Source organism: Photinus pyralis, unplaced genomic scaffold (genome assembly GCF_008802855.1).
Source record: "Photinus pyralis isolate 1611_PpyrPB1 unplaced genomic scaffold, Ppyr1.3 Ppyr1.4_LG1, whole genome shotgun sequence".
Taxonomy (NCBI): Eukaryota; Metazoa; Arthropoda; class Insecta; order Coleoptera; family Lampyridae; genus Photinus; species Photinus pyralis.
In genome coordinates, this window is record NW_022170249.1 from 12,968,117 (window position 1) to 13,040,205 (window position 72,089).

Here is a 72,089-nt window from a genome sequence, read left to right on the forward strand (position 1 = left end):
GAAACCTTATACCTACCCCGAAATTAAGCACTCCATTGATATTTGTGCACAAAGTGCTAATGTATAAAGCGCTCTGATATGTATTTCCACTACTTTACTGCTTGATTGCAGTTAACTGTCCAAAATTGTTCAAGCATCACTCAGAAATAATAAACGGCCTTAAAGAATATCGCTAATAGAAGCACGTGACTCCCTTAAGTACAGCTGCAACTAACTATATTGTCTGTGGATTGGTAATGAAGCTTTATACAGATGTGTGGTAACGGCCTCTATTAAATGATATTAAGAATGGAATAAAATTCAATCGTTTTAGAAGCTCTTCCGCAGAAAAGCGAATGTGTCGACAGCTCAGTATTATAAGATGAATTTCGTTTCACAGCCAGGAAATTGGTGTCTTGTTAAATAAATTGAAATCCGTTTTATTGATGATAGTGCTACTGTGTTATGTAAGTAAAAGCAAGTAAAATATGTCGTTATTTATATACGAATTGACATCTTTCCAATTAGCCGCTGCATTTCAATCGATGTAATCGGATGCCGGCTTTCTCTAATTCTGCTAATAGAATGCTTCAATTCTATGAAATACATCTTTGACATCTACAATACTGCAACTTATTTATGTTTTTGATTCCTTGGTGAGTGAAATTTACTGTTTACCTAGTATCATCTAAAATTACGCAGTGTCCTACGTGAGCGGCAACGCGCGGCAGACGCGGCCGGTGCGGTCGACGCTGCAGTCGCGGTGTAAACGGCAAACGCGACCAGAGCGTCCTACGTGCAAGCACCGAATGTAAAGCGGTGCAAGCGCATGTTGACAAAAATATACTATAATAATATAAATATAGGGGAAGATAGGGGAATGGTGCGCACCTAAGCCAAAATCGATGTAGTTATCAAACCATAAGTAACTTTTTAGCTTGAAACGCAGTTATATATTCGTTCATTATTCAGCTATTGTCAAGCAGACACATTTATAAAAAAAATCAAATTTTTGTAAAAAAAAAATAAGTTTGAACACGACAGTGTATTTGCGCACGGTTCCCCGCACCATGGGGTAATGATGCGCAGTAGGTGGGGAACTGTGCGCAATATTTTGAATTAGAAAATAATGCAAAAAATGTATTGTATAAGGCTAAATAATTCGTCGAAACACAACTTTTATTTATTTAGGTCTTACAGAAGTCGCAAATATAGTTTTCTTCACTGTAATTGTTATTTTCCGTTTTTCTGATATATTTCCGCGGCATATCTGAAGCATAAAATAAAATTTGTGTTTTAACATTTAATTCAATGGTGCGCATTTTTGCGCATCATTACCCCATCGTAAATTGTAAAATAAACTCGCCATTATCACAAGATCTATTCAATCAAATTCAATGATAAGGCACAGATATAACCATTATATCATGCCCTACCAAAATGTTATTATACTAGTATAATCAATTTAAAATTATGGACTTACCAGCTTATTTTCAACACGTGCAAAACAATAAGAAAAGGCGCGAAATCACACACATCGATATAGCACAAACAACTGAACTCGGAATGCAACCACAGTCGGTGAGAATATGAGTTATGCATGCGCCTTGATACTCTCCATCATGGATTCCATTGCATGCCGCGAAATTTAAAGATATGGTAGTGCGCACCGTTACCCGCTGCGCACAGTTACCCTACTTTCCCCTAATATTTTTTTTATTTAGTATGCTGGAATTGTTGTATATAAACGGCTAGGCAACACAGGTATTGAAATCAAAGAGGCAGAGAAGTGGAAAGGAGGCAGAGAAGTAACTTTCTCTACCTGTTTTCCGCTTCTCTGCTCCTTGGAACTAAACAATACTTCGCTGTTTGAATATGATCAGCGAAAAGTCACATTTGCCGTACGTATAAAAAATTAAAATTACTTACAAAATACTTACTTGTTTCCTGAAGATGTCCTGCAATTCGTGTCCATTCTCGATCCACCAGCAGTCTATTGTGATAATGCTTGTGTTTCATGTCCCAAAGAACACGAGTATTTTGACATTACTAATTAAAAGTTCGTAAAATGTGTCAGACATGATGTATAACCCAAGAACTGACGGACGTAGACTGAAGCGGCAGACGCGGAAATATCAAATATTTTGACCTGCTGTGCCGCCTCAAAAACGCTTGAGCAGCGCGTGCCGCGCGGTGGTTGCTAGGTAGGACATACCAATAAACTACCATGGTTTGATATAGCCGCGAGGACCGCGCCGGCCGCGTCGGCCGCGCGTTGCCGCTCACGTAGGACACTGCGTTACCGTTGAATTAAAAAGAAAAGCGTACACGAAACTTATACTTGGAATCAAGCCCTTAGAGAAATTCTGCGAAATATTGCATTTTCCCTTTGTAGTTCCTTCCTCCAACATTTTCGAGATCTTCACAATTAAGTTTTTAGACGATCTTTCCACCCTTTGAGAGTATCCTCCTCCGACACTCCGTTCTTGAGATATAAAGAATTATATTCGGTCACGATCACGGGTCGAGGATGGTTGGTAAACATTAATTCTTTTCGTTCTCTCACTAGTACCATGAAGGATAAAACAGACCCCCCAGCCGCTATTTAAGGGGTAAGAAAGAAGGACGGTAGTTGGTAGAGGACAGTTTTTGCGACCTTTAATTAGAATACCATTTTAGATAAAATCAACGTGTGGTGTCACCCCCCTCCCCCTCTATTTCTCTATTTTCAAAAGTTTTACTTGGCACCACTAAAGGCTATATACAGGGTCATTCTTGACGAGCGTCAGTTAGAAAGATATGGAAAACCTTTGAAAATTAAGCTAAACTGATAAGCCCTTTAAGGGTTTTGGCACATGATGAATTGAACTAAAATATTTTCAAAATGGCGCCACTTCCGGAAATACCGGAAGTAGCCATCAACTTTGTTAGCTCCAAGGGCTTCGCCGATATTCAAGTTTTTGTGTCAAAAATTGAATTTGCAGGGGTAACTTTAAAAATTTATTATTCGAAAACGGTGAGAGATATTGCAAAACAGTTTTCAATGCTTTATTAAGGAAAGATCGAATTTTCTTATGGTATGCGTAACCGTCTAAAAAAGTGAGACTACGTCACTTTTTCAAAGCTCTCAACTTTTAAACTTTTAAATATCCGTAACTCCATTTTTTCAAATGGCACCCCCCATTTTGTTCTTCACCCTTGTTTTCCTTTTTCCCCAGACCTTTAATTTGATGCAAAATGTCAAAAGCTGCTTCAAACGGTTTCCGAGATATTCCATGTTTTAGTTACTTCTTGTGGAAAGTTGATAAAAAAATTAAGTCGCTTGATGTTATTCTTTTGTTTTTATTATGATAATGTTTAAACGGCAAATTTTTGCTGCTTGAACTGCTCGTTTGGGTTACACTAATGAAGATTTTTTGAATTTAATATTACTACACGGTGAATGTAATCGAATAGCTGTCAGGACTTGTCGCCTTTTTTCCGAAAGATACCCTGACAAGGCGCAACCCACAGAGGCTACAATTCGCAAATTACTACAAAAATCGATGTTTATGCATAACTTATTTTCCTTTGTACACCTAAATGTGTAGTTACACCTCCTTTCGGCAAGTGATCAAATCATAGAAAATGCGCTAAAGTTACTTACCTTAAGGCGAAAACCTTTTTTTTCATTTTTGTAAACTAAACCTTTTTGTTATCTCAAAAACCAACTTAACGCATAACATTAAGCAACTAGTTGTGTTGTTTGGTATACTTATCTGCAAGTGATCAACGAGTTGAAACTGTATAAAAGATGCATGTATCTAACCTTAGTTTTAGTTTATATTTATCAAAACCCAATATACCCATATACTTTACTAGTAAGATCTCAACATTATAACATAAACGTTAGAATAGATAGTTTCACTATTCCGCAGCACCGCACATTTAAATAATACTAGGTTCCATTTTCATACATCGCACACATTTATCAGTGGAAACTTATCAAAATCACCATTTTATCGTAACCTCGAGTCCATTTTTGAGCGAATAAAAAAAATACATAAGAATACTTCAAAAACGATAACTTTGTTGCGAATGATATGTAGCAATTATTAAAGTAAACTTCTTGAATGTTTTATTTTATCAATTTATTGATTGACAAAATTATAATAACAAAACGCAACTAACCAGGTAACTAACTTTTTGTATTAATTATTTAGACCATATGCAGTATGCATAACTTGTTTAAGGATGTTTCTGAAATAAAGGCATAGAAACACAGCAATTGTTAACGTACATACAAAACACATCATTTCAAAGGTAAAAGAGCAGAGGGTATCGCTGTAAACAATAAAAGCTAATAAGCTACGACCTGTTCAAGATTTGGTGGATAATGCAATTAAAAGACACGAACAAAGCCCCGTTGGTAACTATATTGGCACGTTTCTTTTCTCAAACGTGAAATGAATTTATGTAAATCGAAATAAGAAATGGGTACCTATGAAAAGAGTTTTTCTAACGAACTGCCAAACATTATATTTAACGACAGAATGAAGGGCATGCCGCCTATAATACAAATTAATTAACCGTTCAAATGAGACTCTAATTAACAATTAAGCCTGCTTTTCAATTTCTTTCAGGAGTCTGTACTTAATACTTTCCCGTGGAAGGCCTGATTTTGTAAAAAAAAAGTATATTCGCATTGGATAATCAATTAGTTACTTAGAATTACGTTCTATTTGTGCTGCTTCCATTCATTCATTCATCGCTTTCTTTATTTCTGTACAGATTAACGTGAGTAAGTTTTATCATTATTCCATACTATATCTATATAAGTAAAATTGAATGTTTGCCGGTCTATGTTTTTTATGCATGCTAAACCGTTCATCCAATTGCGATTAAAGGAAGGAAGCTGGTTTTTGAAATTAATGTTACTGGTTTATCGTTATTAGTACGAAAACCATTTTATAAATCACGATGTGTAACAAAATCGACCCACAAACATGGATTTTTGGAAATAAAATGCCATGTTAAAAAATGTCCATTTTATACACTAATGCTATTAATTAAGCACAACCTCAAAGGACGAAATGTCACCTTAAACTAAAATTAACAACGGACCTGTCAAATTTTCAGTAGCGTTATGGCATATAGGTTTTCTTAATGCAATTGTAATCTACTTACAATTGATTGTTTTCACTAATTTTTGTGGTTTCCTACAGTGCAATCTTAACAAGGCCGCTGTCAAAAAAGGCAATCCCTAGAAGATTGAAAAATTAAAGACAACTTAGATTTAGATCCAAGCATTGAATAAAAACACTATAAGAAGCCTAACGCTTATGGAAGAAAGCGCGACAAATCTCACAAATCCCCTTGCACCCGCATTGGTTGTGACCCCCGAACTCTCTTTGCGGTAAATAGGAGGAAAGCAAATTCTCATTCTTCTCAGTTCAAGAATCGATTCTATTGACAGTGTTCCCATTATATTCTCAGTTCAAACTCTGTCGCGCTTTATTTCCACGGGGTTAGGCTTCTTATAGTGTTTTTGTTCAATGATCCAAGTAAATACGATCTACTTGTGCTTATTATCGTAGCCACAACAGTATATGAAAAGGAGAGAAAAGCGTCGTCTATGATGTCAGTGTCCAAGCATTACTAGATCCAAATTTTACCAAGAAATTCGCGATTGATTAAGCAAAGATCTCTTTTGGGCCAGATTTTATTGGCTTTGTATGCCGTTGTATGTTTCCCGGTAAGTGTGAAGTGGGATGTGATAAGGTATACCCACTTCGTTGACATCATTTTTTAACGATTTAAATAAATGATAATATTCTCCATAATCTCTTCTTTCCCGATTAAGGGGATGTATACCGCCTTTATTCCTTTTAACCTGGCTTAATACAGACTCCAAAATAAGTAGGTCGTCGTCAGAGGATGACATTTTTCTTGGATATTATGTTAAAAATAAAACAAGCATAAATTGTGCACAAGTCTTGTGCAGATAAAGGGCATCTTTTAAACCGAAATAGCTTAGTAAGTGGTATTATATTTCGGCCTCGTCTCAATAAATACTACCTCAAAATTTTGGTAGTTTAGCCCCTCCGAAGTTAAATCTGGAGGTTAAAGAAGCACTTAATGCGCAGGTGTTTCGTAGGGATCAGCGGTTATTGAAGACCCAGGAGCAAATAGGTGTCGGTCTTTCTGCTCTGGCTACAGTAGTGTCAGGTTTTTTAAAAGAACTTGAGGAGAGGAAAGTAGACGAGGTTACTGCTCGTAGGACAAGACATTACGTAGGGCAATTAGTGACGCTAGTCAACTGTTTGCAGATGTGTTCCATAACGAATCGCTGTCTCGAAGACAATTAGTGCTCCTAAACTTGGACGAACAGCACCGGAGTGTCCTTGCAGATAGCCCAATCACAGATCTTCTGTTTGGAGAGAAACTGGATGAGCGGGTCAGTGCAGCGAAGAACTTAAGGCGTTTTAGTCAAACGCTTAAACCCCCACAAAAAACCGTGTTTACCCGAAATGTACAAAAGAAGACACCATAGAAACATTTAAACTTCAGGGGTCCATCCAGCTCCAGACAGGGTCCTCACCAGGATGGACACGCTCCTCAACAGACCCCCCGCTCAACGAACTATCGCCCTCGTTACCCGCAGACAAATCGCTCTTACATCAAACCTCGATATCAGCAATCACAGCCACGGTACCAAACAAAGCACAAGATGCAGTAGAGGTTAGTAAGTCTGCTGGTAGACTTTTATTTTTTTTCTGAAAAGTGGCATACATAGGCTTACTTCAGATAGACAAATTTTGTCTTGGGTATATGGCTTAAGGTTACCTCTTAAGGCAAAACCTAGACAGCTTTGGGTTCCTAAAGAACCGAATTGGACGGCTTCTGAAAAAGTGGACATCCTAAAACTTGTTAATAGTGGTGCTATAAGTAAGGTGCGCCCCTGCAAGGGACAATATATCTCAAACATTCTTCTGGTTCCCAAACCCGATGGATCCAAGAGATTAACTTTAAACTTAAAATCTTTTAATAATTATATTGTAAATAGTCATTTTAAGTTGGAGGATCATAATAAGACTGTGACCAAACGTATTGGAAGGGATTGGTTCATGAGTTCCCTAGATCTCAAGGATGCTTATTTATCGGTACCTATTTATAAACCTCATAGGAAATATTTGAGGTTTACCTTTAACGGCAGGCTTTTTGAATCAATGCCATGCCGTTTGGATTATCATGCGCGCCTTTGATTTTTACAAAATTAATGAAACCAATTCTGTCCCTCTTAACCTCTTTGTGCCCAATTTTCTTTTACAATTAGAAAAAAATATTTAGTTGTGTGTAGCACTAATTTATGCGTAACTGAATAATAATTTTTGGTCAATTTTGAAAAAAAGTTTTTTATTTTGAAAATACAGCTTTGTATCAAATATGATATCTTGGGCACTTACTGCAAAAACCAGCCATAAAAAGATTACACTTTATTTACTTCATATATGTATTTGAACAAAGCAATTCTTATCTTTTCGTAAACATAAATGAACATTACATTTAGAGCACTTTATACTCGAGAGTTTTTTGCAACCAGGATATTTGCAGTGAAGTCGTTTGTCTACTACAATGGGCCAATGGCCTGTCTGATCCCTCCGAACATCAAAGGATGGAAGTGGTGCTGTAGGTCCTCTTCTTTTCTTTTGTTCATATTCCCTTCCAACGCTGTCTCTTTCGTTAGAGGGCCTGCCACGTTTTTTGTCTAAAGTAGACTTCCTGTAAAGGCATAAGCTTTTCGCAACAGATGTTTTGAAAGAGAGTTGGTCCTTTATTTCATTCTTTGGGCACCTTGCGATTTTGCAGTCTTTTTTGTACCAATTCCATGCATTTACCGTCATTAGATCAATGAAGTGATAAAAGAATCTCATGTAATATTTCTTAGATCTAACATGTATTCGATAATAAGCTATTTGGCCATCAAGGAGGTCTACTCCACCCATAAACTTATTATATACATCAACAGCATGGGGCTTTTGAATTATTACCCTCTTCTTCTCTTTTTTGTCCCATCTTTCAACTTCACGGACTGGTTCAGCGCTTGAAAAGGTAGTGGCTAAAACAACGCCCTTACTGTCAAACCATTTTATTGTTCGAATATTCACACTTTCGACTGCCGATTCTTTTTCCTCATATGCTCCTCGGGCCTTCTTTTTTAGATCTGCATCACTAGTGAAGGTGCATTCGGGAAACCTTTGTAGTCTGATGGTTCCCATGGCGCCAATTCCCCTTCTGTACAATTCCACTAATAGAAGTGGCGACGAAAACCAGTTATCAAAGTAGAGAAGATAATTTTGATCATTAGGGATAATGTTGGATAATTGTAGGACGATGTTTCCACTTGCTCCAATATCGCGATGAAAAGGTTTAGGAAGGATTTTTCCAGTATAAATTTCAAAATTATAGACGGTCCCATAAACATCACACAGTGCAAAGAGTTTGTATCCCCATTTATGGGGTTTTTTTGGGTTGTAAGTTTTCAAAAATGATTTTCCCTTGAAAGGGATGATCTGCTCATCAACAGAAAACATTTGACCTTGCAAAGGAATGCTCTGACATTTTGAGACAAGGCTGTCTAAAAGAGGACGGATCTTATAAAGCCTGTCAAAGTTATCGACGTGTCTTTCTGGCATTTCGTCATTATTATTGAAATGGAGGTATCTCCTAATCTCCTCGTAACGATTTCTACTCATCACGTCTGCTACTTGTGGTAATCTGAAATCTTCTTTCCAATAGTTTCGGGTTCGATGAAGATCAAAAATTGACATACACATCGTTACACCAATAAATTGTTCCAGATCAGCAACCGTAAGGTTTAGAGCCTTATTTGGATTTTGTTGCACACAATATAAATTTGACTGTTCCACAATGTGTTGCAGCAAGTTGTCGGTAAAGAAAATTTTGAAATAGTCGACAGGTTCCCAAAGGTCTACATCGTCTTCCTCAATACTTTGCCAGGTTGGTGTGGGTTTTGCAGAATTTGCGGTAACTAGCGTCCAAATTTGAGAGGGGCGAGTGTTTTTCTTCTTTGATCCGCAAAGTTGAGATAAGGGAATGTCGCTTGAGCTATCGCTGTCGCCATCTGACATAGGTTCCAGATCTTCAGGATCAGAATCAGACTCGGGTAAATATTCGTCGTCACTGTCAATTGGCGGCGCCACAAATTTATGAAGAATCTTATCTTTCTGAGTTGTCTTTACCTTACGTTGCATCTGAATAGTAAACAAGAACATACACATAAGGACAATAAAATTGGTCAATCTTCTGTGTCTTGTACAAAAAAAATGCAGTTTTTTTGTTAGTGCCCAGAATATCAAATATGATATATTGCTTCTTAGGGTAAATAACTACCTTTATTTCTATACCCTAGTATAACTACTTATTTATTTTGAAACTATGGTAGTTATTCTTTGTAAAAAAAAATATTTACTTGCCTTGAGAAGGGGATGCCAAGAATAATTGCAGATAAATTATGCAATGCACCAAACACGTCACAAGCAATAAGTAACTGTTAAATCCAGCATGCCTACATACATTTCAGAAACTATTACAGATCAAAACCTTGTGTATTAGTATAAACTAAGCTTAGTGTAAATCACCAACAGGTTGCAGCACCTCCTGGAACCATAATTCAAATATGCCGCTTTATTATCTGGTTGGTATCAAATATGATACATTGGGCACAAAGAGGTTTTAAGAAATAAGGGTTATTTCTCAGTTTTATATTAGGATGATTTTTTGCTACTGGGCAAAACATTTGAGGATTGTTTAGATAACATGCGTATTACCGCCAAGTTATTAAAATCGCTTGGGTTTATCATTAATATTGAAAAGAGTTAATAATAATAATAATAATAATAATAATATGATTTATTGCCCAACAGAATAAAATTCCAATTATAGGACAATTAATAATCTAAGAAAGCACAATAACTAAATATACTAATATCTTAACCGCTAACCTAATAAAAACCAAATTAAATGATATTAAACTTAAACAAGATTAAAAATAAGATTAAAAATATTACATCAATGTTTTAAGATCAGATACTGAGCAAGTGTTAATGTCACACATATTAGCAATTTTGTTAAAGTTGCTTACCATAACAAATATTGGTGATTTACAAAGTAAGTTTGTATTGGCCTTAGCACAATTGAAAGTATATACATTACGAGCCGAAGAACGTGGCACATGGAACCGAATGAGGGAAAGAAGAGATGGACAATCTAGGTTATTGTGTAACAAATTGAAGAGAAAGTTAAGGCTTGACAGAGTTCTGCGAACTTCTAAGGAATGTACCTGAAATCGAGATAACAGTAGTTGATGATCAGTACCAATTGCGGGATAAACTCTGTCCCAAGTAGCAAAAACTTATGTTTTTAGTAGTGTAAACAGTTGTGGAACATTTTCCGAACATATGTAAAATGTTGGTTTTTACATCAAAAGTAATCATTTTTTATTTGTAAACAGCAGTTTTAACAACTGTAAAACAAGTGCAATGTAAGTTTTGCACATGTAAAACATGCTACAAACCCGTGTTGAACATATGAAATTGAGGTGTCTTTTTACAGTGAAACATCAGTTTTACATCTGTGATAAACCTGTAAAACATGTAAAAAACACATGTTAGACATATGAAATATAGATGTTTTTTTATAGTGAAACATTAGATTTGCATCTGTGATATCCTGTAAAACATAAGTAGTAATGATGTACAAACAATTTGATACACATGTAAAACATGTCAAAACACATGTTAGACATATGATATCTTGATGTTTTTTTACAACAAAACATCAGATAAAAAAACATCAAATTTGCATCTGTGATAAACCTGTAAAACAGAAGTTTTAAGGATGTGAAAAATCTATAAGGCATCTTAAATTAAAACCAAATCAATATCTGCTTTTTTAAATATAATTGTTGAATTTAAACAACATTGATATTAAAAGAATACCTAAGTACAGAGTGAGCAACAAAGATTGAAGCGTGCCGCTTCAGCTAAATTGGCAATGTGCCGCTCATAGCATATGCTGATTTGATTTAAAAGCAGCGGCGCAGATTCGAATTTAAATTAAATTAACGGAAAAAACACAAAAACATTTAACAACACAAAAAATTACATACACTGTTCAAAATGATGTCCGTTTGCATGTATACACAAATTCACCCTTCTCTTCATATTGTCAAAAACATTGTTTAACACTACAGGTGTGATTTCATCTGCTGCTTGGCGAATGGCATCTTGAAGTTCTTCGAGATTATGTAAACGTGTCTTGTATACTGAGTTTTTCAAATGACCAAACAGAAAATAATCAAGAGGCGTTAAATCTGGTGACCGTGGAGGCCAAATACCTCTACTAATTATTCGGTCATCAAAAAATTCTTGAAGGTATTGAAGAGTTACTCTTGCGGTATGAGCTGTGGCCCCGTCTTGCTGGAAAAAGCCATGTAGTAGCTCATCGTCATGAAGTTCATTAAGAAACGGTTCCAATATCAGCTGCCGATAGTTTGCTGCATTTATGTTGTTGTTAAAAAAAATTGGACCAATAAGTCGTCGACGAGACATTGCGAACCATACACCTATCTTTAGTGGATGTAACGCAGTTTCAACAAATACGTGAGGATTTTCCGCTGACCAGGTTCGATAATTTTGAGAATTAACATAACCGCTAAGGTGAAACCATGCTTCATCCGTAAAAAATGTAAGGTCGAGCAGATTGTTATCATTTAGATTATTGTTAAACCAGTTGCAATATTCCAAACGACGTTCAAAATCGGCTGGTAAAAGCTGTTGAACAACTGACACTTTGTATGGGTATAAGTGAAGAACCTTTTTGCAGCCCTTCCGACATGAACCATACGAAACACCACTTTGTGCAGACAAACGTCGCATTGATTTATTAGGACTTACATCCATTCTGTGTTGGATGTCGTCCACAACTTCTTCGGTGAGAACTGTTGGTCTACCTGTAGATTTTCCTTTTGAAATGCTTCCTGTTTCACGAAAACGGTGTACGATACGACGAATACGTTGTCGTAGTGTTGCGTCTTCAATGTAAACATCAGGAAACTGTTGTCGAAATTGAACAAAACAATTCTGATAAGAATACGTCCATTCTCCGTTTTCCTGACGTTCTCCAGTACGAAAGTACGCTTCCAATAGAAACTTGTTGTGTATGTCCGTTAAAGCCATCCTTAACGATGACTAAACGACAGCAACTAAAAACCCAAAACAAAACTGCACGACGATTCAGCACAAGATACGAAATACGAATAGACGCACGTCACTGTGACAGCGCATAACGTTATTTCGGAAAGTCATTTTCGTATACAACTCCATACAAAGAAGGTAGTTTTGATATTAATAGGAACAAGCGGTGATGACGCACGCTTCAATCATTGTTGCTCACACTGTATAAAAAATAATACAATATTTAGCCTAATTCTATTGGCTAATACTAAACTAATATAAAATAAACTGTAATTTTAACTGTACACGGTATATTTACACATTCTCCATAGGATCTTCCTTCTCGAAATTTGATCTATTAACAAAAACAAAAAATTAACGTCTATGCTCATTATATCCACGTTGTCTTTGTATTGAAGTGATACTTAATGATGAGTGGAGAAATGTGTGTAGGTACTGTACATGCATTAAAAAAAGTAGGTACTAATATACCTATTAATGTACCTACGTAATAGAAAGAAACTTGTCAATTATTATAGATTTCTATACTTTTTACTATTCTATTTCTTTTTATTTGCACCAGTTAAATCAATTTGCTTGTGACTGTTGCGACTATACCTACTGACAATCAATAAGTTTTTGATAGGATACATACAATAATTATTGACAGGTTTCGTACTGCACTGTACCACTACTGCTAGCAATAGTAAGTTTTCATATTTGAAGAAAAATACTCACTCTTCTGTAGGTGGAATAGGACTTCGAGAGTGTGCAATGTAATTGGACACACTAGCTTCCACTCTCTGCACATTGGAAATTTTCCAAATTTTTTTTAAAACTCCTATAAAAATCAACAAATTACATGACGAAATTTATGAAAGTAATCATTACCCAGCATTAATTGGTAGAGTTTTAACTCCACAAACGCCTTCTTTTCTAGTCTGTCCTTTCGTTTCTGGCTTTTCCATGAAAACTTTTGGAGTAGCGCCGGAGCCATCGTTAAACGAACAAAACTACGAGCCGTCTTGTTTTCTGATGACTTCTCTAACTGCGTCTCCAAAGCAGTAATCTATAAGAAATGTCAAAATTAAATTATATTTTATGAAAATCAAAATACTAACCACTGCATTACAAAACACATGATCGGAAGATAATTTTTCTTCAAAGACATTTAGGTCTGCCATGGTTTGAATTGGAAAGTACTGTAAAGTGTCCTCGTTATTAGTATTATCGTCTAATTCATTGTCTTCCCTGTCCACCGCTTGTGTCTTATTTGCCGATAGCTGGTTTTGAACTTCATATAAACTTGTTATTTCGGACTAGTCTCCGGTTCTGATGTGCTATAATTGTCGTCACGCATTCTTTTTGCCTTCCTTTGCCCTCTACCTCGGGCTTCATTTTCTGTGTAAGTGTGTGTCCATCATTGGACCAACAAACCAGTTTCATTATGACAAAATTCGTATTATTAAGATCCAATGTAGCTTTTCATTATATTCTAAAGTGTGAATGAGATAAAATAAAGAAGCCGTTACAATTCATAATTTGAAAAAATGACTTACCATAATCACTTTTTATTATTTCAATGTTGTCTATTACGTCCCAGTCAGCTTCTGGTTCAGAACTCTGCTTTACTAGCCGATTTATTGTACCCATTGGTTTTGCAGTTGGACAGAAGGCCGATGTTCCATATCGTAACCATTTATTTGGAATTACATCATATTCGTCCATTTTTTAAATTAATGTCCATAATTTTGTATACTTTAAAAAAAACAGAATATACACAGTTGGAAAAATAGCCTACAATGTTTTAATAAGAGGACAAAACAAGGTTCTTCTAAAGATAATAAAGCACAGTGCTTTAAGTAGGTACCAGATACAAACGCTCTTAAAATTTAGAAGTAAAACATTAGTTAGATGATGAGTGTAATAATGGGAAGACCACAAATCCATTTTTATAAGTCAATCGAACATATTTAAACAATATATCTGAACTTGTCCAAGATTTTCCAAGTTTCCTCATTTTTTAACTTTGTGAACACCTATTGAGTTGAGGAGCTTGAAAAATTATTCAGAGAAAAGAAAGGGCCAGTTTCTTCAAATTTTCTACCAATTACAACTTGGGTTTTTGTTTCCGGTAAGTAGGTATGCAAAATTTTCAATTAAAACAATGTCCCCATTTTTCATACCACAACAGTTATCTGCTTGGGAATCAATTGCTAGAGTAAAATTTGGAAAAACTGCTTTTCTGTATTGAGGAGAAAATCATTGTGCAGGGAGTGGTCCATCAGTATGAATCCTGGTATGAATTGATCCAAATTTAACTTCACATGTTGGTTGGACAAAATATTTTTCATTAAATTTGGAAGATGTGAATAATTCAACTATTCTACGACTAATTTGTTCCAGTGGTTTGGATTTTCCCCGTACTAATTTTTTTATTGTGTATAAATAATTTTCGAAGGAATACGCAGATATGTCACAACATGAAAAATTTGGTATCAATTTTATAAAATGGTCACAATCGTCCACAATATGAATTAAATTGTGAAAATTATGGGAAATATAACGTTCATGATATATATTTGCAACCTGATATACAAAGTGTCTCAATAAATGGCGGGAGTAATTACGATTATTAGCTTCTTTGCATAGAAGTGGATTAGATAATATAGTTATGGCAACATGAAACATTAAGAAGCTCTGATAACTACTTTCCTGCAAAAAATCTTTTAAAACAACTGGACCAAAATATAAGAGAAAAGAGAAAAGAAAAGTTCAGTAGCTTTCCAACGCAATAAATCCTTTAGCTCTCTTGGGCGACGAGCGAATTTTAAAGGAATGCATGATCGTAACATTAGTAATTTTTCTGATATTCCCTTACGTTGTGCAATTGACAATTGGTGTGGAATTCCTCCACTATTCCACAGTAATAAAAGTGCTCTCATAATTCCTAAATGTAACAAATGCATAGGGTCTAAAATAAAGTCAGATACAAAGTTTAATTCTGAAATTGAAATCAAAGGAGTATCTCGATTTGGTGGACGATAGTAGGAATCTCTTCTTTCGCGAAAATCTTCACTAGTCCTTAATACACAATCTAAATCCAATAAATTTATAAATAATAAATATATAAAATTATAAATCTAAATAACCAACGAGGCAAAGAAAAATAAAATGTGACATCGAATACCAGCCTACAAATTTTACGTTGCAATTAATGCTCGTAGTAAATAAACAATAAACATAAATATATGGATTCTACTTACATTTGACGATTTCATCTTCTTCAGCGACATATTTACACTAAACTTCCACTACAATTAAATTTGAAAATCACCGACACTGTATCTGTAAAAGCTGCAACAACAATTAAGAAGAGTGAACAAATAACATTTCAACCCAAGAAAGGGATACTAATCCCTTCCCTGTGACTCAACGACCGGTTGGCGGTAAAGATACCAAAACGCATACCTTCTCAAGGCCAAACTGTACCTAGTTGTTTGTTTCAAATTACTGCAGGCTTTGTTTATGAATAAACAATGCTACAGGCTCGACAAACCGCATTTATTTCAATTAGTTTGAAATTATGAATTCTTGTGCAGGAATGTTTTTCTAAAGGTAGATTTCTGGATTTCTCGGTTTATTGAACACGAATTGACTACTAAGAACCCCGCTATTATTATAGTACATAATTTCAATGATAATGTTTACATTAAATTAACCTTAGCTTTCCCAATGTAAGGACCAACAAATGGCATTTTTTCTAAATAACGCGTTTTGAAAATGATGGTAAATAGGTACCTATAACTATAAGAATTGGTCATTGTTAAATAAATGTTTATATTAATATAAACAAATGCAAAATAACTGTTTTGAATGAATAAAGTAAATGTTTTACAAACAGGAATGGTTCCTATAAAACAAATGTTTCGAATAATGAAAACAGATGGAAAAAATATATTTTACACGAATAAAATATTTTTTTTTCAAAAGAAAATTGCCGCGATAAAACAAATGTTTAAAATTAGAAATACCTAGGTTTTACACAACTAAAATACCTGATTTACACAAAAATAAACTAATGTTTAAAATAAGAAAAACACTTGCACGGAATATGTTTTGCAGCTTACATACCTCTGTTTTACAGCTTTACTTTCTCAATATTCTTTTTACACATTTTAACATCTGTTTTATTAATGTGAAACTAATGTAAACCTGAGATTTTTTGTCACTTCGGTAAAACATAATTTTTACATGACTTTGACATAAGGTTGACATCTGTTTTTGCTACTTGGGGTCCAATTTAAACGATAAAAACTTCAGAAACTTACGCTGCACTGCTTCCAGGGTTGTTTTATGGTAGTTATAGTAAGGATACCAAATAAGAGAACCATACTCTAGTTTGGATTCCACATCAGCAGCATATAGAGATTTGATAGCAAAAATATTGGAAAAATCACGACAATTTCTGATAATAAAGCCAATCATTTTTAAAGCAGAAGCAATAGTCACCAATATATGTTCCGAAAAGGAAAGTTTAAGATCAAATATAATACCCAAATCCGTGACCGATGTACACCGTTTAAACTGAATATCATTAAATTGATAAGGATGTAAAAGAAGGTTGAGATTTTCTTGAAAACGAAACTACTTTGCATTTAGACACGTTTAAGTGAAGATTGTTTTTTGAACACCATTCACCAAGAGTTGCCTAATACCAAGCACAAAAATTCAATACTTGGGTTTTTCTTATAATTCTAAACTTTTGACGGTTTCTCTACCTCAACAAAAGGTGGTTCAGTTAGTTGCATTGATTAAACGTTTTCAGAATACCCATACATGTAAAATTCGAGACTTTGCCAGGTTTATTGGAAAATTGATTTCGATTTGCCCAGCAGATAAATAGGGGCTGTTACATACTAGACTCTTTGAAGGAGAAAAATTTCTTGCTCTGAGGCGTTCTAAAGGGAACTTTAATAGTAAAATGGTCCTATCTAGAAGTTTATCCGAGGATTTTCTATAGTGGGAACGAATCGTTCCTTTCGCAAAAAATTCCTTTGGAAGTAACAGTTACAATATAGAGATTTTTTCTGACGCCTCTAGAACCGGTTGGGGTATATTTTGTAACAATGTCAGATCCCACGGACTGTGGTCTCAGACTGAGCATTTCATATAAATTATTTAGAATTACTAGCTGTCTTTTTTGGGTTAAAATGCTTTGCTACAGATCTGTCTAGTTGTAATATCCTTTGCCGTATTGACAACACTACAGCAGTAGCGTACATCAATCGTATGGGTAGTATCCAACACCCCAATCTGAATGCTCTATCTCGGCAAATTTGGCAGTGGTGCGAGAAAAGGGATTTGTTTCTTTTCGCCACTTATATAAAATCCAGTGATAACATAGAAGCAGATCTAGAGTCTCGGTCAATAAAAATTGAGACCGAATGGGAATTGTGTACCTCTGCCTTCCAGAGTATTAAAGCACATTTTGGAGAACCAGAGATTGACCTTTTTGCTAGTAGGAATAATTTTAAATGTGTCAAGTTTGTTGCATGGTTGAGAGATCCGGAGTGTTGGGCAGTTGACGCATTCACCTTGAATTGGAATAAGGAATTTTTCTACGCAAAACATCAAAAGATTTTTTAGGGGCATATATAGCCTGCGTCCTAGCATGCCTAGATATTACAGATACGTGGGACCCAAGTGTTGTTTTAAATTATTTGAAAAACTTTAAGAATAATACAATTTCATTAGAATGTTTAGCCAAAAAAGTTGCCACGATTCTGATCCTTGTAACGGGTCAACGTGCTCAAACTATTGCAAGTATTGAAATAGCGGATATTTGTAAGTTACAGGAGCATGTAGAAATTAGGATAGGCCATCGTCTTAAGACCTCAGGTCAAAACAGAATTCAGCCCACATTAACTTTGCCATTTTATGAGAATGATAACTTGTGTCCCCACAGCCTTATTCGTTTATTTAAACAGAACCAAAGAGCTGAGGGGCACAATTGATAGGTTGTTTATCACTAATACAAGACCGTATAGAGCTGTTTCTACTCAAACCATTAGTAGATGGGTAAAATCTGTCCTTACTCTAAGTGGTATCGACACCAGTAGGTATCCTTCACATAGCACTAGGCACGCGTCCACATCTTCAGCAGCGCGAAAGGGTGTTAACCTGGACACTATTAGAAAAGCTGCAGGGTGCACTTCTAAAACTTTTGCCATTTTTTACAACCGACTGGTCTCTGAATGTAGAAGTTTTGCGGAGGCAGTTCTGTCCGGTTAGTTTAGGACCTGTATTATGTACAGGATATTTTAGTTAGGTTTAGTATGTCTTGTGTAAGGCCGTTTTTTACATTTTTGATGATCGTCTGTCTTTAGAAATTAGATTACACCAAGGCAATATGTATTATTGTAGTGTGTATATAAGAAATGTTTTTTAAATAATTACGATTTGGTATTATTATCGTTTATAAGTTACACTTAATATTTGTACTTTCTAATAACCTTTTTGTTTATTATATATTATAAAAACGAAAACAAATTGGATTATTTTTCTGAGTATCCTGCTTTAAACAGCTGCATTATACAGGGTATTTATTGAGACGAGGCCGAAATATAATCTAAAGATTAAACGAACTTACCTGAATGAAGTTTAATCTTGATTATGTGAGACCTCGTCGAAAATAAATACCTCCCACCCTAAATAAATCTTGACCCAGCCCGGTCAGAAAAATAACTTTAAAGTAGACTGAAGTTGGTAATGATACTCATGGCTTAGTTGAGGTATCCCCTCTTTTCCGCCTGCTTTGAAACGTGTTCGACCTTCTCACGAATATGAGAAGCTGCATTATACAGGGTATTTATTGAGACGAGGCCTCACATAATCAAGATTAAACTTCACTCAGGTAAGTTCGTTTAATCTTTAGATTATAGTCATCGATGTTTACTTTCTTAGCTACTCTACTAGTGACCACCAGTACCGCTGAGCCTTCTTTTGCAAGGCTACGCGAGTCTCAATCAATATCCGTCGTGAGATTCTCGTAAACTTATCGAAATTTTGAGTGTCTTAAAGGAATCTCCATGGAAACTTGACTATGTTGTTTAGTGTAGAAGGCTGTAGAAGTAATATCTAAACAATTTTAACAATCGCCGTTTTTGGTCTGAAAAGTTAACAGTAATTTAAAAATGATATACTCGAATCCTGATGCTTGATATTGGAGAATATAGCATACTTGACAAGAAAGTGATTACGTAATAGACAAAAGCAAACAAGGATATAAATTGGAGTAAATGAAGTTACTAACAAAAGGAACAAAAGCACTGTACAGCTGTAAAGCAAAACAGAACCCATTAATTAAATTTATTGAAACTCTTGAAGGAAAGAGCATTACAACATGCCTATTCGTGTTCAAATTTAGAATACAGTTGTAAACGATATAGCGTAGAGCGCCTTCAATGTAATGAAACGTAATCATCCGATCAGCTAAGCTCACTTGCTTGCAGCGACTAACTTTTTCTAATGCGATTCAATTACATCTCTGTGCTTGTAACTAGATACACAATCATCTACAATACAAAAATTCAGGATATTAGTCTAAATTGCTCTCCCAAATAACCGGTATAGTTGTCTTGACTTATCTTAAACGTTCAAATGAAACGTTTAGTTACATTAGTTGAACCCTAATGGCATGGTTTCGTGTTGTTAGCTGCACATAACATTGTTACGTTTCTAATTAATACATTCAACTCGTAATCAATATTAATGAAATTGAATTAGTGTAATTTAAAAGATTAAACCTACTGGCGCGTAACGGAACACTAATGGGCGTCTCATGTCAACATTAACTCTAATTGTTTGCTGCCAAATGCGTTGTAACCTAAAGATTCCTTTTAGCAATTCTACAAATTTATATAACTATTCTCTTTGCTATCGAAATAAATTCTTGTAACAATGTCAATGTTTAGTCCATCAAGGGGTTCGCTTTGGTCCAGCTCGAAGTGTACTTCTACGTCAAGCCTATTCGATTCTATTACTCAAAGATTTGCTCTTGCTTTGTACTTTGCCAATGCCTTTACGTCCCAAAGGCACGCTTGACATTCCCGAACTAAAGCTATTAATGATGCTCCTACGGGAATTGAATATCTTAATGGAACCAATTTAGACACTTCAGTAAAATTTCAAGAACGATAATTATTTTTAATGGGCGTCAAGCGTTTATAACTTGTAACGTTGAATTTAATTTGAGTAGTAAAGGGCAGGTTTGTTATATTTTAATATTTAATTCGTATAGAAACCAAAGATCTGCCTTCTCGGTAATGTTATTAATTAATAATTTGTATCTAACTAGTAACTATATTAGCGGGAATCGTGATATCCGTATACGTGGTCCGTTACTCAAACTACCTCTTCTTACTCTTGCTATTGATCGCAAATTTGGGTAACATATTCGGCGTTTTAATGCAGTATTTTGATACCACACCAAACAGCGTTTTCTCGGGCGGAATATATATATATATATATATATACTTATATATATATATATATATATATATATATATGGCGTTTCGCAGAGAACATATATAACATATATAAATTCAATTCCTAACGTATGTAACATATTCTCGTTTTGTTTTATTAAATCTTTTCTAAACCAAGTTTGTTTATTTAAACTCCGGCGTTGTTAAGATCAACAGGTTATGGGCCCACCACGCCTGTAATGCACCAGCAGAGGGAGCTACGAAGGCGGTAAAAACGGGGTTTGAAAACACCATCAAAGAATTCTCGACACCAGCATAATAATGCGAACGTTGATCTGAAGGCTACCTGTGAAACGGGAAAGGCGACATGGGATAAATTGTTATCCATATATGAACACAGCTCGGGTCAGCGGGTAGACAGACTGATGGAGTTGTTTTTCAAGGGAGAGGTAAATCCATCAGAGGATATTGCATCTTACGTTTCACGACTACAGAAGAACTTTCAGGTGCTCAACGATGAGCTGAAAAGATTAGTAAGAACTGTTACTGATGAGCCGTGTAATGTCAACGCTGCCATCGGACTATTTCGAATTCAAACGCGTCTGGGAATCAGGGCCTGTGAATGACCGAACTATCAACAAATTGATAGAGCGTTTGCAGTTGATAGAGATGTGCTTACCAACAAAACGATGGCTCGGCAGCATTGGTTCGCTGAAAAGCAATAAAAATCGAACAAATGTGTCTAAGCCTGTTCGGGAGCGTAAGTGTTTCAGGTGTCATTTACCTGGACATATTGCGAAGGATTGTGATAAGAAAGTCCCTGTAAATTCGCAAAAGACAAAGCCTGAAGAGGATGATTTCGTGTGCACAGTAGAAGGTGTTCTTGACGATGTTTGGTTAGCTGACTCCGGTGCGTCGGCGCACATGACAAAGCGCAAAGAATATTTTGTTGAGTAAGTGCAAATAGGCAATAATGAAGTGATTTCAGCATATGGATAAGGAACAGTAAATGTCAAAATGAAAATAGCAGGGTAGTGGCAAAGAAATCACTGAATTGTGGTATATGCCAGAAATCGGGAGAGATTTCAAAGCAGATCGAATCGGTTGTGCGTTTTCAAAAAACGGGTCGGTGCGTTTGACCAGGAAAAAGGCTACAAAAGGACTAGATGCCCTGAAGATGCGGGTGGTAGTGCCGGAAATTTCAGTGGAAGTTTCCGCGGCAACGGAAGCTGAAACACTCCAGTTGTGGCATGAGCGATGAAAACAAACGGCACGTGAAGAAGGTTTTAAAGAAGTAAGGAATTGATATTAAAGTTGAAGAAGAATTCTGTAAGGTTGCGTCCATGGAAAGCACAGTCGCGCCAATTTCAAAACTAGGTCCATTCGTGCAACGAAGCCCGGCGAATTTCAAAGTTTAGAAGAGTGTTCTTTTTATGGCAGCACTTGTAGTGCAATATATTCTGTGGTAGAACCATTCAGTAGCATGCTCTCGGTTGTACACGATGTTAATGCATCTAACGTATTCTCATTTTGATTTATTATTATCATTTCTAAACCAAGTTTGTTTATTTAAGCTCAACAGTTTTAAAAGCGGACGATTATCAATAACGACGAGGCTTTCACAAGGCATTTCCTTGGATTAGTCTAATGTTTAAAAGCGAAATTCACTTGGATATTGTCTCGACGGATGTGGTTGTTATAAATTATTCACTTCACTTCTTTCCCCAATAATAAGTCTCCATGAATGGAGGCGGTCGTAGAGAAACGCTTACTACACATAAGGTACCTTTTATCAACATTTCATTTCATTTTCATTACCGCAAAATGAAATGAAATTTATATGACAAAAATATGTCTATATCTTAAACAATTTTGGACTGGAACGGAACGTGGTAATAGGATTAAATTGTATTTTGAAAATGTGAGCTAAAAGACCTAAGCGCCTTGCTCACCTTCAAATACTACTACAATTCTACAATTGTTTAACTGTTGCAACAGAACGATGTATCGGGAGTATGAAAAGGATAAGTTAATGAATACCTACAAAGATGCCGAGTGATCGTTTTGTCAAGGCGAAGAACATACGTTACAGACACTTTTTCAGTACAGATAGCCTTATTATCTTAACACTCTTGTGTACATTATTCAGAACATGCATAAACCCTCGAGCCTGTTCATTTCGATTAAATTTATAGCAAGGGTGAATATTAAATAGTGGATAAACACTTCAGTCGTTCGTGTGTTGCGAATTTGTTGATTACATTACCTTTGTTTCACGAGCGACACACATATTAGCGTTAAAAATGCTTTCCAAGCCTACAGCTTCGCATAAATCAATCCCGTAACGTGCCGCTTGTTCATATAGACAAGAGTAAAAGTTTTGCACGACTGTAGTAACGGTAACTTTTAATTAGAAGCTTGAATTTAATATTGGCCTCGTTTCGTTTACTCGCAGTAATCGTAAAAACTCATTAGGATACCATTATGTAAAGCATTGAAATCCATTTTGATATATTAGTTCGACCTGGAGCTTTAAAAGCTTAATTTTTTAATAACAAAAATAATGAAACGGAGATCAAATCAAATTTAATCTCCATTATAAACATGCATAATAAATTGTAACTTAATTATTGTAGGAGAGATGGTGGGAAAAAAATTTTTTCTTGCATTAAATTAAAACCGTACATTATTGACATGCTATTTCGCTTACAATGTTGCAAGAAAATTACCATTATTTTCTATTGCAAAATCTGAGTATATAACAAGGAGTTGACCAGCATTATTTAAAACCATAATTGATAAATTGAAACAAATGTAATTGTATGTGTTTTTATGAACTTTTTAATCATATCAAATTACAAAATAGTAAAAAAAAGTTTAAAAATGAACTCGTTGCTATTTTTCCACGTTCATAAGTGATTTCTCTCACTAAACCCCAAATGTAGTTGATAACGTTGTTTAAACTTCATAATATCTTGATGAAAACGTCCTCCTTGTCATTCTGAGTACGTCCTCCATATTGTTTTCAAACTTTTCCAAAGGACCATGAAGCATACGTACTGTTGTGTACGTCCTGTAAACGTTATTTTGGCTTCAGCACCATCAATAATGTGGGTTCACACTTTCTGTGTAATAATTTAAATCTGGTGTGTTCTTTTTACGAATAAATACAAAGTGTAGTTGTTTCCTTCAGTTGCGGTGTTTATTTTTCCTTTTAGAAATTGTGCATATGCGTAATTTTCATTTTTATTTTGTCGCTTTTGTGTGTTGTTCAGTTTAGATAAGGTGGTAGAAGTAAGGCACATCTGGTTGTTGCGATAATAAGTTTTATTAGGCGAAATTTAATTGTATTTCGGTCCCTCTCCCTCAAGCTCCACTTGTAGTAGCTTGACTCTATGCTATATTGTCACACATTTACGGCTGAAGCATGATCTCATATCCTTTCTGCTTGCGCTACTCGTACGATATTTAAAAACAGCAATCAATTTTCTGTATGACAACGTAAAATATGCATATGGTTGATATACAGAAAAATGGAAAAATTCGTGATTCAATATATGAAATCTAGCATGCCGTGTACCATATCATACAAAAAAGCACGATACGATCTCCCTGTGTAATGCAACAGACATCGTGCATCCTGGCAGCACACTAGATTTCATAAATTTTCCAAATATTAAATAACGAATTTGTCTATTTTTAATTTGGGTATGGTTGCGTTAGTGATGGTTTGTATGTTTTCAGTTAAATTTTTGATTTCATTGTCTATGTTTTCGGTGAAAAGTTCTTTATTATTTTTGAGAAATGTATTTTCTTCTGCGAAAGATTCGAATTTTATGCTCTTTTTATTGAATATTTGATGGTGTTTTCCATAATGATGTTTTTGTTATTGGTTGTTGTTGTTTCAAAAAAGATTGCATTATGATCACTACTTGTGCGATTTTTTTTCTTTCCAGTTTTTTACATTATCCGATTTTTGTTTGCACAGGTGACGTCAATGTTTGTGAACCCATTTCCGACGTACGTTTGTTTAGTACATACACGTGGTTTTCTAACAACTTTTTTTCCTTTTTCTCTATTCCAGACAATATTTTTAGGGTGGAAGTCTACAGGACAGTTTTTTTTTTTGTTAATTTTACAGGTACTCATCCTATCCAGAAAATCCCCTATTATCTTAAGTCTTTTCTTATTTATTATATAACTTATTTTTATTTCACAGGAGTTGGCCGTATCTAGGATTTTTATTGCCCTAAAAAGGGTTACCTAGACTTCGTTGCTCGTCCCTAACCACTCGGAGGTCCCTGTACATTTATTTAATTGTTTTATTTAAAATTTTGCGTTTTCTTGTTTGAATTTTGCTGCAAAAATTTCCAAAAATGCTTCTAATATTTTTTTCTTGTAAACATTGATTTTTGTTAACAGGCCAAATAATAATTCCTTTCGGTTCCAATAAGTTTTTACAATCTTCTCTCTCAATTTTGAATTCTTCACATTCGTATAATAAATGTTCAGCACTTTCTATTCCATTTTCGCACGTACACATGTTGGTTTCACTTGTTTTAATTTTGTAAGAATAAGAATTAAATAATCCTCTATTAGTTATAATTTGTATAATACTATATAATACTAATAATACCCTATTTATGTTCCAAAATTTCCATTTCAATCTCTTTATTATATTTGGTATATATTGATGTTTCCCTCCCTTTATCTGATTGATTCCATTGTTCTTAGCATTTATTTAAATAATATTGTTCAATTTGTTTTTTAATATCGACTCTTGTTAATTTTCCTTCTTCTTCAAAAGTTTTTAAATTTTTATATGCTGTTGCCGGATGTCCAAAGTTAATTTTTGTTTTATTTATTATATAAGTGTTATAATTTATTATGTTTTCTCCTAAAGTAATGTTTTGATCCTTTCTCAAATTATAATTTTGAATTTTTAATTTTATCTTCAATGTAATAGGCATTATTCCAGATATACTTGTTATTGAATTTGTTGCGGTTTTATCGTATATATTAAAAATTCTTCTTAGAATATAAGATTGAATACTTGTGATTTTTCTTTCTTGTAATTTTTTTATCCTATTTCTCCATATTATATCTCCATATAACAATGCTGGCTCTAATGCTCCCTTATAAATAGTTAATAACGTCTTCTTATTTAGTTCAAATGTATTTTTGAAATAATTGGTTTGTTTTACTCGAAATTGTTAATTTATTTTCAGTACACCAATTTTCAAAATTTTTTATTTTCTCATTTCCAGTAGTTTCTAATTTTTTTCTTGAATTTTCTTCTATTATAAAAATTTTGTCATCTGCATATGCGATTTCCATTACGTTATTTTGAAAACTATTATTAAAAATTATGTTCCAAAAAGTAGGTCCCAGCACCGATCCTTGTGGACAACCTTTGCTAATTTCTTTTGTTATTTTTTGGTATTTGTTGCTTTATATTGTAATTCTATCTGTGAAATAACTCTTAATAATTTTTTGTATTGATATATCACCTTTAATTTTCCCCAATTCATATAAAATAGCCGGCGACCATACATTGTCGAACGCACCAACTATATCTATTGAAATTCCTAAAACATACTTTTTTGTGAATTATCAACGTTTTTAAATAATTCTAAAAATTGCATCTTCCGTCGATCTTCCTTCCCTAAATCCAAACTGTTTATTTGATAAAATTTTGTTATTTTCCAAATAATAATTTAATCTATCATTTAATAATTTTTCTAATATTTTTCCTAAACAGCACAGCAGCATTATTGGTCTATAACTTTTTATGTTTAAAGGATCTTTTCCTCCACCTGGTTTTTTAATAATTATTAAATCACTTTTCTTCCAACACTTTGGAAAATATCCAAATCACAAACAGGAATTATTTAAAAGTTTTAATTTTTTTCTTATAAAAGGATATACTTTTTTTATAATTTCGTTTTTATTAAGTCAAGACCAGGAGCTTTTTTTCTTTTTGTTTGTAAACTGCATTAAAAATTTCACTGAGTAAATTTTTCGAAATTATCACAATTTTGAATTTCAGTTTCCAAAAATTTTCTTTCATCTTTTTGTAATTCGGTTGTTTCAATTAAATCATGATCTGTTATTAAATTTGTTACTAATTTTTCTGCTGTTTCTATCCATGTAGTCATATCTAATTGTGGAAGGTATATTTTCTTTTTTATTTTTATTTAATTTATAAATTGCACCCCAAGGTTCTTCATTTCCATGTTTCGTTACAAAGCCTTTTAAATTTTTAGCTTTTCTAATTAATGATGTATAAATTTTGAGTTCGTTTTTATATTTTAATTTTAATTCTAATTTTTTATCCAAATTTTTATTAGTCTGATACAATTTCCTAATTCTCATCACTTCGTTGTTTGTTAAGTTTTCATTCCACCAAAAATTATATCTTTTTTTACTGTATTTGATTTTAGGGTTTGATTCTTTACATATGTTTTGAATATTAATTGTTAATTTAAGAATATTTTCTTCGATTCGTTTATATTTTTTATTTTTATTTTTTCATTAAAATAATTACTTTCATTTGATAATCTTTCAAATAATTCCCAATTTGCTTTTTTTGTTGAATATCTATTTTTATTATTTTCTACAATAATTTTGTCTTGTTTGCCGAAATTTATATCAATTGTAATAGCATTATGATCACTAACTGTTAGATTTTCATTTACTTTCCAATTAAATATTTAATCCATTAAATTATTACTAATTAAAGTTAAATCAATATTAATTAATCCGTTTCCTATGTATGTTTATGTTTATGGTTTAGGCTGGATAACAATTATAAATTCTTATGTACAATTCTCAGAAAAAATTGAAAAATATATTGAAGAAATTGAAAAAATATTAACAATTTTAGGGAAACACTAGATTAATAATAAGTATGGATTCAAATTCAAAATCGATTATGTGGTTTAACAATATTACAGATAAAAAAGGGAAAAAAATGGAAGAATTCATAGCAGAAAATAATTTAATAATATCAAATAAACCTAACAATCCACATACATGATCACAGGACAGTTAAAGTTACGTTGAAACCCCCACACCGGGCAGTAATCCAGAGCGACCATGTTACGGGGAGTCGGGACTACGACGATCCGGTGCCGCCAACATATATTCTGACATCAGCTGCAGAGTCTGAACAAGGCGGCATTTTTGTAAACAAGGACTTGTTATTGCTTGTGGGCGATAACGTCGTTCAAAAACCTACCTCTGAAACAGTAATACTTACTCGGTTAAGTTTCACTCGTACTGAAATATCCTGCGCCCAATAAGTTTGCGGCGATAAGGGTCCCCACATTAAACGCTTATTTACAGGGGTGTTTACCCGAAAAGATTTGTTGAGAGGGATTTTAAACTAGAACTAAACCAACACAAAATTAGTGCAGGTTTAGCGGACGCTAAATAAAATGCGAAACAAGGTGGTACTTACATGTTAAGAGTAAAACGCATATTATTAAAACCTCACTGGGAGTACAGGCGAATCGCATCCAAACGAATCACTTCGGAATTCCCATAATTAATAATTCAACCGCCAGAGATCAATATATTCGGAAGATGGCAAATAGAATTCCATGCGTTCTACCTTTCATTTTCAGCTGTTTTTTTTTAAATCGGCATTGACTTCGATGCGGTTTACGAAGAAAAACACATCACAATAGACACTCAAAAAATCAAGGCGCTGCGAGTTCTGCGCGGAGAAATTCATCAATAGGTGGAGCCATCTATCAAATCGCTTTAATATGTTACGGGGGGTTTTCGACAAGTAATAAACCGTAAACTTCGTAATGGTGAAAATGAATCATTACAATTTTAAAGCTTCAAGTAAAATGTTGACACATAGTTTTCTTTTAAGTGTACAGAATGGGGAATTGGAAGAGATGGAAATATCCATTATGTAACTGTATTAAATACTTCCACCATGTAACCACTTCGTCTTCATCAGAAGGCGACATTTTGAACTAGTGTGAAGTCGCAGATTCCCTCCATTTAATGCCCTCACCCTAGTGATTCTATACATGACATGACATAACGCAGAAACATAGTGATTACGAATTGTTACTCATTAGTCTGGGAACTATTAAGCAATTGCTGTAGTATAAATAAATAGGTATCACGAAGGTAATCTTGAAATTTACACACTTTTGTTAAGAAGTTGACATTTGGATTAAGAGATTTATACACAATGTTAGCTGGCAAATTCTTTGCAACGTGAAAATAATAAAAGTTTAAAACAGTCGATTATATCTCCAGATTAAAAAGTTTGAAAGTACCCGCCAGATTAACATAAAGTTATTCACGCACATTATATTTTCAATAAAACCAAGTTTCGCGCAAAATTTTAGTACTTGTGTTCGTGTTGATGTAATGGTATAATTTAAACTTTACATATAACGGCCTTTACTACTCGAGTGTAATTATCAAAGTACCCATGACATTTTTGGCTCTAGACATGTAAATGAAGGAGAAATCGAGTTTGTGGCGCGAATTTAAATCTATTATTTGCATTGGTCATTTGGCATTGCGTATCGTTAGAAAACTAATTTTGCGTGAAGTAAACGTTACACGAGCGAAGCTCCTAATGCGCTCTAACTTGTATAAAGGCAAATTTGTTTAACAAATCTTGATTACAAAGTGGAAGAATCAAGTAGGGAAATTTTTTACACTCGGCTCGCATTCAGGAACACAACTTTTAATCCGGCTCATATTCAATAGCACTGATACTCGTGGAAATCGATTGGTGAAGAGGTTTGACATCGCTGTCTCTTTTCCTTCTCGAGTTAGACGAGGAACAGACGGACGGACAAAACCATCACATAAGTAGAATTTATTCCCCTAAAAAGAAATAATGTTGTAACTTTCCCAAAGTTATTTTTCTACAAAACATCTTGTAAAATAACCAACAATGTTTAGAAAAAGATATTTGTGTAAATAAATGTTATCAATAAAAAAATAAATCGAAAGCAATTGTCAACGTTTCTACATTTTTAGCTTAGAACCATTCAATAAAATATACTAGTTTAATTTCATTAACGACACTGTATTTTATCAATATTAACTAGTTATAAGCTAATCTATACATCATTGGCGGTAATTTGATACGCTACGTTTACGACACGTTTCAAGTATTGATTTACTCCATTTAATTTCAAACCTTGTTTCATTTTAACGCTATCAGTTTAGATTCTTCCGTTGGTTAGAGTCGTAAATTTCATTTATGTACCTTGTTCTAGGTATTGCGAGTGTGGTGGTTACAAGATGGGAATAGATTGCTCAGCAACAGTACAGCAGGAGTTATAGTTAGCAACCAAACCCTCGTACTACAGGTAAGATTTTCCTAAATTGATACTTAAACTTTTCATGGGGATTACAGTTCTGAAAGTTGCGAGCTCCCAAATCTTGTTATCGCTCGAGGAAGTTATATAGGAGGCCTATTCTAGAGTTGCCTGTAAAAAAATGAAACGACAATAATCACTAAATCCATTTATCAATCCTTTATATTACATTAAGTAAAGGATACGAGAAACTCATACATAATTCACTGCGTCTGCTATTGTTTGTCACCACTGTGTTAGCAAATGATCTTGCTTCTTAAAAACGACAAGCGGAGTTCTATTAAATTGTTTTGAGCTTCCACTTTAATTTTGACAAGTAAAGTTGCGGTGAAATATTCCCCGACTTTGTTTTTCCGAGTACAGCTTGAATGTGTAACATACTTCAACGTGATCAAGTAATGCATAATATACTTTTAGAATTTGCAGCAGCAAAGTGAAGGAACTTATTTGTGTATGGCGTTCAATGATTTTTTTTAGCATGGAATATAGTAGTACGTTATTAAAATAGTATACCAAGAGACAAGTGTATAATCAAGTCTTTAAAGCACGCGCAACGAGTTTAATGGCACAACGCGAAGCGGAGTGCCTTTAAACGTGCTTTAAAGATCAATTATGCACGCGTTTCTTATAGTATTTTTTATTATACCTGCAATATAATTTAAAAATAAGGCAAATATATACAATGAAATCATATTGACGTTGCACTCGAATCCATGTCCATGCTGTGTGTAATTTCACGATTGCCATGACAATTCAACTCATGTATAAAAAATCGCATAAGCCGCAGTGAAATTGTCACTTTGACAGCGGCAAAAGTTACCTGCAACTTTTCCAGCGACAAATGCACTTAGTGGTTTTTTCACTTATTCATTTTCGAACCAATTATCGCATTATCCTTACCCATATGACTAGTTTGACGTCTGTCAATAATTGATTAGTTTGGTGAATTTCTTGTTCGTTAAATTGTCCTGCCGAATTACACTCGAGGTTTGTATTTAAACCGAGTAAATTTGGGTTGTGGCAATTCAAATCTGTTTCCTTTTAGCAATTGAACTCGAAAAACTGTCAACCTAAAAATGGTCCACCTGCGGTGTCGCATTTTTATTAGTTGGCGGTTTTTCTCGTCTAATTGCTAGGCAACAGATTTTCATTACCTAAACAACCCAAATTTACTCACTTATAATTGCACAAGAGGTTTGTATTTTACCGAGTAAATTTGGGTTGTTTAGGTAATGAAAATCTGTTGCCTAGCAATTAGACGAGAAAAACTGTCAACTAATAAAAATGCGACACCGCAGGTGGAGCATTTTTAGGGTGACAGTTTTTCGAGTTCAATTGCTAAAAGGCAACAGATTTGAATTGCAACAACACAAATTTACTCGGTTTAAATACAAACCTCGAGTGTAATTCGGCAGGACAATTTAACGAACAAGAAATTCACATAACTAATCAATTACTGACAGACGTCAAACTTGTCATATGGGAAAGGATAATGCGATAATTGGTTCGAAAATGAATAAGTGAAAAAACCACTAGTGCATTTGTCGCTGGAAAAGTTGCAGGTAACTTTTGCCACTGTCAAAGTGACAATTACACTGCGGCTTATGTGATTTTTTATACATGAGTTGAATTGTCACTTATAATTGCACAAGAGGTTTGTATTTTACCGAGTAAATTTGGGTTGTTTAGGTAATGAAAATCTGTTGCCTAGCAATTAGACGAGAAAAACTGTCAAATAATAAAAATGCGACACCGCAGGTGGAGCATTTTTAGGTTGACAGTTTTTCGAGTCCAATTGCTAAAAGGAAACAGATTTGAATTGCCACAACCCAAATTTACTCGGTTTAAACACAAACCTCGAGTGTAATTCGGCAGGACAATTTAACGAACAAGAAATTCACCAAATTAATCAATTATTGACAGACGTCAAACTAGTCATATGGGAAAGGATAATGCGATAATTGGTTCGAAAATGAATAAGTGAAAAAACCACTATATAGTGCATTTGTCGCTGGAAAAGTTGCAGGTAACTTTTGCCGCTGTCAAAGTGACAATTTCACTGCGGCTTATGCGATTTTTTATACATGAGTTGAATTGTCGGTAAAATACAAACCTATTGTGCAATTATAAGTGAAAATGTCACGTTTGCTTATAAAAATCACCGTTTTGCCAATAAAACGATTTCGGTTGAAAGAGATATTACAACGTCCATAATGTAAAAGCGACTGAAATTATTGTGATTATAGGGGAATGTTGTCACAATTCCGATAAACATTCAAGCATGCTATATGCTGTCCAAAGCGTTGAAGACTTCTTGGTGTTACTCATTTCTTGAAAATAAGCAAGAAGGACATTTTCAGTTACATTTAACCCACCTTTTGCCCGACACCACTTTGTGAAGGCCTGGTACGCTTTGTCATATGCCGGCTTGGATTTTGCTGCCAGCAGATTTTCAGTAGCCTCTTGAGCGGCTTTGCGAATATCTGGCGGTGTACAAGTAAATTCATTTTTTCTTCAAACGTCAAAATATTAGGCCATTGTTCGACTGAGTAGTAGGCGCCAAAGTTTGACATTATCGTTAGAGCAGTTTTTACTTTTCCTTTTCCTGTCGCCGGAGGGAAAAGTGTTGTTATGGAAACACAACAATTTCATTTATTTATTCAAAAAATTATGATATATTTTCAGACTTATTCATTAATGTAATATTAAATGTACAATTGGTAAGTGTTGCATTCTGAAAATTGAAGCCGTGCAACGATGAACTAGACCCTGTTAAAGTATTTACTCTCGATTTAGGCGATGACCTCGGCGAAGACGATGTTATTAGATTTCCTGATGCGCCTGTTTCAGTTACCGCAGTTTCGTTTAAATTTAATATTCGGCTAGCATTCTCTTTTTTGTTGCGAATCGACTCTTCTATGTACCCTTCTGCTACGGAAGTCGACCTCCAACCCCCGTGGCACTTCAACGACTCCATACTTCCTCCACCATCGATGAGTAATGTAGCCGAAGTACGCCTTAAACAGTGACCCGTATATTCTTGGACATTGCCTAATTTTAGAAATTCGGCGACTTTTCTGGGTACAGCACTAATCGTATGAATCCCCATAACATTTTTATAGCACTTCCCATTCTGATATTTCAAAAAAAACCTTCTCTCTTGCATATCTCTCGGTCTTAATGAAGCGTACTTGTGGTAAATATTCATGAACATTTCTCCGATGATGGTAAACGAGCGCACTTTTTTCGTTTTGCTACCGGGAATTTTTATTAGGATTAAATTTTCCATATCTTCAATGTCGCCTATATTCATTTTCATCATTTCGTCGCATCTGCATGCCCCGGTTACTCCGATTAATAAAACAATCTGAATCATAATAATATTACATTGGGAGAATTAAAACTGATTTAAATTTACCTTTATTCCTAAATATACATCATCTGGTGCGTCCATTAGAAAACCTTCAAACTGCTCTTTAGTAAATATTCTGGACTTTTTTGCAGAATACCCTTCATTGGCCTTTTTCAAAAAACATCGTAGCTTTAAATATTGACTTATATTTATTCCATGCTTGATAATTAATTCGGATTTGATCATGGAATAACGAGACCACATTGTCGAAGATTTCCATTTTTTATCTTTTTGCATCTGATTAAAATACGCAAGAAGTTTTCTGAATAGATGATCATATTCTTTCCATTACACCATTGAATGAAGTGTTGATATGCAGCTAAATACTTTTCACCGGATTTCGAAGGTCCGAGGCACGATACTGCTTCATTAGCCTCAACGGTAATTTCGGGCGGCGTGCATTGCATTCTAAAACTAACTAATTTACTAAGATTATTTACTGCGTAACCAAGGAAACAGCACCTATCTATTCATGTAAAGGAAAACAAACTTACCTACTTGACAATGACGTTTAATTTAACGAAAGCGATTAATATCCCTTAAAAACCTGGTGTTTTGGATAAATTTGCGGAAGTTTGAAGAAAAAATAGCATATTTTATTTGGAGGAGAAGTTACTTTTCATGGCTTGCCTTCAGCGGCGTAGCGTCAGTGATTTTGACCCGGTGCGGAAGTAAGATTTTGCCGCCCCTCGTCTCAAGGATTTCTTGGAATTTTGTCTTAAGGTTATATTACGTAACATTACAATTTAATTATTAATAGTGCACGGAAATAATATGTCAGAAATAAATATTTATTTATTTCAAGAAACAAACTTTAGAGTATTACGTACCAGTACAAGTCATCATAATTACAAACGTTAACGTTTAAAACTAAATATTAATTCTTCTGGCTTTTCTTGCTGCGAATTCCTTAATAAGGTCGTCAAAGTCAATTTCATTTGTCAACTTTCTTTCAATTGACAAAATCGCTAAATTTCGCAAGCGCAAAGAAGACATTTGCGAACGAAGGTAATTTTTAATAAGCTTCAGCTTAGAAAAACTCCTTTCACACGATGCAACACTAACAGCAAAAGACAGGAAAATTTTCAGCATGATAACAATGTTCGGCACGGAAATTTCAAGTTGATAACGTTGGATAAACTTCAAAAGACTTAAAGGATCACTTGAAAACGTTTCAACTTTGTGATTAGCAGCGTTGCAAAAATTTCGAAGGCGGTCACGCTCTACATTGAAGTCTTCCCTGTTCACATCATCGGGAAGCTCAAAATCAAAATTGTCTTCTTTCTGCGGGTCCAGCAGCGATTCCGGAAAAAGAAAGCTGTACTTTTGTCGAATTTCGTCCAACTGCTGAAATCGAGTCGTTATTTCTTCAATAATTCTATCAACAGCTCCGTACATTTCTCGACTAAGCTCTTGTGCTGGGGTGAGCGAAACGCCCTCGGATCCGTCTCCGTGAATCTGCTTTCTCTTTTTTGTACGTTTAGAAGTAACGCTTATATCGAGCTTTTCACACATCAAGGTTGCATATTCGGCGGCTTTGGTAACGATTTTCTCCCTGTTTGTCTCTAAGTAAATTTTTAAAGCTGCAACTTTTTCAGCACAATTTTTAACGTTTAGACCTTGTCTTTGCAAGTATTTTTGAGTATCATTTATTTCTGAAAGAACAGTACTCCAAAGGCTGAGATACCCGAGAAACGAAAAAGTTCGAAGGGAGCAAAGCAATATTCCAGCATCTGAACGAGTCTTGGCGTTTTCATTGTGGTTTTCGTTCAACTTTTCCAGTACCTCCAGAATTTCTTCAAAATGATTTTTTATCACTGCAACAGCGTCGTGTCGAGAACTCCAGCGTGTGTCAACGAGCCTCTTTACACCTTGTTTTGTCACTTGAAGTAAAGCATCCCAACGCTGTGTCGATGACGAAAAATATACAAATATACGTTCTAGTGTTCCGAAAAAAGTAACGGAACTTGCCGAAACAGATGCTGCATGAACGCCAGCAAGATTCAAACTGTGGTTCGAGCAAGGAATGAACGTTGCTTTAGGATTAATCTCCCGGATTTTAGATTGTACTCCGTTGCGAATACCGGCCATTGTAGCAGCGTTATCGTAAGCTTGGCCACGGCAGTTCTGAATATCTAAACCGTCAGTTTCCAATTTCTTTAAGATCATCGATGAAATTTGTTCAGCAGTTTTTCCATGCGTTTCAATAAAATCAATGAAGGACTCCACAACTTCGACTTCTGTTCCGCTGATCTTGACGTAGCGAATGACTTGGCTGGTTTGGTCCTTGTGAGAAATGTCCGGTGTACTATCGAATATAATTGAAAAGTACTTGGCATCATTCACATCACTAATTATTCGACGTCGAACATGGTCTCCAAGCAAATTAATAAACTCGTTTTGAATTTCGGGAGATAAGTACGTTGGCGTAAGTTTGTTGGACAGCTTAACTCGAGTTAGATGTTCTGCTAGAACTGAATCATAGTTGGATAAGAAGTGTATAAGTTCGAGAAAGTTTCCGTGGTTTTCCACACACGAATCTTTGTAACTTTCTCTGTGACCTCTCAGGGAAAGATTTTGTCGCGCCAAAAACAAGATGACGTCTAGTATGCGTTTCAGAATGTCACGCCACTTCTTTTCTTCTCGTAAAACTGACTCTTGATGTTGGAAATCAATAGTTTTTCCTGACATCAGCCCAATTTCCAAAGTCTTCCACTGAAAAAAGGTACTGCAATGCAAGGCACTTGCTTCATGTTCGTCAACTTTTGGGCTTAGTTTCAACCAATTTTTGAAACCGTCAGATTTACTGAAACTTGAAGACTGGGAAGAATTTCTATCAAACAATCTGCAACAGAAACAGACTAGCGATCCCTTAGCAGGTGAATATAGCATCCAGGTTCGCAAAGTTTTTTGATTGTTCTCTAGAACTTTGTAGAACCAATTTTTTGTCAAATTTCTGACAAGGCCTTTACTTTTCTCTGATGCTGGTCTTGTTTGAGAAGCAAATTTTGCGTTCATATGGCGCACTTGATCCGGACCTTGTTTCACCAAGTACACGCGCAGTTCGTCTGAAATTAGTTCTGGCCACAGTCCCGCATCGTTTGGAATTTCGTTGCTCTGAGTGCTGGTTTCCGCCACCGCCACGTCGACATTGACTTTCTGAAGTACCTCTGAATTGCGAACTTCGATAAAATCTTGGGATTCTGAGCTACAAGTAAGTTCGTTCAAAGCCGAGATTTCAGATCCTATAGCGTTTGCACTTTCTTCTTCTGAATTCTCTTCGTTACTGCATTCTTCAGGACTAGCTTGTGGTATCACATCGGCAACTTCAGGAATGTCTTGAATGACTTGTTGTGGACTAAGTTCTGTCGGATTGACTTCAACACTTTGACTAGAAGACTGCGAACTGTTAGGATTAGGATTGAAGTATTTCAACAGCGAATCCCGTGATTTAGCTGCTTCTTTCTCTTTTTCTTCTCGTCTTCGTTTATACGCCGCTCCACTTTCTCTGTGACGCTTCATTTTGAACCGAGTCGATTTTTAAACCGCACAAAATTCAAAACATGTAAGCAAGCACGTTTCGGTACCCAGGTACAACTAGAGCTCTATATATACCCAAGCAGACCGACGTTTATTTCTACCTGGGTACCGTCGTAAGCGTAACGTTCAACTAAAAGATTTAAACTGATGCGCGCTCCAGTACCAGATTCGATGCTGTACGCTGTACTGAAATGTGAAATGAAATAATACTCGATGGCTGCAAATGCAAATTGTTTTTGCGCATTGCGCAGTCGCGTTTAAGGGGCGGCAATTTTAGAATTGTTGAGTTTGTTTTTGCCGCCTTTGAAGACATGCCGCCCGGTGCGGGCCGCACCCCCCGCACTCCCATCGCTACGCTGCTTGCCTTCTATTAGCCTAAACACAGGCGCGCCATGAAAAGTAATACTTCTCCTCCACATAAAATAATGTACTACTAGGCTTCCATTTCAAAAAATTTACATGCGAATTAAATGACAGATTATTTGAATTTGTTTCAGTGCTACTAGATCAGTGTTATCAACTTTGAACATACAGGGTTATGAACTGTCACAAAAGTCCCTAGTTTAATACGGTAAATTGAGCAGCCGAAATTTCAAAAATTCAGTAAAGCAACGTAGATAAAATAGTATATTACACTTGTTTAATAAGATGTATTAGCACACTCGTTCTATGGAAGCACACCTCGCTACGCTCGTCGTGCTTCAAACACACTCGTGCGATAATACAGCGTCTTATTAAACTTATATAATAATATACCTACTATTATACTAATTTGTAAAATGATATAATGTGACTTGATAGGGCAGTCTTCTATCACACTTTCTACTTTAATTGCAAAAAAGATGAGAATCTTATCGTAGCTAAAACAGCTTCTGAAATACCCGGATACCGGCATCACGGTTACACCTGAAACTATGGAGGTGTTCACACACGTATACAGTATCGGCGACCAAATTTCGGTCTACCGTTGGTCCCAGTCGCCCGGCGATTTTACAATTTTGGGGTACTGATGGGCTATTGGTTCATTGGACCTGATTACACGAAGAGACTGGTTAGCCCGCCACTGCATCGCCGAAAAAGTACTTCACTGCGAAAGAGAAGTTTAGAATGCCCAAAGTCCGCGAAGTGTATTTAACATAAATTCTGACGGCAGACTGTACCTTGGATACAATATCTCGCATACAGTATCACCGTGAAAAAGACGTCTAAACGGCGATTCATATGCAGGTATAACAAAAAATATTGAATTTCAAATCAATTTCGTCGAACCTATTGTGTGGACAGATCTAACAATTTTCTGTCAAATAAAAAAGACGTTTTACGACCACTACATACACAAAACCTTTTTTAAAAACATCAAGATAATGGCAAATTTTGCTACAAAGTGTATGAAGTAAATGATTCATTTTAGTTTTATAGTTTTATATCACGACCATACTTACCGATGATGTGACTTTTTATAACAGAGTCATAAATAAGGCATGGCATTGAAAATTAAATCAGACAAGAGCGTTTTCGGCCGTATTTTCTGTGTCGGCCCCGCAATAAATTTGAATTAGCATACTTGTTACTTTACATTTTTTTCATTGTCATTCCTCGTGACACATTATGTAATCGAAAGATTTGATTGTGTCATATTTGTCCGTTTGTATCGTGCCGTAGATGGCGTAACAGTTCTAGATCAATAGGGAACGGATCCGGTTAATTAATTTCAATTATGAGCAGGTATATAATTATTACAACCGGAGGAAAGTGTGAGAACAATGGAATTATAAGATAAGGAATTATTTGCTTTAAACCCATAATGATTGTTAGTGAAATAGATCTGATAGATAACTTCCTAGGTGAATACATGTGTTATTGTGGAAATTAACTGTCAGATAACAAAAAGTAGCCCCTTTGACATTGTAATCAAGTTAGTGAGCTAATTATTCAATTTATCGTAATTCTTTGTGACTATTTCCTAAGTTTATTCAAAATGAAAGTCGTTAATTACTAATCGAATGTTCATTTCAATTCATTTAATTAATCTGGTGGGGTTTATTATGGATAAAAAAAACTATATTACATATCTAGCTGGTATCCAAGCTATTTATTTATTTTGTTTCGTTGTAAAACGATCATTTCCTAGGGAAACTTTTTCTCATTCTCGTTATTAATTTTGTTTTGTCATCATTTATGTGACAGTTCGGATTTGATTTATTGGGCACTTCGTTTATTTTCATAAAAGGTTGATGCAATTATCTAGAGATAAGGATGCATTTTAATCAGAAAATCGTAGAAAATTGTGCATTGATACTTCCGCGTAATATTTGCCTACGTGACTGAATAGACCGTCTTGTAGCGAAGCTTTGATTGGTTTGTGGAGTTGCAACGCTCGATAATTGGATACGAAATTTCGATTTGTTTGCGGAGGGAAGACGCGTTAAGTACTGTAGTTAGCGTTGAGGCCGAGTTGTGGTTCGGTAGAAGAAGCATTTTGCCAATTTCGAGGCCCAACTGTCCTTTGAAGTTTAGAAGACGCGCGTTTCTGCGTTAAAATTTCATGGCAAAGGTTTGCCTTTCGTCGTGTAATCAGAGTTCAAGTTCAAGTCAAAGTTCTGAAGAAATCGTACGTAACAGTTTGGGGTAGCAGTTTTCATTGAAGTTGTCGTCCTGTGTAAGTTAAGTACGTTGTTTTCTTTCGCAATTAATGTTTCTGTGTGTTCGGATTTTTTTTATTGGGATTTGTAACCGAAAACTGGACCTAAGTAGTCTAAGATTTCTTGACTTTGTATAATTGTATTCGCGTAGTAATAAGAGGTGTGTTTAAACGGACGCTGTTATAGTTAAATTTTGATAATTAGGATTTTATGTTTATATTCATTTGTGTGTGTGTGAAATCATGCAAGTTGTGTGTTTATTTGATCCCCTTAACGATCCAGATAGGTCTCATGCTTAATTATGATTCATTTTGTTGATCCGTACCCAAAGTGTACTTCAGGTGTTTCCTTTCTTTTGGAATTCAAGGGATCGGGGATTCGGATATTATAACGCGCAAGCAACAAAATGCAAGGCACTACAAAAATACCATGTGCTTTATAAATAAAACACACGCCGCTGACCGGCCAGCTAGCTCTGTTGACCAAATAGCAAACAGCGGAGAGAGAAAGACTAATGTACAGGGTTGTGGGTAACAGAATTAACTCAATTGGTAATTGGCACTTATAACTCCTCGATCCAGCCTAGGTCGTCAGTACTTACTTTTGGTCGCTTCAATTAAAATCTCTATGGGCGCCACCTAATTCCAAGTTAAGTTTCGCTTGCCACTACCGGAACTAGGAAAGGTAGCTTTAGCTTTAAAGTAGGCAACTGATAACCCACAAAAATAAGTGTTTATTGGGTGCAATTGCACCTGCATACGTAACCACAACACAAAAGTTATGTTCCCCGAATGGGAATCAAAAATCAATAAAGTATAATAAACACGTTATGTAAAAACTAAACAACCCCAAGTATAAGTGTTGAAATAATTATCCCAAATTCCAAGGTTTACATAAAATTCCCCCAATGAAATATTACATAAATTTAGTAGCTGAAACTAGTTCACACCAAAAATCCTGAAAGTAGGTATAGAACACCCACTACCGTTGCACAGTGATTGAGTTTAATGGGTTAAATTGACAGTGAATTGAATACCTTGATTGGTAGCTTGTAGGGTATCGAAGTTTAAATCATAGTATAGAGCTCTGTACTTCACAGGTGATTTACTTCACATGAGTAAATGCAGTTAATTAACGCAAAATTATTCCCTTTCAAGTTCAAGCGTACTAATTAAGAGTAATATGGGTGGCTCTGGTGTTCGGCCAGTTAACATTTACCACATAAGTATGGGTTAAACGAAATGCAAATACACAAAGGCAATAAGTAGTTTAAACAATAATAAGATATCACCACTACGATAGGTAGGTCTCTGGTTCCTAAGATTCCTGGTGTACGTGTAAACGGCTAACGGTTTTCTATGTACCGCAACAGGTGTCAAAAGGGTTGGTGTCCGCAGTATCTGTTTGGCTGCGCCTTAGAGATAGTAACGTTTCAATGGCAGATTTTACAGTACACGGAACTCCTGCATGTTGTCGTTTAACGTAGATGTGTTTCGCTTAGAGAGTAAGTAGAAGCTACGGAATCGTTGGACTTTGACTCCTTACAAGGACTCTAAAATATAATGTAATTATGGCCACGGTTAACCAAATATAATGCGCTAACCTCTTAAAGCAGAGAGTACACAAAAAAAAGAACTTCGTTAAAGTAAGGTAGCCTTCTTATACCATAAATACGATGGATTCCCCCTAGAAATAGAAAGAAGGTAAAGTGGATTCGATCACACGGAGTATAACTTACGATCAAGGTGGCTTGAAATTCCTCCAATGCAAAAAAAAATTCCTTACGGAAGTTTGTCCCCAGGCATTAAAACGAAACTGCTTGGTGCAAACATTAATTTGGGTTGACTTGGTTAAAAGATGCTTTCGCAAGGGTGTTCGATCCAAAATCAACCACTGGAAGATATAACAAGCACCCCCAACTCGGGATCACAAATCGACGGTCTCTCTAAAGCAGGTGGCGAGAAAAGAAGACGCTAACTTTCTTGTTTCCGGTCACGATGCAAGCGACGACGAATAATTCCAACCAACCACGAGAGCCGATGGATATGTCAATACCATAAATGGTAATATCTAATGCTTATCGATAAAGGAAACGAATTTAAAACCAATGACAGCAAGGTATCGAATTACAGTCAACTGACGTCATTGATCGGTAGATCGAGAAACTAAAACGGGCAGGCAACACAAAAATATAAAAGTAACTAGAGAATTAACATATTGGTTGCATTCAACGATGCGCGAACATGTAATACAGGGTAATGGAAATAGAAATATGACTACAAAGGTTAATACTATTTTAAACTGTTACAATATGTTCTAGAAGAGTTTTAATTAGAGAGCTAGCTAGGTTTGAGGAGTTTTGTCTATGGTTGAATTTGGTGGGGCCATTGCACACAACATTTTTGTTTGGTCGCCCAACGTGGGGCAAATTGTACATCTGTGTAATGGGTCTTGACCTGTAGTTTTTATTATTACTATTGATGCTTATAAATAAAAAATTGTAAAGGGCAGTATAAAACCTAGCACTAGTCGTATAATTTTACGCTTAGTGGCCAGTAGGAGACTGACAAACTGGTCATGTAACGTTTTCAAGTTAAAAATTATAATTTAAAATGAACTGGGTAAAAGTGGTGTTTCACGATGACTACTTAAAATAGGCCAAATGAGAGGACTGAAGTTCGATGCTCTAGAATTGGACTGCTATTTAAAATTATGGGATGGGGGCCCTGTCTTTTACCTATTGGCGTTAGTGTGATACCAGTTCAGTTTTTGACTAAATGTTTATGAGGATTCCCTTGCCTATAGTAAATGAATTTTGCATTGTCAAACGTTCCAAATAAAATTGTAATTATCGCGAACTTAAATAAATGAGAATTTACTTCGATAGAATTTCCTTTCTTGAGATTTTTCAATTTCGTGCAAAATTGTATTGAAAAGGAATGATTTTCTAAGACCGTCCTAGGTAAAATGAATACTTAAAAATAATGTAAAAAATAAAGAAATGAGCAATTCTAAGAAGGAACGCGTGGGTATTCATCCGCGAAAAGTTTGATTCATTACGTTTAACTTAATAAAATGTTTTTTTATTTGCATTGAAAGCGTTTGCTGATTTTTTATCACAAGCTCTCTTATTGATCAAGTTTAAAATGGTTTTGTGCGTTTATTTCCTTTTTATTTGAACTTTTTCTAGATTTATAATATATTTGATTGGTTTAGGGAGTTACTCGTGCCAGCAGTGGACGTTACTTTTGCGAGGCTGGGAATTCGGAGGGAACGACAAGAAGTGCCCCATTTCAGCTTCGTGTCAAGTTTGAACCTGTATGCGGGGAGGGAGGAGGGCGTAAAGTTCTCGGCGCTGCTAAAGGCGAACCTTTGAGAATAGAATGTAAGGTGAGAAAATATCCATTTAGAATTCTTTCTCAGTATGAACATGAAAGTCGATAACTTTCGAGTTGGAAATAAAATTGTACATGCACTTTGAAATCAGTTCGTCGTAGTATTTACTTTTGATTTAGTGCTCTATTTTAAGATCTTACGGAACAGATTTAAAACACAATTTCTCAAGTGGAAGCTATTTTGTCTAATACCGCAAACGCTTGCGGAAGTTATCGATTTAAAACTTTAACAGAAAGGTGTTCTTGGTAACTTTTCTACTATAATCGAGAGCTCTTGGATTGCAAATGTCGATGTTATTTATCGAAATCGTTACGGAGACCGAGAAAACTTAAATAATAAATTGCTGTTGTATTTTCTGTCTTCGCTGTTTAAACGCGACTATAAAATACGGTTTCTGGTTTACTGGCACTAAATGCTAATTTTTGAACAGGTGGATGCCGAGCCTGCGGCCTCACTGTTCCGCTGGATTTTCAACAGCACGCCTGGGGTTTCCAGAGAACTGAGCGAATTTACGGCGGAACCTGGAAGTAGCATTTTGACCTACACCCCTTCGATAGCAGCACACTACGGCACTTTGCAATGTTGGGGAAGAAACGAATTAGGGTCGCAGCAAACGCCGTGCGTTTACCACATTGTTCCCGCCGGCCGGCCGGATCCGCCGAACGGATGTGCCGTTAGTAACACTACCCATCATTCGGTAACGGTAAACTGTAAAAAAGGATTTGACGGTGGTTTAAGACAAAAGTTTGTGTTATTAGTTTCGGTCGCGGAAAATTTAACTGCGAACTTATCATCGAGTGTACCTGAATTTCAAATTTCTAATTTAGACGCAACGACCGAATATATTGCCACGGCGTATTCGGTAAACGCCAAAGGGTGGTCGAAAGCGTCAAACTCAATTTTAATTAAAACTTTGCCGTCTCCAGGATTAAAAGAATTAAGAAGATCTACGGGCCCATCGAACGAAGAGAAAGCGGAGGGGCCATGGTTGTACATATTATTAGCCGCCGGGTCAACTTTAATTGTTGCAGGCGCAATAGGTGTAATTATCTTTGCCGTTAAACGTATTAAAATTGAAAGTCCCGTTCGCGAGAGACGTTCCAGAAGTCCGAAGAGAGATGAGCTCCCTTTAAATCCTCAAGTTTCGGCCTATACCGACACTGTTAACGATGATAAAAATCCAGATCTTATCCCTCCACCGGATTACGGTAAGATTTTTTTTTCGCAAATAGATATTGAATGTTCCTTACATCAAACACCAAACAAAATACTATCTAAGATTCATCACGATTTGTGTGATTATTTTTAACTTTAAAAGCGAAAATCTCCTTCTCAGACATCACCAAGTCTAAGTTTGATTTTTAAATTAAGATTAAACGAACTTACCTTAGGAAGTTCAATAATGATTAAACAAAGCTGTCGTCCGAGTAATCTGTGTAGTAATTTCGCATAGATTTAAACCAAAGAAAGAAAGGTGGGGTCCGAGATGTCATTGATCTGAGAGTAACGATACCTCAAGGCTGGGTCAATGAGGGTGAACCCGATCACTCGGAAGGCAACTTTATGCAATTATGCGAGAACTTCCCCAAAGGTAAGTTCGTGTAATTATATAATTCCGCCCTCATTGCAGTGATCAATATTTAAAGAACACTGTTGCGGTAATAACTAAAGTCTGGTGTAATTGAGGAAGGATCTGGAAAGGTACAAAACGGGTGTATTCAGCATCGGTTGTAATCGCAAACAGATCTATCGCTGGTGAACCAAATTTTTCGGTAATCATGTAAAAAGCAAAATTTTCTAATTTGCATTCATGCGCCATTTCTAATTTATTAAAAAATAAATACAATAAATAAACTACTGGGCGTAGTAGAACCACTGGTAGATTTTGTGTGTTAGGATGAGGAGTCACTGTCGTGCGTACTTGTAGCTGTTGTTGTTGCTGGTAAGGAAGCATCATCATCTTGGACTGAGGCCACTTCATCATCTGAATCATCCTTGTCTCTCACTGGATGCTGCACTTCTTGAACGAGAAGGCGGAATTTTCTTCAATTCTCGACGATATTTATCCTTCTTGTTCTTCCAGTGCGACTGAACGGGTTCTTCTGGAAATGTGTGTTATTCGTGCGTTGGTCTTCAGCTTTCTTGCAACCGGTACGACTTACGGTGGCAACCATTTGACAAATGACAAATGAATGTGAGTACGGAGTGCTAGTAAGATAAGAACCGTGGTGTGAATATAGGATATATTCACTTCACGGTAAGAACCAAACTGTCTATTGAGGGCACATTGGCTATTGCGTAGGCCTGGATCAAAAAACTTCTGTGAGAAAAACACATTGGATTGTCAGGTCCGTGAAGTTGGCAAAGAATTAAAAGCACTAACATTTTCTTTGGTGGTTTTGATTAGTGCTACGTTAGTGCATTTTAGTGCTTCAAATAGTTCGGCAGCAAAATATAATATAACGGAGTAAATCATATTTTAAAATGTTCTTGCTCAATTCACGGTGGCTCAACAATTTGCGAGAATTGCGTTTTTTAAAACATATTTTTAATGCTTCGTTAGCGCTTCTTAGTGCTTCAACAAAGTTATTAAAAAAAACAGTATGTTGCAGCCAACTTCACGCTAGCAAAAAAGTTCTAAGATAAGAATCAAGTTCAGTAATTTTCATTTGCTTTGTTAGTGCCTCTTAGTGTTTCAACAATTTTCCAATTAACTCTGATAATAAAGTTATTGAAAAAACAGTATGTTCCATCCAACGTCACGTCAAAGAAGTTCTAAGCTAAGAATCAAGTTTAGTAATTTTGATTAGTACTTTGTTAGTGCCTCTTAGTGCTTCAACAATTTTCCAATTTACTTTGACAATAGCAAAGTTATTGAAAAAACAGTATGTTCCAGCCAACTTCACGCTAGCAAAACAGTTCTAAGATGAAAACCACTTTTAGTTATTATGATCACTGATCAGTGCTTCGTTAGTGCCTCTTAGTGCTTCACAATTTTTTGATCTATCTTTGATAGTTACGCAGTAATTCTATAAATAACATGTCGCGGCCCACTTCACGTTAGCAGAAGAAGTTCAAAGAAGGGAAGCAAGTTTAGTCATTATGATTAGTGCTTCGTTAGTGCTTCATCAATTTGCCAATTAACTTTGATAGTTACGGAATCCTTATAAAAAGTATGTAAGCAACGAACACTATTTCCTAATAAATATATCTACCTAATAATTTCCTTATATACGTTTGTATTTACAATAATTGTAAGTAAGGATTGTATTAGCAATATGCGAGGAAGTTTATTATAATATACTTTGACCAAATCCAGTGTGGATTTGTAGTTACGAAAGTTTAAGTAAGCTACACCGTTTTTTTTTAAACTTAGTCTATTTTGAAACAGTAGGTATATAAAAACTTTCATAAGTGAATAATTTATTGTCCATAGGTTATAAAAACAAATGTATATTATTACAAGAAATAAATAAAATATTGATTAGTTACAATGTACAGAATATCAAGTGAGGGGTTACTTCCATATCAGAATTTACAATATTCATTTTCTTCTTTAAGTCATACAACTCCCATTTGCCATCTATTCGTCTGCAGAACGTTACAGTGACCCACAGCACTTGGTTCTGACGATAGTGGTGCTATAAAATGACATATTCCTTTTAGCAATAAGGTGTTTTCCAAAACGGTTACGTAAGGGGGTACGTCGGATAATTTAGTATTACAACATCCGGTGGTTTCGAGTACTACGTGATTACAAATACTAATATTGTACTTGTACAACTACACATATTTTCGGAGTATAGTGAATTTCTTTCTAATCCATTGAGAATGGTTTGCTCAATGTTATGATATCACATATTGAATAAATCAATACTTTCCTAATACCAGGTCAATTTTAAAACACCTAGTACCAGGTGGATTCGCCCCAGTGTTGTTTTTGCAGATTTAATACAAAATTAACGTTAAAATGATATAAAAGGGGGAATAATGTGAGATATCATCATTTCGAAAACGTAATAACTATTAATAGAAATAATGTAAACATTTACAAAATATAATTGTATTGAAATGTTTCTAATTTAAAAAAAAATCATTCACATTTATTACATACTTTTATAGTATTGCTGTGCGATCGACACACAATATTATTACATTTGTGACATTTGGATTTATATTTGCAATCTTTCTTCCTTGGGCAAATATGGCACCTTCCTTTACTTTTTAATTTTGGTGGATTTGGTTCTTCTTCGGGTTCTAGTACATTGTCGTGATCTCCCAGTTCTTCCAATATATTCTTGATACTTTCCCTTGTGTTGATGGTTAGAGTGAGCATCTGCTATCAACTGTACAATTTTTCTAGTTCTTGATGAAACTGTGGCCATTTTTAAAATGCACTTTCAAAACTTGCTGTCCTCTTTTCACTTTGCTACCAAGGACACGAATAAAATTTGGATAAGGAAGTAATATGATTTATATAAATGTACACCTTACATTGTGATATAATGACCTGGTCATTAGGTAATTGTTTCAATTATTATTTCAAATATCATTATAAATAAAGCCACCTTTTCTTTCGGAAATGTATATGTAGAGTAGATACAATAGGAAGGTAATGAGAAGATTAGTATTGTTTCCGCTAATGATGCTTTGAATGAATAGAAATTAATTAGGCCCAAATGCAAAACTGCATAAACAACCCGAAAGTGTAATTTCCATATCAGTAATTAAATTAACGTTAAATTTCTAAATAATTGTGGGCAATAATTATATTGCAAATCACCGATACCAAATACCACACTCACTACAATAAACAGACAGATTAACGTATCAATCAGTTGATGACTTAGAGGCGCGACAGTCCCTAATTGCCGTGTAATGTGTAAGTTGCGTTAACCGTATAGGAAACGGAATTACGAATCTCGATTCCGTTTCCTACACGATTAGCTGGACTTTTTTCATCGATAGGAGAAAATTCCCTGCCAATGCAATTTTTTGAAATAGTTTTCCCATTTCATTAGTAGGAGGAAGGGCGTTCCTAATTCTAGTGCTGGAATCGAACATATATTTATGGATGAGTGCAAAGAAGGATGGAGATAAACATTCGTTCCATTTAGTAGCATCTTCAGTTCCCTGACATATAGTCACCGAAGGCCCGTGAGGTAGTGTTGCAGTGGACATATTGTTTGATATCTTCTGCTTCTTTTCTTCTCCTCCTATAGAGATTGTTGCCCCCTCTATCCTCTTTGCCAGTGCTAGATGGAACTCTTCTATGATATGTAGGAACATTCTCAATATCATGTTTCCTGAAGCTATCGCTCGTCTGTCTTTCTTTCCTCTTTCTTTGTGTTTTAAGTAAGAGGCGAAGCTTGTAGCAAGCTTTAAGGTGTATTGTCTTGTCTCCTGAAGAGTCCCTGTTGTTTTCTTGACCATTTTCTTGACTTTTCTCTTTACCGTTATCCGTTGTTTGGAAAAATGTAACCGGGCAACAATTGGAAGAAATTATAACAAATTTTAATGAAAACTGGCCATCCCCACACTGGTTTGGAACTATTGACGGGAAACACGTCAAATAAGATGTTTAGGGCGCAAATACCGGCACTACATTTTTCAAATATTTAAAGTATTTTTCGATAGGACTGCAACTGCAACTGCGAACAAGAAATTACATTTAAAGTTGTCGCTCGAGGATCAGAAAGGGAGGGTGGGGTATTGTAGTCATCGATATTGTTTCAAATGTTGGAATCAAATACTTTTAATGTGCCTTATATACGGTAGGAGAGTTGGCGCTGCGATTTCTCAAACCCGCCGCATAAACGGCCAACTAGCCGAGGATAAAACACAATATAAGAGCTTGAGACTCTTCCACGGCGGTAGTTCGTTTTGGGTAAAATGATTTTCTTTACTTTGGTGCTCAAGCGGGTTGAGCGCCACTCAATTTGAATGATTTGAAATTGAGAAAATACGAGGGAATGACGAAGAATACAAGTCAATTTAGATACCAAAATAAATGCTGGATTATTGTCAACAAATATTAAATAAACTCCCCAATGGGATAGCGTACACAAATATTCAAATTTTCAAAATGATAATTTACGTTACTTACAAATGTGAGTATCTTAACTTTACGAAAGTAAACTCCTAGTCTAACAAAACTCCAATCACGAATGATCGATTAAATTAATTGCTGGATCTTACGTTTGTACCAAGAAATTGATGTTTCGAATACAAATGCGCACCTGTACTGCCAAATAACAGTAAATCATATAAGACGACGCTTACCCTTAATTTAATAAGATGTTATCCAGAGAAGTGAGCTCAGTTCCCAGATCCATAAATCAGCAAACGTCTTTACGAGCTCCTAGCGAGTTCATAACTTTGCGTAACTGTCCGTGAGCACAATATTTCGAAAACGAGCGGACCGATTACGATGAAATTGTAGATGGATTCTTTATCAAATTTGTAGATCGGAGTTCGGGAATTGGTAATGTAGGTCAAAAAATAAAGAAAGTCATATAATACGCAATCCCAAGGTATAGCCATACCCAGGAGCGCGTTTATTTCGAATTAAGAAACGATGAAAATATCAGCATGATTAAAGAAATTAAAGTAGGTAACACTATTAAGTCAGAAAAACGGCATCTACAATTTGCGTGTTCAGCGGCATCTACCACCAATTGAACACGGTGGGGGGGGGGGGGGTTGATGGGTCTATGGCTAAATGATTTACCTGGAAACAGTTTAGATGATCTTCAAAGGCGTCTTTTGGAATCTTGAGATAGTATATCACAAGCTAGCAGATTCGTTAATTTCAAGTCTCGTTTCAAGTATGCCCCGTCGAGTATCTGAATGCGTAAGAAATAGTGCGGAGGATCAACACATTATTAGTGTCGTTTGAATTTGTTGTAATTGTATCATGTTGAAATTTTCATCGTTTTTTATTTCGAAATAAAGACAATTGTGCTGCAACTTGCATCAAAAGTGATCAAAGTACACTGGGTGTATAACGGTCATTTGTTTCGTAGCGTTAGCGGTAGCGGAATTACTGGCGGAATTATGGGGCAATTAAACATCACAACAAAGCGTAACGAACATCAACTCAAAATTCCTTTTATTTTCTCTTTGTACATTTGTCTGCGCTCTAAAGATAAAACCAAAACTGAATATTCACGCTATCTAGCGGTCAATCATAAAATATAGAAATAAATAAAGTTTATAATTCAACAACATTGTTTGAAACTTTGAAGGCGTCTGGCAAAGTGTAACGCCTCACTAAAGGATCTGTCTTATTAATTTTTTCGCTCTTTAAACATTAAATTTAATGGTGTAAAGATTTCGAAATGCCTCAAGAACATTTTTTGAACAAACAAAATCTTTTAAAATATAAGGGTTGATTTAGCCCCGCTATTCCTCAGCCAGGTCTGCAATTCTGTGTTTGGGTATTATTGGAGAAGTATTGGACAAGTTTTCAGCGTGCCTCAAATACCTACTCAAAAATGTCTACCAGCTCTTGGACTATAAGCTCACAAGTACGATACTTAATTGGCCAACCGTTTCAGAAGGAAGTGGTTATTGTTGAATTTAGAAACTATTTCTTAAACTCTGATAATTTGCATTGTTTGATAGAAAGTTTCAGAACGATACTTATGTCTACAGATCACAGTAGAAAACCCTGTCAATATGAAACTTGGGTTTGGACGTTGAGTGACAAATATAAAGAGGCGCAACTTGATTAATTTGGATGAGGTTTATTTCGGTACAGACATATGGACACGCCATTTGTTAAGAGGCATCGAGATGTGTCAGTACCTTAGCAAGTTCGTAAAAAGTAGTCGATTTCCACAGTCGTAGTATCGTTCGTGTTATTTGAGCGACGTTTAAGCATCAGAGTCGCGCGTCTACCACATTTGCATCCCTCTCACTGTAGACAGGGGGGTGCAGGAAACTTCGGCGAATGAGATGAGGAATATGTATCGCAATTTTACATTATAGTTGCGCCTTTTACTATTTCTCACTCAATGGTTTGGAACAATTTTCTTATTTTTATAAATATGTGGAAGTTGATGGCGAAATGGTCGACGGCGACGGCGAAACGTCCTAGACCGAAAGGAACACCTGAAAATTTCAAACAATTTGAAGCTCTTATCAAATTAAATAAAAGCAACCATTTCCAACCTCCATCTGGCCTACATTAATAAATGATCGTTTGGTTGTTACTTGATGGCCGTTGCACTAATGTTTGAGCGATATCGAAAACTCTCGAACTTGCCCCAGAATCACAAGTTTATGAAAAAGTGGCGTACTTGTGTTCGATCGAATATCCAGAATTAATTCGCTACCTAACTTACAACCATCTCTAGGAAGTGTGAAGCACCTGTAACGACGCAGCATAAGGCAGGGGGAGGGGGGGGGTCTTGTAAACATTCTAAACACGACACGACTTAAACCCTCTTTATAGGAGAATACAAGTATACTGAAAGCACCTAAAAAGAAAAACGGCAAAATCATTTTGTTTAAGTATCAACACTTTCTTTCAATCATTGAAACCCATTTTCCAGATACCTCCTGAGAGCTTTGTACAAACATATATTTTGTGAAACTTTCTAGAACTTCGACTGGAGTTGTATTAAAAATATTCTAAACACGACTTGTTTTGTTTCCTTCATTAGTTGGAGAGGTGTTACTTTAGAAGTTTTCACTATGTACCTACGTGACAAGTATGAAACTCCTCAACGTCTTATTTATTTGACGCGGCACAAGAAAAATTCCACATTTTTGTCGGTTTTTATTCCGCAGTTTAAAAGTTTATAAGGTGCAGGTGATGACTAGTTATTGGCAGTAGGTAGTGTTGGAGGTTTAATAAGCTCAATGCAATATGATGCCCTTTATTTTATGTAACGCGTTTGCAGCCATTGAATGGCTAATCAAACAGATTTCTGATTTAAATTACCCGAATGGTTATGAAACCTCAAATTATGACTTGCCAATGTAACCTCTTGTACAGAATCAAGAATTCGCTTTAATTCCTATTCCACATATCGCTTCTGTCTTTCGTTCTGAAATAGCCAGCATATTTAGTATTTTTTACATTATTGAATTTTGCTTGAAGGCACATTTAATCTCTTTCCTTTACATAGGAACTACTCTCTAATTCGTGGATTGGGGGTACAACACCTAATGAATAAAAATTTCGTTTTAAAACAATTTTATTTTCTTTTGCAGAGCATTTGAAGTAAATGTATTCCTAACATTTCCAATTACGATATTCCAATTCGACCAGCTACGTTGAAAATACGTAGATACAATTCATCAGGACAAGAGGCATAAGATATAAGTTCCGCGGTTACATACGATTCAGGAAAATGATGTACTGACCTATGTGCTTAATAGTTTAAGTGTAGTAGTAGTGTAATATATGAAATTATAAACAGTACATTTTACGAAAGGCATAAAAAGTACAGGTTTTACAGTCCCAAGACTGTTACACAGTCACATTAAAATTGTTATCCATTTACAATATCTAATTTTATTGGTGTCTTGAGGTTCTGATTTTTGTAATTTGTTGATATTTATGGTACAGGTGTGTTATGTTACAAATAAGCCACGCGGGAGCAAATGAGCTTCTCACTTTATCAGTTGATCGCGTACGCCACATAAGGGTGTGGCCAAGAACATGTAACATTTTTTACCTATTATTGTCTAATAAAATGATGACCTTTAATAAACTTCATGTCTTAGATATTTGTCTGTAAAAGCACCATGTAACGCAATACGTGTTCTGTTCTAGAAAGTCTTCATTCAGATCCAACGACCGCAGCTCCTTACACGATAACCGCCAGGCCATCGACGAAAAGGAACTGCGCAACTCAAATGCCTGTGAAACCCTACCACGTTACGTGGGCGCCAATGTTGCAGTCCCGCAACTGCTCTACTCAAACACCTCCTCCGCATAAGGAGAGTTCTGTCTAACCCCACCAGCAGTCTCGGTATCGGGACCAATTCCACCTGTGATATTTGTGAATATCTCGTATTTTTAAGCAACAATTATCAAACACTGTTATGCTGTTAATTATTTACAGATTGATTGTAAATAAAATACCAGTATATGTATTAGATATGCAATTATTATTGTTCCTTCTATATGGTAATTTCGTTCGTCTTGCTCAAAATATTTTCTATCTCTTTGAGTGTACTACCATGTGTGTTTTTTGGATCCGTATTTAAGGAATGAAATTATAAGTTCAAATAAATTTAGATCTCTGTTTTGATGATGCAGTAGGAGTTAATTGATTAAACATTAAATGGGGTTGATTTATAAAATATCAGCCCAGATTTTTTTATCTCTTTGAGTTTGGTGCTACGTGCAATTTGTGAATCCATGTATGGCAGCATGATATTGTAAAGTTTTTTAACCCTAGCCTAAAACCACAAGGTGCAGATAGTGGATAGTAACAAGGTGCCGTCGTATAAGACCACTATTGCTATATGTATTTCAGCCACAATTATTATCAACGTTCACTTTTTATATTAAAGAGTCGGTTTATTTCATATTAAACAATGATTAATACTAAAATTATCATTTATTAACATTAACTTAAACGTTGTTGATCCTTCTAGTCAGTACAGATTCTGAGGTGGAAACGAGCATAAACTCGCTTTTATGGATTTGTTCTTGAATGTGAGGTTTAGTGTGCGGGATCTCTTTAGTAAACTTTTCACCTTGATTAATTTTAACTTGAGCGGCACAAAAATGAACGTCAATATAATCTGACTTTACTAACAGTTTTCTTTATCACAATTTCACGTTTACAATGGATATTAGAGTATCTTTCTTTCGCGGTAAAATGTTTATGGAATTTGCTGAATAGCACTTGATTTTCAATATAGACAGTGTCATAACCAAAATGGAAACTTCACTTTTTCGCGTAATGGTTCCACTGGGGCAAAATGATAGATTTCTAGAACTACTTGATATTAATGGACACTAAACGTCGCTTGGAACTAGATTAACTTTGTCTTCTAAGCTCGGTTATTCCGAACGCCAAATTTACTCGTAATTACTTAGAGCCAGTTTCAAGATCTCCTTTAACTAAAGTCAACTTTATGTCAAAATTAAGACCGCTGTCATGGACGAACCCCTCCATTTCAAATGGAAAATAATATTGAGTTAGAAATTATAAACATTAATGATATTGATATCGTAGCTTGTAACGAATATCATAGAAGTTTGCCTTCAATAGCAAGATTAATTATTCATTAACGTCGACTTTAGTTAAAGGAGACTTTTCTTGATTATGAAACTGACACCAAGGCTCTTAAGCCGCTATACTAAGTTGACTTAAGACGCCTATTTCGTGATGGAAAGTAATGGAGGCGTTAATTTTCATTGGTTTCCAACTCTATGGTCGTCCACAGAAAGAGCTGACTTAACACAATTTTACCGCCTAGCTGACATTGTTAGGGCCTGTTGACCAGTGAAGAGAAGGAAAGGACCGAGTTATCAAGTAGATACTAATCCTAAGTAATCAACATAATGTTGAATCTAAAAATGGAAAATAATTTTATTAGATACAACAACGGTTGCTTTTATTTTAATAAATTTCTGATATTCAGAAACTTGGGCTTTGAATTTTAGAAATTCGAAGGGAGTCGTGAGTTTTAACTGATGAAATGTAAATAAGTAGATTAAAATCACAGAACGTGTCAAACGTGCTTATCATGGTACTAGACAGTAGATAAATTTAGTTACTTTTCACGAGCCGGCGCCTGAAGCGTTGGGATAGGTTTCAAAAAATCATCTATCTTTTCCCATACCCAAAGTTCGGGCGATATTTCACACCCACGCCACTTTTGCATCTGGTGGTACACGGGCAGGGATAAGCTCCTCCCCAAAGAATTGCGTCATATTTATACGAAATAAGTAGGTTCTGAGAAAATTAACCAAAACTAAAATAATACATTGTGACGTTACGCCACTGGTTCGTACAAGATCGGGACGAACCGTAAAACCAGGTGCTCGATGGGACGACCACGTGAGGGAGGAGAGCGTCTTTTGCGGCATCATGTAAAATGTCACGTTTTATCATCTGGTATTATTTTTATTTGTTTGTTTTGTAATAAATAGTATTTTTGCATCACATCACATTATGCTTACAGTGCTCCTAACGCTAACCGTAACATTTCGTATTTTCGTTATTCCTCGCGACGTGTAACGTGTTTGAGTGAAATGAATGGGTGTGGCTTTTAAGGCTTTACTGAAACACTAAAGNGTAACTCTTGCACTTTCTTAAACTTATAGGGGTGTAAGTTGTTGTTGTTGGCGATGTTCCACACTGTGTGCAGGGCCGATCTTACCGGGGGGGTAAAGCGTGTCAAACACGCAGGCGGCCGCTCCTAGAGGCGGCCAAAATACAAAATTTTTTTTGCATAAATTGTTAATTTATTTTTTGTAGGCATAGACAACGGCTCCGGCTCAACCAAAAATCGAGTTACATTTATATTTCTATTTTAGAGCATAGAGCAATAAATAACGATAACTAAAAGTAAAACACAAGGGCGGCGAAAGTCGCCGACCGGAGCGGAGATAATAGTCAGTGTAGTCATCATTTATTTTTTTTCCTGCTCATGTTACATTAAGATTAAAAATAACGGAACGAAAGAATGATACCTTGCTGGAAATTGTGAATAAGTTCTTCCCGGAAGAACACTCAACACAATACCCTTATTCATATTCTTATTCATTGTTTACTGAGTTGTTCCTACAATTTCATTTTACATTCAGCTGATTGCCATTGCCATCATTTAGCAAGCAAAGCAAAGCGAAAGCATAAGCATCACATCACATTATGCTTACAGTGCTCCTAACGCTAACCGTAACATTTCGTATTTTCGTTATTCCTCGCGACGTGTAACGTGTTTGAGTGAAATGAATGGGTGTGGCTTTTAAGGCTTTACTGAAACACTAAAGACTAAACAGTGAATGTGAAACTGTCTTGTTAACGTCTTTAATTACTCAATACGAATACCTGTCATGAATAAAAATCAAGCGACGACAATTCGAAAAACAAAGCGGCTCTCTGGTGCACAGTATCTAAAACGCGAGCTCGAGAAGGATGAAGAAAAGAAAAAACTGTCGCACTCACTTCATAAATACTTGAAAAAAGGTAAGATTATAAGATAACTGTAATTAAATTTATTTAATAATTTTACGATCAGTTGAGATAACCGGATTAGTGTTGTGCGCTGATATATTATTATTTTTGTGGTTTTGCCAGATTATCAACGTACTGATTTAACCAATGAACCTGAAACCAGTGGTATGAGTTGTGCGTCAACCTCCTCAAATGTCGTAGTTTCGGGGGAATCGGGGAATGCCAGACTGGAATCAAAATCTCCACCTTCAGATGCAGATGCCGATGATAATGATAACATTGATATTGATAACAGCGAGTGTAGCACCATTCAACGATTAACACTAACATCAGTTGCATTAGGAGAAGTCAGTTGCAATACGATTCTCCAGGATAGTGTAGATATTATTGAAGATGACAATTTTGCTGAACCAGCTGAAGATGAAATGCAACAAGAACAAGATGTTGATATCTTACCATTACCAGAACCAGAACAACTTGATCTAACTGATGCTGCTTATTGGCCATCCTTCCTTAGCACAAATATTATTGACATTATAGTGAAAAATAGACCCGTGCAAATCCGAAATTTAAATTTTCCAAAGAGTGGATCCGCTGGATCCGGTCGATTTTCAAATAATTACTATAGTAGAAAATTAGCCAATGGCGAGTGTGTGAACCGAGATTGGTTGATTTATTCTAAAAGTAAAGACGCTGTCTTCTGTTTCTGTTGCAAACTTTTTTCGAAAATGCCGATGAAGTTAATAAACGAAGGATACTCGGACTGGAAGCACTTAAGCAACACCTTGTCAAGACACGAAAAGAGTACACAGCACATAGAAAGCTATAAGAAGTGGATCGATCTAGAAAAAAGGCTCTTAAATTTAACAACTATAGATTCTAAAGAACAGCGTCTACTTGAGATGCAAGTCAAATATTGGCAAAATGTTATTGAGCGTCTTATTGCAATAATTCAGTTTTTGGCTAGTCAATGTTTAGCCTTCAGAGGAACCTCTACTAAATTATTTGCACACAACAATGGAAACTTTTTGCAATGTGTACAAATGATTTCGAAATTTGATCCTGTAATGTCGGAACATTTGAAGAAAATTCAGACATTTAAAAATAAAAAAAGCCTGCCACATTATTTAGGATATAAATTTCAGAATGAAATAATTTCTTTACTGTCAAACACTATCCAGATGCAAATAATTGAACTAGCCAGGAAAGCGAAATATTATTCTATTATTTTAGATTGTACGCCTGATTGCAGCCACGTCGAGCAAATATCTGTAATTATTCGCTTCGTTTCCTTAGCCGATAAAGTCGAAATTCGGGAACATTTCCTTGGATTCTATCCCGTTACTAATACTACAGGTCAAGGGCTGTATGACTTTATTACCAAAAAGTTGTTAGATACAGGGTTGGACATTGCAGACCTCAGAGGGCAAGGATATGCCAATGGGGCTAATATGCGAGGTAAAAACATAGGTTTACAAAAGAAAATTCTAGAACAAAATCCAAGAGCCGCATTTATCCCGTGTACAGCCCATTCGCTCAATCTTGTTGTAAACGATAGCGCTAAAGTGACTTTGGAAGTGGTTGAGTTTTTTAATTTTGTTCAAGAGTTGTATACTTTTTTCTCGTCATCAACATACAGGTGGGATATTTTAAAGAAGAATGTATCTAACTTGACCCTGAAATCGGTGAGTGCGACAAGATGGGAAAGTCGTATTGAAGCTATCAAGCCGTTGAGATTTCAGTTGGGAGAAATTTACGTCAGTTTAATTGAATTGCTTGAAGATGCGAGTCGCGACATCGATACGAAACACCAAGCCAAAGTCTTTGCCCAAAAAATATGTACTTTCAAATTTATTTGTTCCACAGTAATTTGGTATGATGTATTATCTAAAGTAAATATCGTTAGTAAGACATTACAAGGTTCAAAATTAAATGTTTAAAATGCGGTTCAAACATTATCTCAGTTAATAGAATATTTCAAATCCCTAAGATCTGAAGACAGTTTCGAAAATTATGTAGAGTGTGCCAAAAATGTAGCAACCGATGTGGAATTGGAAAATTTGGAATTTCCAGATATAAGAACTGTACGACAACGAAAAAAGAAGCGTCAGTTCGATTACGAATGTCAGGATGAACCGGTATTAGATCCCAAAGCCAACTTTAGAACCAACTTTTATTATGTCTTAATTGATAAAGCCATAGGTTCCATGGAGGAACGATTTGATACATTACATCAACAATTGGAAAAATTCAGTGTACTTTTCGACTTTGTCGAATTATCTAATGAAGCGATCAAGGAGAAATCGTTGGTTTTGCAGGAATATTTACAAGATCCAAGGACAGGCGAGTCGGATATTGATTCACAAGAGTTATGCGAAGAACTCGAGTCTTTGAAGATCTTTGTAACCGGACAGCAAACCATCAAGTGTGAACCACTGGAAATTTTAAACTATATTTGCGAAAATAGTTTGAGTGGCTCCTTTCCTAATGTAACAATAGGTCTAAGAATTTTACTGACTTTACCCGTTTCCGTTGCATCTACAGAGAGATCGTTTTCAAAATTAAAACTGATAAAAAATTTTTTGAGATCGACAATGTCTCAAAACCGTTTGTCACATTTGGCCATGATTTCTATAGAACATGAAATGTCAGACAAAATTGAAGTAGGTAACTGAGATTATCAAACAATTGGCACAGTTGAAGGCTCGGAAAGTGCGTTTCTAATTCTGTATTTCTCTATTATTACCATGTAAAATAAAATTATAAACTTTATGCATTTTTTCAAATTTGACCCCCCCCCCCCCCCCCATAGTGTCACAATTCTAAAGGCGGCGAACAAATGGTTTACCACGCAGGCGGCCACTACGCTAGGATCGGCACTGATTGGACGTATGGCAGATAAAGTAAGAAACCGGAAATGGAAGAGGTGAGCGCATAGAAGACTATTACTACGAGAAACTTTTACTTGCTCGACGTGCTAAAATGTCTGATTGTGAAATTATTTACCATATAATTCACGGGATTAAAAATTTTACGGTGAGAACGCAATTGGTTGCAAGACAATTTACAGATGTAAAGGAATTATTTAAACTGATGAAGATTTTGACAGCCGAAATAAATGGCAGCGATTCAAGGGCAAATTGGCAACGGGATGAACGAGAAAAACCATCGTTTAATAAACAGGACGTTGACAGGCGAGACTCTCAAACTTCAAGGCAAATCGTGGAACAGAAGGGTCCAGTAGCCACATTCAGCAACCAAGGTAAGCAGTCCATTTGTTATAAGTGCAATAAGGTTGGACACATTTCACGTTTTTGTATGAGAACTTCTGAGGACGCACATCAAACGGAAAACACCCCAAACGTAATGTTAAGTGAAACAGACGGCAACACAGCAATGATTGTGAATACGTGCGAATCACCATACGAAAAGAACGTGAAGTTAGGCAACTTAAATTTAAAAGCGTTATTCGATACAGGCAACAAGAAAAATCTAATTAAGGTTAAATTTGTTGATGCAGCAGGAATTGCGCAAAAGAAAAAAACTTGTGTGTCAACGGGATTAGGTGGAGCCAAAGTTCCATGTAATACGATGGCCGATTTGGTTTTGCAGATAGACTCGAATAATCATAATGTGGAAGCAATTGTAGTTCCCAATGAGGTAATGACAGTTGATGTTGTGTTAGGTCGAGATTTCCTTCAAAATGTGCAGTGGGAATTCAACGAGAAAGGAATTTTCTTTAAACAGAAGGAGGTGATGGCCGAGGTGTATTCAATCATGAACATTCAAGTTGACAATAATGACATTGATTTGAACATTAATCCGGGTGTCGAGGAAGCAGTTAAGTGTCAAGTGAAACGATTAATAACCGAGTGTGTTAAAAATGGTGATAATACTAACGCGAGTGAATCGGTGTTAAAATTAAAAATTGATTTAAGAAATGACAAACCAGTTCGTTGTGCACCACGGCGACTTGCGTATCATGAACATAAAATCGTTGATGACATTATACGCGATTTGTTAAATAAGAACATTATTAGACCTAGTTCTTCGGAATATTCAAGTCCGGTAGTGTTGGTTAAGAAAAAGACGGGAGAATCACGAATGTGTGTAGACTATCGCGAGCTTAATAAAAATGTAATAAAAGACTGTTTTCCCCTACCTGTTATTGATGACCTCATAAATCGGCTGGCATCAGCACAGTATTTAACAACACTCGATTTAAAAAATGGGTTCTATCCAGGCCCGTAGCTAGAGTTGGGCTTTAAGGGGGGCAATGATGTTCTTAAGGGGGGCGTACATTAAGGTATACCAAAAAATTCGAAATTAAGAAAATTCTCTATAATTTGTGTAATAAACATATAATTGAAACTAATCCACTCTGATCCGAATATCCTAATTTATAATGATATACATTATATAAAATAAAGTAAATGTAAACGAAAACGCAACTGAATATTATGATGGAAACAATTTTAAAAAGTGCCTTTCACAAATCACATACATACATAAGACTGGCACAGTGGCACATAAAACATAAGTTTTTAAAATAATTGAATTTTTCTGTTTTTCTTCTGATTAAACTTCCGTAAAAATATCATCATATTTATAAAATTGGTTCTTTCCTTCTCGAAAGCCAGAAATACCAGGCTGGAAAGTCTTTGATGGGTCATCGATACTCGCTGAGGTCTGTTAATTCTTGTTAAAAAAGAAAAATTAGATTCACATAAGGCCGTACTGCAAGCAAAGGTTCGAACTGAAGCTAACATTTTATACGTGTTTTCAAAAGCTTGTCTTTGATTATACATTTCTTTAAAAATATTAGGGTTTTCAATAGTCTTTAAATATTGTTTAGCAACAATAAGTTCTTCCTTACTAGGAAGAGATATTCCTACTGAGGAAAGGTAACCAATGTTTTCATACTCTAAATTTTCTGCAGCTTGAAGTGAATGTTGTTCACCATTTTCACTAAACCTTCGTTTGAGTTCTAACAACATAACGTCTAACACTTAAAAAAATACAGATTTTAGATTGCAAGAGTCTCTCGAAGCACCAGTTGTTTCCATAACGACACAGTCCTTTAAGGCCGTCTGACACGATGCTAAATTTTTGGTAAAATTTGTGAATAGAATTTTATCATAAAAAATTTACTTCCATAATTTATTTAACAAAATTATATTGTCTGACACTGTACAAAATTTATCATAAAAATTAGTAAGTGCGTCTGCGCTTTGCATTTTTTTTCTAGGGAATATGGGTTTTTAAGTCAATAAATCTGGTAGTGGTACACCTACACATATAAATAACAAAAATAACATAACCTCTTCTAGTATTTACTTTTTTGATTTTTCATTATTTCATATTATTATCTATTGTGCTACTACTGGTAATTGTAATGAACCGAAATCTAATCGCTAGCTCGGCACTTGCCGCAAGTGTCATTGTCATTATGTCTTGTCTTCTAACAAAAAGGCGTAATAAACGTACTCGAATTTGGAGCAGGAACTGGCTGCAAAGGCGAAACGAGGGTCGTGATGTTTTAAACATGCTAAATACAGAACTTTTACCCGAGGATCCAAATGCATATACAAACTTTCTGAGATTAACTAACGATCAGTTCGAATATTTGCTGTCGTTGATATCAAATGAAATATGCAAACAAGATACACTAATGCGAGAATGCATCCCTTCCAGAAGCAAGTAGGTGATTAAAAAATTAATCATAGGCACTCACTTGTGCTATCATTTTAGATTAGAAGTTACCTTGCGATTCCTAGCAACAGGCGAGACATACCGATCCCTTATGTACACCACTAGGATACATGAAACTACGATAAGCCGCTTTATACCTGAAGTGTGCCAAGCCATAGTCTTGAAATTAAAACCAATCTATTTAAAAGTAAGTTATAGTCCGTATATTATACTGTCAATTTTTACGATATGAAACCTGGTATAGGCACCAAGAACAGCAGAAGAATGGAAAAAAATTTCTCAAGATTTTGATCAATTATGGCAATTTCCTCATTGCGTGGGAGCTCTTGATGGTCGCCACATCACTTTTAGGGCACCCATATCTGCTGGCTCGTATTATTACAACTACAAAGGTGCAAATAGCATTGTGTTATTAGCATTAGCCGCTGCCAACTACAAGTTCATTTACGCAAATATAGGTGTCAATGGACGAATTAGTGATGGGGGTGTTTTTCAGAATAGTAGCTTGTCAAGGGCACTACAAGACAATTCTTTGAGTCTACCAGCCCCAGAGGTATTACCAGGAATGACAGAAGCTTTACCGTATGTTATTGTTGCCGATGATGCCTTTCCGCTGTCAAAGAACCTATTGAAACCCTATCCAGATCGTGGACTCGGCAATGATAGCAGAATTTTTAATTATCGGTTATCCCGTGCTCGGAGAATAATAGAGAATTCCTTTGGAATTCTTGCAAACCGATTTCGTCTTCTGTTAAATCCAATTAATTTAGATGCAGAAAAAGTAGAGTTGATTACACTCACTTGTGTAGTGTTACACAATTTTCTCGCAACAGACAATGCACAATCATATATTGAACTTGAAGAATTTAATGAAAACTTGCCGAAAATAAATCGACAGTGTGGTAACCGGACATCTATTGCAGCAAGAGATATTCGTGATCATTTTAGAAGTTATTTTAATTCTTCACCAGGTTCGGTGCCCTGGCAACAAAATGCAATAAACAATTTTAATTTGTGAAATTCGTTTTTATTTTACATATGCCTATTATTAACAATAAATACTACAAATTGTTACATTTTTTTAGGGCATCAAACAGTGTGTGTACAATTTTTTCTTCTGTCTGCAAACGAATGGATGTATCAGTAATTCGTTTTAACTTCGACACTATAAATTGAGCCAATGCCTCATCTTCATCTACGTTTTGTACAAAACTTTGCTGCATTGTTGATGAAATTGATGCTAAGGCACTAGATGCTTCACGCATTACATTATCTTCAATTGTTTCTCGTTTTCTTTTCTTTTGAAATTGCAGTCGTTTTGATGGAGTAGCACCATCTACGTCTTTTACCGGTGAAATAGGACGAGAAAGATTTGGTGAATTCAATTGGGAGTCGCGAACTTGACTCGATCCCGTGTCCAATGTATTAGTAATATCGTTGAGACTACCATCTTCTGTCACATAGTACTCTGATGTTACTATCTCCTCGTCGCCTACCTGCGGTGTGTCATCTTCTGCGATTAAGCTATCCACGGCTTGCCGCACTTCGACATGTTCTAACAAAAAGAACATTCGGTTGAAATACCAAATTGTTGGTTTGTAAATCTGCAGGAAAAATGTATAGTTAGTCAATAAATTAGATAATATTGAAGGTTTTGCTTACCCCGTCACCATCTTCATCACCTGCTCCACTACGGCGGCTGCGATTCCACTTCTTGTATTCTGTGAGAAAATTATTCTTCAGTCCGTTAAATTTTAACTTGATATCGTTGATGGTAACAGACGGCTTAAGGGGTTGCAAGACTGCTTGAATTTGCTGTAAAGCATTCTGTCTAGAATGTTTATTTTTATACTGTGCAGATTTTACTGCATATAAACATGCATGTCTTTGACCGCGACCATGACATTGTGCAAATTCGTAATTTAGCACTAAATAAACCGCTCTCGTTCTTTCGCAAAAACGCCCAAAATGAGAATAATTGAAATTAAATTAGATAGGTTATGTGATATGTCACCTACGAAACGCCGAACCGCGTGCGCATCACGTACGCGCACATTTTATAACAAATTTATGCATTTTTTAGAACAGGATCTAAAAAATTTTATACAAACAAATTTTGTAACAAATTTTTGTACAAAATACGTATGACACTATGCAAAATTTTGTATGAAAATTAATCTGCAAAATTTTGTACAAAATTTAGCATAGTGTCAGACGGCCTTTAGAGCGGAATTAACTTTTCTGCGTCGCTTATTTTCTACCGGTTCGGCTTCAGCCAGTGATGTATTTGTATTATAGTCACCACTGGTACAAATCTTCCATATTTCTTCAAACGTTGCGTCATCCCTAAACCCTTGAATTACTTCAATGAGCGAGTCGGTAATTCTTGCCGATTGTCGAAGATCTGTTTCGCGTGCTTGTAATAATTTGTCTGCAGGTTCCAAAGCATGTAACACTTTATTCATAAAAACCGCACAAAATTTAAATGGGCGCATTGTAACAATTCTTTGCAAACCAGTAGCCTCAGCAACTTTGTCTCCTGGAAAATCTTTCTTACCAATAGCTTCATTTAGACAGTTTACGATTTCTTTATAGTTATTGCAGATTACACTAGTCACATGTAAATGGCCTGACCAACGTTGCTCTAAAAGTCGACTCAAAGCATGTCCTTTGTATAACTTGGCTACGCTACTTTGTTTAAGAAAGTGATACAACATGGTACACTGATCGAAAAATTGTTTGATTGTGGGAATATCAATAGACTTGATTAAAACCAAGTGAAGCCTATGATTTGAACAATGGACATAAGGAATAAAACGATTTAGTTTTTTTTGAATTCGCGCTTGAACACCCCCATTCTTTCCACTCATAACTGACGCTCCATCAAAGCACTGTCTAAGCAGGCGGTCGCTACTTATTCCATATTCTTGGAGAGTATTTAAGGTCAAGTTTGTAAAAGTCTCGGAGTCCAAATCTTCTGTAGTTTTGATGCAGAGTATGGATTCCCAAACTTTACCTTCTCTTACATATCGAATCCCAATTGCTACATTTTCCCTATTGTTTTTATCTTTCGTCCCATCTTCAAGTAAAGTAAACCATGGAACATCTGCATTATTAATATCGTGTATGATGCTATCACGAACGCATTCCGCCAACAACTCTATGACATCATTTTGTATTTCTGGAGACAAATACGTGGCATTTTTGGGCATTTGATTGTGGCATTCAAAAAGTGTTTGGTCTTTTTTTAATGTAAATTTAAATATATTTGTAAATAAAGATTTTTCTTCGTGTTCGTCAATATCGTAAGTACCCCTCATTGGTAGTTCATTTGTAGCTAGAAGCTGTATTATTTCGGCGATGGAACTGATATAATACCTATTACGTTCTAGAACATTTTCATTCACTAAAGTAGAAACAGATTTTCCCAAAGACTCCCTAGATTGTTTTTCTGCCCATTTTGACATAGCTTGAATATGAATTTTAGCTGAATTGTGCTTTGCTAAACCTTTGAAATTGTCGAGAGCATGCTTCCAGTTCCGAAAACCACAAGTACCAAAAGTATTGTCTTTTGTAGTACTACCCATGATAAACTGCCTACATGCATAGCAGTATGCAGAATCAGTAACACTCGAGTATTCCAGCCACTTATATTTCGAATACCATTCTTTCCTAAAAGTCCGACCAAACTTATCTTTGGGATATATTGCTAAGGAAAGTTGAACAATATCCATACCTTGAGAAGCTAAATCTGATGGAAACGGCAACTGCTCCTGTACCTGTTTGTTTTGTAATGTCGATGATGGAGGCAACTGGGATGGAAAACTTTCACTTTCACCGCATACAAATGTTGAAGAAGCACTTGAAGTGTTTTCACCCGAAGTGTTTTTTTGTTTTCTAATGATAAACTTATCCATAGTTCACAATAATAACAAAATTGTATCTTAGGTAATTAGACAAATATAGCACTATCAAAAAATGTCACCACAGACGTTAACTGCGCGTTTAAATAACGGCAGAGACGAGACTACTGACTAGACTCTATAAATTAATTTGACCTTGACGTATCGGTTATCGTATATTCGTTAGCTCATTCGTTCGCGGCGCCTGCGGCTGCGGCCTAAACACTCAAACACTGCTGACTGAACTGAACAGCAACCAGTAACTAATACGAGACGTTAAAATTTTTCGTAGTTCCGCCTCGGTTCGGTCTTGCCGTTTGTGTTTGGAAATCAAATTTACGACCGGTTCTCTTAATTTAATCCTCATTTGTCGCTAATACTTGTACCCAACGCTGCAGGTATATTACATTTGAAGAAAATGTAGGAATTATCTATTATCCTGCTTGCCTTTAACTACTTAATTTTATGACAATTCTCTATTATTGTAGTCACGTTTGTCCCTCTTTACTTAAGCAACCAAATATTTTTAAAGTAGATCTCTCCTTATTGTTTTTCAATTTCAACTGGTATTGTGATAATGTGATTGTGCTATAAGTTACGTCATAATTGAAGGGGGCGCTTAAAGTCTCTAGGGGGGGGCTCAGCCACCCCTGCCCCCCCTCTGGCTACGGGCCTGGTTCTATCACATTGACATAGCTCAAAATTCTGTAAAATATACATCTTTTGTAGTTCCAGGAGGGCAGTACGAGTTCCTGAAGATGGCGTTTGGATTTGTGAACTCGCCAGCCGTATTCCAACGGTTTGTGAGCTTCATTTTCAGCGATCTTGTGAGAGGCGGAAAGCTGCAAATCTACATGGACGACTTACTTATTGCAACCAAAACGATAGCAGAGAACATGAAAATTTTGGAAGAGGTATGCCGAGTAGTACAGCTCCATAAGTTGCAGTTGAGGTTGGACAAGTGCTCCTTCTTAACGACCTCCACAGAGTATTTGGGATACAACATTGAAAACGGGCAAATTAAACCTGGGAAAAACAAAACCGACGCGATTCATAAATTTCCTCTGCCGATAACGCTGACGCAGTTAAAATCATTTTTGGGTCTCGCCAGTTATTTCAGAAGATTCGTGAAAGGCTTCTCGACAATCGCGAAACCATTAACCGATGTCACCAGAAGTAGTATATTCAAGTTTGGTAAATGCGAGGCCGACGCTTTTGAGGAACTCAAATCACGGCTAGTCCAAGATCCGGTTCTTAAAATATGCGACAGAGATTTGGAAACTCAAGTACACACCGACGCCAGCAGCCGGGGCTTCGGTGCGGTCTTGATGCAACGTTCGCGGGAGGATAACCCAGTTCCATCCAGTCCACTATTATAGCATGAAAACCTCGGAATGCGAAAGCAAGTACAGCAGCTTCGAGTTGGAGTTATTGGCCGTCGTTAAAGCAATAGAGAAATTTCGCATTGTTAGGAAAGCATTTCACCTTAATTACCGATTGTAATGCGTTAAAATTGGCTCTTAAGAAAAAAGAGATTAACCCAAAAATATGTCGCTGGGCATTAAGTTTGGAAGAGTTCAACTACGAGGTGGAGCACCGTAAAGCAGAAAAAATGCAACATGTCGATGCACTTAGCAGGTGCTATGTCGTGAATGAGGTTGATTACGCACAAGACCGAGACATCAAAATTTTCCAAAATAAGGATGTGGAATTGAGTGACATAAAGAGGCGTGTACAAAATGGAGAATCAATTAATACGTTTAAAGTTGAAGATGGTGTACTTTTTTATGAGCGAAATGAGAAGCTGTTATTGGTTGTCCCGAGGCTCATGAGAAGGGAAGTAGTAATGCGGATACATGAAAGCTTATCTCACTTGGGTGCCGAGAAAACCATCGCGGAGCTGAAGCGGTATTTTTACTTTAAAAATATGTCGAAATTTGTGAGAAAATGTCTACGAAACTGTCTCAAATGCGTAGAGCATAATTATAAGTCACGGGTCAACGAAGGATTTCTACATTCGATCGACAAGGGAATGCAACCTTGGGATACGCTGCATATTGACCATTTGGGGCCACTGGAGAAAAGTGCTAAAGGACATCGCCATATCCTTTGCATAATTGATGGATTTTCAAAATTTATTTTTTTAGAACCAACTAAAACGACAAATAGTGCAGAGTCCATAAAAGCTTTGAAAAACTTATTCAAAATTTTTGGAGCCCCTAAAAGGATAATATCTGATCGAGGTACATCTTTCACGAGTCAAGAATTTGAAACCTTTTGTGAAGAGCAAGCTATAAAACTGGTTCGTGTGGCAGTACAAACTCCAAGAGCGAATGGACAAATCGAAAGGTACAAGACGATTATGCCAGCCATTTTGAAGGAAGTCGACGACGTAACGAGATGGCACGAAGCGTTACCAAAGGTACAACTTTCACTTAATGGATCTTTACAATCGACAACACGTCATATTCCTGTTGAAGTAATGATGGGTTTCCGCTTTAATAATCATCCATATCAAGTTTTAAACGAAAATGTTAGCGATCATGTTGATTTATCGCGATTCATGAAAAATCGGAACGCCCTACGAGATGAGGTAGTCAAAAACACTCAAGCCCAACAAGAGAAAGCCGATGCAAGATACAACGAGTCCAGGATACCGCATGTCAAGTACAATGAAGGGGATTTCGTGGCAATTAAACGAACTGGTCACAGCGAAGGAAACAGTAAGATGCTGAAGAAGTTCGTAGGACCATATACGATTAAAGCTGTGTTGGATAATGACCGTTATGTTGTAACGGATGTACCATCACACAAACTGAAACAGAAACCATACCAATCTGTGTTACCGCCAGAACGATTAAAACTGTGGCGACAATGTGAAGACGACGAGGATGACGACGGTGTTACCGAAGAAGATGACAGCGACAGAGAAGATTCAGATGTTACCACCAGCATTGAGGCAATGCCAGGTCAGGAAGGACCGAGCTGTGACGTTACGCCACTGGTTCGTACGAGATCGGGACGAACCGTAAAACCAGGTGCTCGATGGGACGACCACGTGAGGTAGGAGAGCGTCTTTTGCGGCATCATGTAAAATGTCACGTTTTATCATCTGGTATTATTTTTATTTGTTTGTTTTGTAATAAATAGTATTTTTGCTGGAGTATGGATATTAGTTTCATCACAACATTTTATAATAATAATAATAATAATAATAATGTTTATTTACGGAAAAGAAATCTCCTTGTACGTCCACACTCCGACATTAAATATTAAAAAGGATTCTCTTCTCTCGAAAAAGAAACGTGCCATATTTCCTAATATTTGAGTAAATATCAATATACCTAGTGTGTCGGCATTATTTTCAAATTAAGGTTATGTAATTCGATTATTATTAGTTAAAAAGGAGTTACGGGGTTTGACGAAGAAAAATGAAACTAATAATAATGCTCACAAATTTTTTATTTGAAAATAAATACATTTCTGTGGGATATAAAAAACAAAACAAAAATCATTAAACATGGGGAATATTATCATAATAGGCATGATAATCTTTGTCAATAGTTTTTTTAAGATATGCAAATGGTCAAACTTCTCCATTTTTATTGGTAAGTATTCTATTTGAATACAGCAGTGTCAACTGCTCAAATGGAATTGGATTTTGTTTTTTATCTCGAACCGGCAAGTTCCTCCAATCTTCTGAAAATCTGAGCTTATATTGTATAGTACCGTTAGGCAGGAACATAACAACAGAGGGTGCAACTGGTGCAGTGCACCAGGGCCCGGAGGTGCCTCAACGGTTTATGTATGTTTAAAATATCTCTACATCAGACGATATAGAAAAGGATTTTTTAAAGAACAGTAACGTTAGAAAAAAATATTAAGTTGGCGGTACTTCGTCAAATGTTGATGAGGAAGAAGATGCTTTGAATTTCTTTATCATGTAGGAAATAGAAGTAATTATACCAATAAATTTATGTGCTGCATTTGTATCTCCCCAGCAGCAAATTACAGATATCGCCTTCGCAAAGTGGTAAAATTCAAAAATTGATGTGCAGTATCCCCAACATTGAAAACACTTCTTTGGTGAACAATAAGTAAATTAAACAAAAACTGCAAAAAACGCAAAGTTGATAAAACTGAAGAATTTACGAATCTTTGAAATGCTGTATCTCGGAAACTATTACACTTAAGAGCCAATTAAGGGCTTTACTTGTCACAAACAAAAATCGAAAAAATTGCGTATTTTCAAGTGTTGCGTCGCTCGCACGGATCTTTCGATGTTGGAAAACTGGGACTTTCCACATTAATTCATTATTAATTAATCGATATGATTTTCGTTTTGGACGAGATAGATAAAAATTGCCTTTTTTTGCATGTTCACCTCACTATTATGTACATTACGTAGGGGAGACCGGGGGAATTGTGGCCCTCTAAGCATTTTTAGAAATCTGGAGCTCAGTTTATGAGGAATCTCCACCAAAATATAGGAATAAACTTATCAGACTTTTCTACGTATAAATATATTTTCGAAAATAAAGAAAACAGAAAACTTTTTTCTAAAAAAAAACAAAAAAAACATTGTATGGTTACAATATTACCCCATACAGTTGGGGTAATGGTAGCAGAGGTTTTACGATGCGAATTACCTACAGGCAATAATCACAAGTATATATTTTTTGTTCGGTGTCTGCACACGCTTTGTGTGCCCAATTGGTACATTGGCAACACTTGAGCCATAATTCTCTGTTTTTCCCGAATTCGCCACATGCAGAACATATATCTTTTTCTTTGATATCTTTATCATCTTCCGTGTCGTCGCAATCTTCTTCATCTGTACTGTCTACCGTATACTTTTTTGCGTTGCCCCTTGGTAATTTTAATTTTTTGGATTTTTCTGTCTCTTGGTTGTTTTTTGCGACACATTCAGTAAAAACTTTCCTCTTGAAAATGGATGTACTAGAAGCTTTTGCGTTGAGTTTCTTTGCCGCTTTCCGTTGTAAAATTTGTTTATTTGGGGTTGAGGTGACAATCTCCGAATGCTGCTTGGCGGTTGCTCTTTTTGGCACCTTCGAAGTTGACGGTCCAGGCAGTGGCAACATCTCTAAAAACGATGTCTCCTCTCAGTTTTTCTGTGCTTCCTTTTCTGCAGTTTTCTCGTATGCGTGACTGATTTGAATTTCTGTAGTGTTATGTTTGTCTTTTTGTGGAGTTCTCTCTCGTTCTTGAACATTCGAAATTTCACTAATCTCAGCAGTGATAATGTGAAGTTGCGCTGGCCCAAAATCTTCTTCGCTAAATACTTCCGGATTTAAGGGACTAATTCCTGTCACCTGAAATCCCTTGATTCCTTTTTCTGGAGTTGCAATTCTTATGAAGGCATTTCTAAACAATTCAGCTACTTCGAATGGAGTAATTTTGTCATGTGGGTGGTTTTTTAAGCATTTGTCGCACTCTGTATTGTAGGCAGCTTTCAAGGGGCCATAGAAACAGACGTCGAGAGGTTTTGGTCATTCCGATAATGCTCTTGGTCTGTTTCCCAACGATCTTGGGGCATAAATAACGATTTTGAAATGTTTTGATCAAAATCCATGGGGTCGCCAAAATATATCAAATTCATGTTTTGGTCATTGAGAGAATGCTCTTGGTCTTTTTCCAAACGATCTTGGTGCATAAATAACGATTTTGACATGTTTTGATCAAAATCCATGTAGTCGCCAAAAATAGATCAAATTCATGTTTTGGTCATTAAGATAATGCTCTTGGCCTTTTTCCCAACGATCTTAGTGCATAAATAACGATTTTGACATGTTTTGATCAAAATCCACGGGGTCGCCAAAAGTAGATCAAATTCATGTTGTGGTCATTGAGATAATGCTCTTGGCCTTTTTCCCAACGATCTCAGTGCATAAATAACGATTTTGACATGTTTTGATCAAAATCCACGGGGTCGCCAAAAATATATAAAATGCATGTTTTGGTCATTGAGAGAATGCTCTTGGTCTTTTTCCCAACGATCTTGGTGCATAAATAACGATTTTGGCATGTTTTGATCAAAATCCACGAGGTCGCCAAAAAAAGTTCAAATTCATGTGTTGGGTCATTGAGATAATGATCTTGGTCTTTTTCCCGACAATCTTTGTGCATAAATAACGATTTTGACATGTTTTGGTCAAAATCCACGGGGTCGACAAAAATAGATCCTCCACAGAGTTGTATATGTTGGGCGCAAAGCTCGAAAACGGCCAATGGTCGTTTTTTTTTT

General features: G+C 35.8%; 5 protein-coding genes across 5 annotated transcripts; 3 read left to right on the forward strand and 2 right to left on the reverse strand.

Annotated features, from left to right (window-relative positions):
- Positions 1-12,504: 12,504 nt before the first annotated feature.
- On the reverse strand, positions 12,505-13,884 carry LOC116167858. Its single transcript, XM_031483436.1, has 5 exons — positions 13,775-13,884; positions 13,337-13,710; positions 13,107-13,284; positions 12,954-13,056; positions 12,505-12,570 (listed from the first exon to the last, which is right to left on the reverse strand). Exons 2-5 carry the CDS (start codon positions 13,397-13,399, stop codon positions 12,531-12,533), a joined length of 384 nt encoding a protein of 127 aa, XP_031339296.1. The 5' UTR covers positions 13,400-13,710; positions 13,775-13,884; the 3' UTR covers positions 12,505-12,530.
- Positions 13,885-21,393: 7,509 nt separating this feature from the next.
- On the forward strand, positions 21,394-53,172 carry LOC116174443 (nephrin-like). The gene is made up of 7 exons (XM_031492401.1): positions 21,394-21,410; positions 21,478-21,657; positions 27,750-27,954; positions 29,968-30,060; positions 42,880-43,053; positions 43,490-44,267; positions 52,847-53,172. The coding sequence occupies exons 1-7, from the start codon at positions 21,394-21,396 to the stop codon at positions 53,026-53,028; spliced, it is 1,629 nt and encodes a 542-aa protein (XP_031348261.1). The 3' UTR covers positions 53,029-53,172.
- A 2,917-nt stretch (positions 53,173-56,089) lies between these two features.
- Positions 56,090-58,728, forward strand: LOC116174523 (zinc finger MYM-type protein 1-like). The gene is made up of 2 exons (XM_031492487.1): positions 56,090-56,222; positions 56,334-58,728. The coding sequence occupies exons 1-2, from the start codon at positions 56,090-56,092 to the stop codon at positions 58,148-58,150; spliced, it is 1,950 nt and encodes a 649-aa protein (XP_031348347.1). The 3' UTR covers positions 58,151-58,728.
- Positions 58,729-61,398: 2,670 nt separating this feature from the next.
- LOC116174609 (protein ALP1-like) lies at positions 61,399-62,923 on the forward strand. The gene is made up of 4 exons (XM_031492575.1): positions 61,399-61,910; positions 61,962-62,109; positions 62,167-62,844; positions 62,894-62,923. The coding sequence occupies exons 1-4, from the start codon at positions 61,606-61,608 to the stop codon at positions 62,921-62,923; spliced, it is 1,161 nt and encodes a 386-aa protein (XP_031348435.1). The 5' UTR covers positions 61,399-61,605.
- A 45-nt stretch (positions 62,924-62,968) lies between these two features.
- LOC116174685 lies at positions 62,969-63,978 on the reverse strand. The gene is made up of 3 exons (XM_031492680.1): positions 63,941-63,978; positions 63,585-63,870; positions 62,969-63,526 (listed from the first exon to the last, which is right to left on the reverse strand). Exons 1-3 carry the CDS (start codon positions 63,976-63,978, stop codon positions 62,984-62,986), a joined length of 867 nt encoding a protein of 288 aa, XP_031348540.1. The 3' UTR covers positions 62,969-62,983.
- Positions 63,979-72,089: the final 8,111 nt, after the last annotated feature.

Coding starts and splice junctions, on each gene's coding strand:
- LOC116174443 (XM_031492401.1), top strand. Junction 21,658..27,749: donor CGCAAAGAATATTTTGTTGA/GTAAGTGCAAAT, acceptor ACATGATCACAG/GACAGTTAAAGTTACGTTGA. Junction 27,955..29,967: donor AAAAACCTACCTCTGAAACA/GTAATACTTACT, acceptor ACCTTGTTCTAG/GTATTGCGAGTGTGGTGGTT.
- LOC116174609 (XM_031492575.1), top strand. CDS start 61,606: ATGAACCGAAATCTAATCGCTAGCTCGGCACTTGCCGCAAGTGTCATT. Junction 61,911..61,961: donor TGCATCCCTTCCAGAAGCAA/GTAGGTGATTAA, acceptor CTATCATTTTAG/ATTAGAAGTTACCTTGCGAT. Junction 62,845..62,893: donor GTAACCGGACATCTATTGCA/GCAAGAGATATT, acceptor ATTCTTCACCAG/GTTCGGTGCCCTGGCAACAA.
- LOC116174523 (XM_031492487.1), top strand. CDS start 56,090: ATGAATAAAAATCAAGCGACGACAATTCGAAAAACAAAGCGGCTCTCT. Junction 56,223..56,333: donor TCATAAATACTTGAAAAAAG/GTAAGATTATAA, acceptor TGGTTTTGCCAG/ATTATCAACGTACTGATTTA.
- LOC116167858 (XM_031483436.1), bottom strand. CDS start 13,399: ATGGCAGACCTAAATGTCTTTGAAGAAAAATTATCTTCCGATCATGTG. Junction 13,285..13,336: donor ATGTGTTTTGTAATGCAGTG/GTTAGTATTTTG, acceptor CATTTCTTATAG/ATTACTGCTTTGGAGACGCA. Junction 12,571..12,953: donor CCTATTCCACCTACAGAAGA/GTGAGTATTTTT, acceptor TTTTGTTAATAG/ATCAAATTTCGAGAAGGAAG.
- LOC116174685 (XM_031492680.1), bottom strand. CDS start 63,978: ATGTGCGCGTACGTGATGCGCACGCGGTTCGGCGTTTC. Junction 63,871..63,940: donor CGCACGCGGTTCGGCGTTTC/GTAGGTGACATA, acceptor TTTTTGCGAAAG/AACGAGAGCGGTTTATTTAG. Junction 63,527..63,584: donor GTGATGAAGATGGTGACGGG/GTAAGCAAAACC, acceptor TTTTTCCTGCAG/ATTTACAAACCAACAATTTG.